This window comes from Idiotropiscis lumnitzeri, unplaced genomic scaffold (assembly GCF_059441095.1).
Source record: "Idiotropiscis lumnitzeri isolate Australia: NSW breed Sydney's pygmy pipehorse unplaced genomic scaffold, RoL_Ilum_1.0 HiC_scaffold_27, whole genome shotgun sequence".
NCBI classification, from domain to species: Eukaryota; Metazoa; Chordata; class Actinopteri; order Syngnathiformes; family Syngnathidae; genus Idiotropiscis; species Idiotropiscis lumnitzeri.
Window position 1 is genome coordinate 1,861,242 of NW_028283565.1, and position 72,089 is coordinate 1,933,330.

Genomic DNA, 72,089 nt, shown 5'->3' on the forward strand with positions numbered 1-72,089 from the left:
GGGAAATACTGGACAATCAAATTAATGACTGCCCAGGCTTCAGGATGTCTTTTTACACTATATAAAGGTGGAAATTTACATTGGAAACGTTAAGTTTAGCTGTTATAAAAGTTTGTTTTCTAGTGCTGTAAATGCATTTTCAGCTCGCGCTGTACACATTTGCTATGTGAGGCATTATCTCATAAGGGAAATACTGGACACTCAAATTAATGACTGCCCAGGCTTCAGGATGTCTTTTTACACTATATAAAGGTGGAAATTTACATTGGAAACGTTTGGTTTAGCTGTTATAAAAGTTTGGTTTTTTAGTGCTGAAAATGCATTTTCAGCTCGCGCTGTACACATTTGCTATGAGAGGCATTATCTCATAAGGGAAATATTGGACAATCAAATTAATGGCTGCCCAGGCTTCAGGATGTCTTTTTACACTATATAAAGGTGGAAATTTACATTGGAAACGTTTGGTTTAGCTGTTATAAAAGTTTGGTTTTTTAGTGCTGAAAATGCATTTTCAGCTCGCGCTGTACACATTTGCTATGTGAGGCATTATCTCATAAGGGAAATACTGGACAATCAAATTAATGACTTCCCAGGCTTCAGGATGCCTTTTTACACTCTATAAATGTGGAAATTTACATTGGAAACGTTTGGTTTAGCTGTTAATGAAGTTTCGTTTTTTTAGTGCTGAAAATTCATTGTCTGCTGGCGCTGTACACTTTTTCTAAGTGTTGCAATATCTCATGAAGGAAATACTGGACAATCAAATTAATGACTTTCCAGGCTTCAGGATGCCTTTCTACACTATATAAAGGTGGAAATTTACATTGGAAACGTTTGGTTTAGCTGTCATAAAAGTTTGGTTTTTTAGTGCTGTAAATGCATTTTCAGCTCGCGCTGTACACATTTGCTATGAGAGGCATTATCTCATAAGGGAAATATTGGACAATCAAATTAATGACTGCCCAGGCTTCAGGATGTCTTTTTACACTATATAATGGTGGAAATTTACATTGGAAACGTTTGGTTTAGCTGTTATAAAAGTTTGGTTTTTTAGTGCTGTAAATGCATTTTCAGCTCGCGCTGTACACATTTGCTATGAGAGGCATTATCTCATAAGGGAAATATTGGACAATCAAATTAATGGCTGCCCAGGCTTCAGGATGTCTTTTTACACTATATAAAGGTGGAAATTTACTTTGGAAACGTTTAGTTTAGCTGTTAATGAAGTTTCGTTTTTTTAGTGCTGAAAATTCATTGTCTGCTGGCGCTGTACACTTTTTCTAAGTGTTGCAATATCTCATGAGGGAAATACTGGACAATCAAATTAATGACTTTCCAGGCTTCAGGATGCCTTTCTACACTATATAAAGGTGGAAATTTACATTGGAAACGTTTGGTTTAGCTGTTATAAAAGTTTGGTTTTTTAGTGCTGTAAATGCATTTTCAGCTCGCGCTGTACACATTTGCTATGAGAGGCATTATCTCATAAGGGAAATATTGGACAATCAAATTAATGACTGCCCAGGCTTCAGGATGTCTTTTTACTCTATATAAAGGTGGAAATTTACATTGGAAACGTTTAGTTTAGCTGTTAATGAAGTTTCGTTTTTTTAGTGCTGAAAATTCATTGTCTGCTGGCGCTGTACACTTTTTCTAAGTGTTGCAATATCTCATGAAGAAAATACTGGACAATCAAATTAATGACTTTCCAGGCTTCAGGATGCCTTTCTACACTATATAAAGGTGGAAATTTACATTGGAAACGTTTGGTTTAGCTGTTATAAAAGTTTGGTTTTTTAGTGCTGTAAATTCATTTTCAGCTCGCGCTGTACACATTTGCTATGAGAGGCATTATCTCATAAGGGAAATACTGGACAATCAAATTAATGACTGCCCAGGCTTCAGGATGTCTTTTTACACTATATAAAGGTGGAAATTTACATTGGAAGCGTTTAAGTTTAGCTGTTATAAAAGTTTGTTTTTTTAGTGCTGTAAATGCATTTTCAGCTCGCGCTGTACACATTTGCTATGTGAGGCATTATCTCATAAGGGAAATACTGGACAATCAAATTAATGACTGCCCAGGCTTCAGGATGTCTTTTTACACTATATAAAGGTGGAAATTTACATTGGAAACGTTTGGTTTAGCTGTTATAATAGTTTGGTTTTTTAGTGCTGAAAATGCATTTTCAGCTCGCACTGTACACATTTGCTATGTGAGGCATTATCTCATAAGGGAAATACTGGACAATCAAATTAATGACTTCCCAGGCTTCAGGATGCCTTTTTACACTCTATAAATGTGGAAATTTACATTGGAAACGTTTGGTTTAGCTGTTAATGAAGTTTCGTTTTTTTAGTGCTGAAAATTCATTGTCTGCTGGCGCTGTACACTTTTTCTAAGTGTTGCAATATCTCATGAAGGAAATACTGGACAATCAAATTAATGACTTTCCAGGCTTCAGGATGCCTTTCTACACTATATAAAGGTGGAAATTTACATTGGAAACGTTTGGTTTAGCTGTTATAAAAGTTTGGTTTTTTAGTGCTGTAAATGCATTTTCAGCTCGCGCTGTACACATTTGCTATGAGAGGCATTATCTCATAAGGGAAATATTGGACAATCAAATTAATGACTGCCCAGGCTTCAGGATGTCTTTTTACACTATATAAAGGTGGAAATTTACATTGGAAACGTTTAGTTTAGCTGTTCATGAAGTTTCGTTTTTTTAGTGCTGAAAATTCATTGTCTGCTGGCGCTGTACACTTTTTCTAAGTGTTGCAATATCTCATGAAGAAAATACTGGACAATCAAATTAATGACTTTCCAGGCTTCAGGATGCCTTTCTACACTATATAAAGGTGGAAATTTACATTGGAAACGTTTGGTTTAGCTGTTATAAAAGTTTGGTTTTTTAGTGCTGTAAATGCATTTTCAGCTCGCGCTGTACACATTTGCTATGTGAGGCATTATCTCATAAGGGAAATACTGGACAATCAAATTAATGACTGCCCAGGCTTCAGGATGTCTTTTTACACCATATAAAGGTGGAAATTTACATTGGAAACGTTTGGTTTAGCTGTTATAAAAGTTTGTTTTTTTAGTGCTGAAAATGCATTTTCAGCTCGCACTGTACACATTTGCTATGTGAGGCATTATCTCATAAGGGAAATACTGGACAATCAAATTAATGACTTCCCAGGCTTCAGGATGCCTTTTTACACTCTATAAATGTGGAAATTTACATTGGAAACGTTTGGTTTAGCTGTTAATGAAGTTTCGTTTTTTTAGTGCTGAAAATTCATTGTCTGCTGGCGCTGTACACTTTTTCTAAGTGTTGCAATATCTCATGAAGGAAATACTGGACAATCAAATTAATGACTTTCCAGGCTTCAGGATGCCTTTCTACACTATATAAAGGTGGAAATTTACATTGGAAACGTTTGGTTTAGCTGTTATAAAAGTTTGGTTTTTTAGTGCTGTAAATGCATTTTCAGCTCGCGCTGTACACATTTGCTATGAGAGGCATTATCTCATAAGGGAAATATTGGACAATCAAATTAATGACTGCCCAGGCTTCAGGATGTCTTTTTACACTATATAAAGGTGGAAATTTACATTGGAAACGTTTAGTTTAGCTGTTCATGAAGTTTCGTTTTTTTAGTGCTGAAAATTCATTGTCTGCTGGCGCTGTACACTTTTTCTAAGTGTTGCAATATCTCATGAAGAAAATACTGGACAATCAAATTAATGACTTTCCAGGCTTCAGGATGCCTTTCTACACTATATAAAGGTGGAAATTTACATTGGAAACGTTTGGTTTAGCTGTTATAAAAGTTTGGTTTTTTAGTGCTGTAAATGCATTTTCAGCTCGCGCTGTACACATTTGCTATGTGAGGCATTATCTCATAAGGGAAATACTGGACAATCAAATTAATGACTGCCCAGGCTTCAGGATGTCTTTTTACACCATATAAAGGTGGAAATTTACATTGGAAACGTTTGGTTTAGCTGTTATAAAAGTTTGTTTTTTTAGTGCTGAAAATGCATTTTCAGCTCGCACTGTACACATTTGCTATGTGAGGCATTATCTCATAAGGGAAATACTGGACAATCAAATTAATGACTTCCCAGGCTTCAGGATGCCTTTTTACACTCTATAAATGTGGAAATTTACATTGGAAACGTTTGGTTTAGCTGTTAATGAAGTTTCGTTTTTTAGTGCTGAAAATTCATTGTCTGCTGGCGCTGTACACTTTTTCTAAGTGTTGCAATATCTCATGAAGGAAATACTGGACAATCAAATTAATGACTTTCCAGGCTTCAGGATGCCTTTCTACACTATATAAAGGTGGAAATTTACATTGGAAACGTTTGGTTTAGCTGTTATAAAAGTTTGGTTTTTTAGTGCTGTAAATGCATTTTCAGCTCGCGCTGTGCACATTTGCTATGAGAGGCATTATCTCATAAGGGAAATATTGTACAATCAAATTAATGACTGCCCAGGCTTCAGGATGTCTTTTTACACTATATAAAGGTGGAAATTTACATTGGAAACGTTTGGTTTAGCTGTTATAAAAGTTTGGTTTTTTAGTGCTGTAAATGCATTTTCAGCTCGCGCTGTACACATTTGCTATGAGAGGCATTATCTCATAAGGGAAATATTGGACAATCAAATTAATGGCTGCCCAGGCTTCAGGATGTCTTTTTACACTATATAAAGGTGGAAATTTACATTGGAAACGTTTGGTTTAGCTGTTATAAAAGTTTGTTTTTTTAGTGCTGTAAATGCATTTTCAGCTCGCGCTGTACACATTTGCTATGAGAGGCATTATCTCATATGGGAAATATTGGACAATCAAATTAATGACTGCCCAGGTTTCAGGATGTCTTTTTACACTATATAAAGGTGGAAATTTACATTGGAAACGTTTGGTTTAGCTGTTAATGAAGTTTCGTTTTTTAGTGCTGCAAATTCATTGTCTGCTGGCTCTGTACACTTTTTCTAACTGTTGCAATATCTCATGAAGGAAATACTGGACAATCAAATTAATGACTTTCCAGGCTTCAGGATGCCTTTCTACACCATATAAAGGTGGAAATTTACATTGGAAAACGTTTGATTTAGCTGTTATGAAAGTTTGGTTTTTTTAGTGCTGTAAATGCTCGCGCTGTACACATTTGCTATGAGAGGCATTATCTCATAAGGGAAATATTGGACAATCAAATTAATGACTGCCCAGGCTTCAGGATGTCTTTTTACACTATATAAAGGTGGAAATTTACATTGGAAACGTTTGGTTTAGCTGTTAATGAAGTTTCGTTTTTTAGACCACTCTGCCATCCTGGCATCTGGTAATGCTCTCTTGAATGTGTTTGCTTTGTTCTTGCTTGGTACTTTCAATGGGCATTGTCTGAGGCGGGATTCGAACCCACGCCTCCTGGAGAGTCTGCGACCTGAACGCAACGCCTTAGACCGCTCTGCCATCCTGGCAACTGGTAATGCTCTCTTGACTTTGTTTGCTTTGTTATTGCTTGGTACTTTCAATGGGCTCTGTCTGAGGTGGGATTCGATCCCACGCCTCCTGGGGTGACTGCGACCTGAACGCAACGCCGTAGACCGCTCTGCCATCCTGGCACCTGGTAATGCTCTCATGACTGTGTTTGCTTTGTTCTTGCTTGGTACTTTCAATGGGCTCTGTCAGAGGCGGGATTCGAACCCACGCCTCCTGGGGAGACTGCGACCTGAACGCAACGCCTTAGACCGCTCTGCCATCCTGGCAACTGGTAATTTGGTAATTCTCTCTTGACTGTGTTTGCTTTGTTATTGCTTGGTACTTTCAATGGGCTCTGTCTGAGGTGGGATTCGAACCCACGCCTCCTGGGGAGACTGCGACCTGAACGCAACGCCTTAGACCGCTCTGCCATCCTGGCAACTGGTAATGCTCTCTTGACTTTGTTTGCTTTGTTATTGCTTGGTACTTTCAATGGGCTCTGTCTGAGGTGGGATTCGATCCCACGCCTCCTGGGGTGACTGCGACCTGAACGCAACGCCTTAGACCGCTCTGCCATCCTGGCAACTGGTAATTCTCTCTTGACTGTGTTTGCTTTGTTATTGTTCGGTACTTTCAATGGGCTCTGTCTGAGGTGGGATTCGAACCCACGGCTCCTGGGGAGACTGCGACCTGAACGCAACGCCTTAGACCGCTCTGCCATCCTGGCAACTGGTAATTTGGTAATTCTCTCTTGACTGTGTTTGCTTTTTTCTTGCTTGGTCCTATCAATGGGCTCTGTCTGAGGTGGGATTCGAACCCACGCCTCCTGGGGTTACTGCGACCTGAACGCAACGCCTTAGAAACCTCTGCCATCCTGGCAACTGGTACCTCTCTCTTGACTGTGTTTGCTTTGTTCTTGCTTGGTACTTTCAATGGGCTCTGTCTGAGGCGGGATTCGAACCCACGCCTCCTGGGGAGACTGCGACCTGAACGCAACGCCTTAGACCGCTCTGCCATCCTGGCATCTGGTAATGCTCTCTTGACTGTGTTTGCTTTGTTATTGCTTGGTACTTTCAATGGGCATTGTCTGAGGCGGGATTCGAACCCACGCCTCCTGGAGAGTCTGCGACCTGAACGCAACGCCTTAGACCGCTCTGCCATCCTGGCAACTGGTAATGCTCTCTTGACTTTGTTTGCTTTGTTATTGCTTGGTACTTTCAATGGGCTCTGTCTGAGGTGGGATTCGATCCCACGCCTCCTGGGGTGACTGCGACCTGAACGCAACGCCGTAGACCGCTCTGCCATCCTGGCACCTGGTAATGCTCTCATGACTGTGTTTGCTTTGTTCTTGCTTGGTACTTTCAATGGGCTCTGTCAGAGGCGGGATTCGAACCCACGCCTCCTGGGGAGACTGCGACCTGAACGCAACGCCTTAGACCGCTCTGCCATCCTGGCAACTGGTAATGCTCTCTTGACTTTGTTTGCTTTGTTATTGCTTGGTACTTTCAATGGGCTCTGTCTGAGGTGGGATTCGATCCCACGCCTCCTGGGGTGACTGCGACCTGAACGCAACGCCTTAGACCGCTCTGCCATCCTGGCAACTGGTAATTCTCTCTTGACTGTGTTTGCTTTGTTATTGCTCGGTACTTTCAATGGGCTCTGTCTGAGGTGGGATTCGAACCCACGGCTCCTGGGGAGACTGCGACCTGAACGCAACGCCTTAGACCGCTCTGCCATCCTGGCAACTGGTAATTTGGTAATTCTCTCTTGACTGTGTTTGCTTTTTTCTTGCTTGGTCCTATCAATGGGCTCTGTCTGAGGTGGGATTCGAACCCACGCCTCCTGGGGTTACTGCGACCTGAACGCAACGCCTTAGAAACCTCTGCCATCCTGGCAACTGGTACCTCTCTCTTGACTGTGTTTGCTTTGTTCTTGCTTGGTACTTTCAATGGGCTCTGTCTGAGGCGGGATTCGAACCCACGCCTCCTGGGGAGACTGCGACCTGAACGCAACGCCTTAGACCGCTCTGCCATCCTGGCATCTGGTAATGCTCTCTTGACTGTGTTTGCTTTGTTATTGCTTGGTACTTTCAATGGGCGCTGTCTGAGGCGGGATTCGAACCCACGCCTCCTGGGAAGACTGCGACCTGAACGCAACGCCTTAGACCGCTCTGCCATCCTGGCAACTGGTAATGCTCTCTTGACTGTGTTTGCTTTATTATTTCTTGGTACTTTCAATGGGCACTGTCTGAGGCGGGATTCGAACCCACGCCTCCTGGGGAGACTGCGACCTGAACGCAACGCCTTAGACCGCTCTGCCATCCTGGCCGCTGGTAATGCTCTCTTGACTGTGTTTGCTTTGTTATTGCTTGGTACACTTCCGGTTCCGGCGCCGCGCGAGTGGCTGCCTGTTTACAGCAGCGTGGCTCACTATTGAGCCTTTTTTTTCCCTGTTTTTTCCCTTTACCCTTTTTTATTGTATTTTTACCTCACCTCAGCAATGGACATCCAACTTGCGGTGGTTTTACTGCTGTTGGGGGCTGTTTTTTGCGCGATCGTGTCCGGAGACGAAACTCGGAGCTACGGATCGATCGTGTACACAAGAGATCAGCTGTTAGCACTCCGTGCTAACCCCGCGTGGGCTCCCGGAGCGAGACCCGATATTCCCCGCGAGCTGAGGAGGAAGAGACGGGGATGTCGTGCGGGGGCTAAACGCCAGGCAAGGAGGAGACGATATCACCCCGTCCTCCCGTCCGTTATTATGGGGAATGTTCGATCCCTCTCCAACAAAATGGACGAGCTAACAGCGCTAACCCGGCACGAGAGGATTGTCCGGGAGGCTAGTTTGCTGGTGTTCACGGAGTCGTGGCTAACAGAGCTAACGCCGGACGCCGTCGTGGAATTGGACGGCTTCCAAATACTACGCGCGGACAGGACACTGGAGAGCGGTAAGAGAAAAGGGGGAGGGCTGGCTGTGTTTGTTAATGATAGATGGTGTAACCCTGGGCATATAACTGTTAAGGATCAACTTTGCAGTCGGGACATTGAGATGATAGCTGTTAGCATGCGTCCGGTCTATTTACCGCGAGAGTTCAGTCATGTGATCGCGGTAGCGGCGTACGTGCCTCCCTCTGCTAACGGTGAGACAGCCTGTGATGTACTGAATGCAGCTGTGAGCAGGCTACAAACACAGCACCCAAATGCCTTGTTCCTTATCTCTGGTGACTTCAATCATGCTTCTCCTTCCTCCTCTCTGCCTTCATTCACACAATATGTAACATGCCAAACCAGAGACAATAAAATATTGGACCTCTTCTATGCCAACACCAAGGAGGCGTACACGTCACTGCCCCTCCCCCCGCTGGGCAAAGCTGACCACAACTTGGTTGCTCTCCTGCCTGTGTACAAACCTCTCGTCCGCAGGCAGCCAGCTGTGACACGCACAGTTCAGCGATGGTCCGGAGAAGCCGAGGAGGCCTTGAAGGACTGTTTCAACACAACTGTGTAGGAGGTATTCAGCGAAGCTCACGGTGAGGACATTAATGGTCTAACAGACACAGTTACAGACTATATTAACTTCTGCATGGAGAACACCATTCCCACCAGGACTGTAAGATGTTTCTCCAACAACAAACCCTGGATCACACCGGACATTAAAGCTCTCCTGGAGGAGAAAAAGAGGGCTTTTGTTTCAGGCGACAAGGACGAGCTGAAGAGAGTGCAGCGTCAGCTGAGAAGGAGGATCCGAGAGGGGAAAAAGTCCTACAGGATGCGGATGGAAGAACAACTGCAGCGGAACAATGCCAGGGATGTCTGGAGGGGCCTGAAGACCATCTCAGGCCACGGACAAGCAGGTAAGACCCGGAAGGGGGGGGGGCTTCAGTGGGCAAATGAGTTGAACCTATTTTTCAATAGGTTTGATCAAATGTCTGACCCCGCTCAGGCTTCCCTGATGCAGCCCACACCCACCCCTCCTGCCACTGCGAACAAGACCCTCTCTCCCCCTCTCTCGCCCCTCTCTCTCTCCACAGGCTCCAGTTCCCAGCCTCATCAGACAACCACCACTTCCTCCTGGTCAGCCTTGTTCCTCACAACATCTCAGGTGAAGAACCAGCTGAGGAAGATGAAGGCGAGGAAGGCGGCAGGCCCAGATGGGATCAGCTCCCAGCTCCTCAAATCCTGCGCAGACCAGCTGTGTGGAATCGTCCAGCACATGTTCAACCTGAGCTTGAAGCTGGGCAGAGTCCCCCAGCTGTGGAAAACATCCTGCCTGGTTCCGGTTCCAAAGACTCCCCATCCGAAGGAGCTCAACAACTTCAGACCAGTGGCGCTGACGTCTCATCTGATGAAGACCCTGGAGAGACTGGTCCTCGTCCATCTGCGCCCCCTGGTCAGCTCCTCAATGGACCCACTCCAGTTTGCATACCAGCCTGGCATCAGTGTGGATGATGCCATCATCTACCTGCTCCACACTTCACTCTTCCACCTGGAGAAGGCGGGGGGCACGGTGAGGATCATGTTCTTTGATTTCTCAAGTGCTTTCAACACCATCCAGCCCGCCTTATTGGGAGACAAGCTGGAGCAGGCGGGAGTGGCCCACCACCTCATCACATGGATTCACAACTACCTCACAAACCGGCCACAGTACGTGAGAACACAGGACTGTGTGTCTGACGTGCTCCTCTGCAGCACGGGAGCGCCGCAGGGAACTGTGCTGGCTCCCTTCCTGTTCACCCTCTACACCTCGGACTACAAATACAATTCCACAATCTGTCACCTGCAGAAGTTCTCTGATGACTCTGCGATTGTCGGCCTCATCACTGACGATGACGATCGGGAGTACAGAGGGGTTACGCAGGGGTTCGTGGACTGGTGTCAGCAGAACCGCCTCCAAATCAACGCTGGGAAATCCAAAGAGCTGGTGGTGGATTTCCGCAAGCGTCGGCACTCTCCACCTGCACCAGTGAATATCCAGGGAACAGACGTTGAGAGGGTCTCAACTTACAAGTACCTGGGTGTTCATCTGAACAATAAACTGGACTGGAGCGACAACACAGACGCTCTCTATAGGAAGGGTCAGAGCAGACTCTTCCTACTCAGGCGGCTGAGGTCCTTTGGCGTTCGGGGAACACTCCTCAGGAACTTCTATGACTCGGTGGTTTCATCAGTCATCTTCTATGGAGTGGTCTCCTGGGCAGGAGGCATCTCGGGCCGAGACAAAAAGAGACTGGACAAACTGGTGAGGAGGGCCAGCTCTGTCCTGGGCTGCTCCCTGGACTCTGTGGACTCAGTGGGGGGCAGAAGGATGACGGCAAAACTGTCATCAATGCTGGACAAACCAGCCCACCCATTCAATGACACTCTGAGAACACTTTACAGCTCCTTCAGTGACAGACTTTTACACCCTCGCTGTACCAAAGAGAGATTTCGCCGCTCCTTCCTGCCGACTGCTGTCAGACTTTTTAACAAGAACATTGGGTCAGGCCTACAAACAGGAGGGCATTAGTGCAATTGTGCAGTCCTAGGATGCAATATACACTACTACTGTACTTTCAGCCAATGGTGTACTTAAATATTGACCAATGATGTATTTTGTTTACATTACAGTATTCTTATTACAATACTTCTATCACTGTAGTATTTCTACCACTGCAGGATGTTCACTATTACAATACTTCATCATTGCAGTATTTTTCCATCGTTGCAGTACTTCTACCATTATAGTACTTTTATCATTGCAGTATATTTTATCATTGCAGTACTTTTACCATTACAGTACTTTTATCATTGCAGTATTTTCTATCATTGCAGTACTTTCCTGTCATTTCAGTACTCTCACCATTACAGTACTTTTATCAGTGTAATATCTTTATCATTGCAGTATTTTCAATCATTCAGTAGTTTTTATCATTACAGTGTTTCCCCCTCTGTATAATGGACAGGCATTAGGAGTGTTTCCTTACACTTAGATACGTTTATACTGTGTATATTTGCATGCTTTTTATGAATGTCTGCTGCTAATGTTATACATTAACGGCTACATTACGCAGCCGACTCTGTGTGATCTATATCTTTGCTGCTGCAACACTTCAAATTTCCCCATTGTGGGACTAATAAAGGACATCTTTATCTTTATCTTTATCTTTATCCTGGCAACTGGTAACTCTCTCTTGACTGTGTTTGCTTTATTATTTCTTGGTACTTTCAATGGGCACTGTCTGAGGCGGGATTCGAACCCACGCCTCCTGGGGAGACTGCGACCTGAACGCAACGCCTTAGAACGCTCTGCCATCCAGGCAGCTGGTAATGCTCTCTTGACTGTGTTTGCTTTGTTATTGCTTGGTACTTTCAATGGGCTCTGTCTGGGGCGGAATTCGAACCCACGCCTCCTGGGGAGACTGCGACCTGAACGCAACGCCTAAGACCGCTCTGCCATCCTGGCACCTCGTAATGCTCTCATGACTGTGTTTGCTTTGTTCTTGCTTGGTACTTTCAATGGGCTCTGTCTGAGGCGGGATTCGAAACCACGCCTCCTGGGGAGACTGCGACCTGAACGCAACGCCTTAGACCGCTCTGCCATCCTGGCAACTGGTAATGCTCTCTTGACTGTGTTTGCTTTGTTATTGCTTGGTACTTTCAATGGGCTCTGTCTGAGGTGGGATTCGAACCCACGCCTCCTGGGGAGACTGCGACCTGAACGCAACGCCTTAGACCGCTCTGTCATCCTGGCATCTGGTAATGCTCTCTTGAATGTGTTTGCTTTGTTCTTGCTTGGTACTTTCAATGGGCACTGTCTGAGGTGGGATTCAACCCACGCCTCCTGGGGAGACTGCGACCTGAACGCAACGCCTCAGACCGCTCTGCCATCCTGGCAACTGGTAATGCTCTCTTGACTGTGTTTGCTTTTTTCTTGCTTGGTACTTTCAATGGGCTCTGTCTGAGGTGGGATTCGAACCCACGCCTCCTGGGGTTACTGCGAACTGAACGCAACGCCTTAGACTGCTCTGCCATCCTGGCAACTGGTAATGCTCTCTTGACTGTGTTTGCTTTGTTCTTGCTTGGTACTTTCAATGGGCTCTGTCTGAGGTGGGATTCGAACCCACGCCTCCTGGGGTTACTGCGACCTGAACGCAACGCCTTAGACCGCTCTGCCATCCTGGCAACTGGTAATGCTCTCTTGACTGTGTTTGCTTTGTTATTGCTTGGTACTTTCAATGGGCTCTGTCTGAGGTGGGATTCGAACCCACGCCTCCTGGGGAGACTGCGACCTGAACGCAACGCCTTAGACCGCTCTGTCATCCTGGCATCTGGTAATGCTCTCTTGAATGTGTTTGCTTTGTTCTTGCTTGGTACTTTCAATGGGCAATGTCTGAGGCGGGATTCGAACCCACGCCTCCTGGGGAGACTGCGATCTGAACGCAACGCCTTAGACTGCTCTGCCATCCTGGCAACTGGTAATGCTCTCTTGACTTTGTTTGTTTTGTTATTGCTTGGTACTTTCAATGGGCTCTGTCTGAGGTGGGATTCGAACCCACGCCTCCTGGGGAGACTGCGACCTGAACGCAACGCCTTAGACCGCTCTCCCATCCTGGCAACTGGTAATGCTCTCTTGACTGTGTTTGCTTTGTTATTGCTTGGTACTATCAATGGGCTCTGTCTGAGGTGGGATTCGAACCCACGCCTCCTGGGGTTACTGCGACCTGAACGCAACGCCTTAGACCGCTCTGCCATCCTGGCAACTGGTACCTCTCTCTTGACTGTCTTTGCTTTGTTATTGCTTGGTACTTTCAATGGGCTCTGTCTGAGGTGGGATTCGAACGCACGCCTCCTGGGGAGACTGCGACCTGAACGCAACGCCTTAGACCGCTCTGCCATCTTGGCAACTGGTAATTCTCTCTTGACTGTGTTTGCTTTTTTCTTGCTTGGTACTATCAATGGGCTCTGTCTGAGGTGGTATTCGAACCCACGCCTCCTGGGGTTACTGCGACCTGAACGCAACGCCTTAGACCGCTCTGCCATCCTGGCAACTGGTACCTCTCTCTTGACTGTGTTTGCTTTTTTCTTGCTTGGTACTATCAATGGGCTCTGTCTGAGGTGGGATTCGAACCCACGCCTCCTGGGGTTACTGCGACCTGAACGCAACGCCTTAGACCGCTCTGCCATCCTGGCAACTGGTAATGCTCTCTTGACTGTGTTTGCTTTGTTCTTGCTTGGTACTTTCAATGGGCTCTGTCTGAGGCGGGATTCGAACCCACGCCTCCTGGGGAGACTGCGACCTGAACGCAACGCCTTAGACCGCTCTGCCATCCTGGCAACTGGTAATGCTCTCTTGACTGTGTTTGCTTTGTTCTTGCTTGGTACTTTCAATGGGCTCTGTCTGAGGCGGGATTCGAACCCACGCCTCCTGGGGAGACTGCGACCTGAACGCAACGCCTTAGACCGCTCTGCCATCCTGGCAACTGGTACCTCTCTCTTGACTGTGTTTTCTTGTTCTTGCTTGGTACTTTCAATGGGCACTGTCTGAGGCGGGATTCGAACCCACGCCTCCTGGGGAGACTGCGACCTGAACGCAACGCCTTAGACCTCTCTGCCATCCAGGCATCTGGTAATGCTCTCTTGAATGTGTTTGCTTTGTTCTTGCTTGGTACTTTCAATGGGCTCTGTCTGAGGTGGGATTCGAACCCACGCCTCCTGGGGTGACTGCGACCTGATCGCAACGCCTTAGACCGCTCTGCCATCCTGGCAACTGGTAATGCTCTCTTGACTGTGTTTGCTTTTTTCTTGCTTGGTACTTTCAATGGGCTCTGTCTGAGGTGGGTTTCGAACCCACGCCTCCTGGGGTGACTGCGACCTGAACGCAACGCCTTAGAACACACTGCCATCCTGGCACCTAGTAATGCTCTCTTGACTGTGTTTGCTTTGTTATTGCTTGGTACTTTCAATGGGCTCTGTCTGAGGTGGGATTCGAACCCACGGCTCCTGGGGAGACTGCGACCTGAACGCAACGCCTTAGACCGCTCTGCCATCCTGGCAACTGGTAATTCTCTCTTGACTGTGTTTGCTTTGTTATTGCTTGGTACTTTCAATGGGCTCTGTCTGAGGTGGGATTCGAACCCACGCCTCCTGGGGAGACTGCGACCTGAACGCAACGCCTTAGACCGCTCTGCCATCCTGGCAACTGGTAATGCTCTCTTGACTTTGTTTGCTTTGTTATTGCTTGGTACTTTCAATGGGTTCTGTCTGAGGTGGGATTCGAACCCACGCCTCCTGGGGAGACTGCGACCTGAACGCAACGCCTTAGACCGCTCTGCCATCCTGGCAACTGGTAATGCTCTCTTGACTGTGTTTGCTTTGTTATTGCTTGGTACTTTCAATGGGCTCTTTCTGAGGTGGGATTCGAACCCACGCCTCCTGGGGAGACTGCGACCTGAACGCAACGCCTTAGACCGCTCTGCCATCCTGGCAACTGGTAATTCTCTCTTGACTGTGTTTGCTTTTTTCTTGCTTGGTACTATCAATGGGCTCTGTCTGAGGTGGGATTCGAACCCACGCCTCCTGGGGTTACAGCAACCTGAACGCAACGCCTTAGACCGCTCTGCCATCCTGGCAACTGGTACCTCTCTCTTGACTGTGTTTCCTTTGTTCTTGGGATTCGAACCCACGCCTCCTGGGGAGACTGCGACCTGAACGCAACGCCTTAGACCGCTCTGCCATCCTGGCATCTGGTAATGCTCTCTTGAATGTGTTTGCTTTGTTCTTGCTTGGTACTTTCAATGGGCAATGTCTGAGGCGGGATTCGAACCCACGCCTCCTGGGGAGACTGCGACCTGAACGCAACGCCTTAGACCGCTCTGCCATCCTGGCAACTGGTAATGCTCTCTTGAATGTGTTTGCTTTGTTCTTGGGATTCGAACCCACGCCTCCTGGGGAGACTGCGACCTGAACGTTGCGCAACGCCTTCGACCGCTATGCCATCCTGGCATCTGGTAATGCTCTCTTGACTGTGTTTGCTTTGTTCTTGCTTGGTACTTTCAATGCGCACTGTCTGAGGTGGGATTCGAACCCACGCCTCCTGGGGAGACTGCGACCTGAACGCAACGCCTTAGACCGCTCTGCCATCCTGGCAACTGGTAATGCTCTCTTGACTGTGTTTGCTTTATTATTGCTTGGTACTTTCAATGGGCACTGTCTGAGGCGGGATTCGAACCCAAGCCTCCTGGGGAGACTGCGATCTGAACGCAACGCCTTAGACCGCTCTGCCATCCTGGCAGCTGGTAATGCTCTCTTGAATGTGTTTGCTTTGTTCTTGCTTGGTACTTTCAATGGGCAATGTCTGAGGCGGGATTCGAACCCACGCCTCCTGGGGAGACTGCGATCTGAACGCAACGCCTTAGACTGCTCTGCCATCCTGGCAACTGGTAATGCTCTCTTGACTTTGTTTGTTTTGTTATTGCTTGGTACTTTCAATGGGCTCTGTCTGAGGTGGGATTCGAACCCACGCCTCCTGGGGAGACTGCGACCTGAACGCAACGCCTTAGACCGCTCTCCCATCCTGGCAACTGGTAATGCTCTCTTGACTGTGTTTGCTTTGTTATTGCTTGGTACTATCAATGGGCTCTGTCTGAGGTGGGATTCGAACCCACGCCTCCTGGGGTTACTGCGACCTGAACGCAACGCCTTAGACCGCTCTGCCATCCTGGCAACTGGTACCTCTCTCTTGACTGTGTTTGCTTTGTTATTGCTTGGTACTTTCAATGGGCTCTGTCTGAGGTGGGATTCGAACCCACGCCTCCTGGGGAGACTGCGACCTGAACGCAACGCCTTAGACCGCTCTGCCATCTTGGCAACTGGTAATTCTCTCTTGACTGTGTTTGCTTTTTTCTTGCTTGGTACTATCAATGGGCTCTGTCTGAGGTGGTATTCGAACCCACGCCTCCTGGGGTTACTGCGACCTGAACGCAACGCCTTAGACCGCTCTGCCATCCTGGCAACTGGTACCTCTCTCTTGACTGTGTTTGCTTTTTTCTTGCTTGGTACTATCAATGGGCTCTGTCTGAGGTGGGATTCGAACCCACGCCTCCTGGGGTTACTGCGACCTGAACGCAACGCCTTAGACCGCTCTGCCATCCTGGCAACTGGTACCTCTCTCTTGACTGTGTTTGCTTTGTTCTTGCTTGGTACTTTCAATGGGCTCTGTCTGAGGTGGGATTCGAACCCACGCCTCCTGGGGTGAATGCGACCTGAATGCGACCTGAATGCGACGCCGTAGACCGCTCTGCCATCCTGGCACCTGTTAATGCTCTCATGACTGTGTTTGCTTTGTTCTTGCTTGGTACTTTCAAAGGGCTCTGTCTGAGGCGGGATTCGAACCCACGCCTCCTGGGGAGACTGCGACCTGAACGCAACGCCTTAGACCACTCTGCCATCCTGTCATCTGGTAATGCTCTCTTGAATGTGTTCTCTTTTTTCTTGCTTGGAACTGTCAATGGGCTCTGTCTGAGGTGGGATTCGAACCCACGCCTCCTGGGGTTACTGCGACCTGAACGCAACGCCTTAGACCGCTCTGCCATCCTGGCAACTGGTACCTCTCTCTTGACTGTGTTTCCTTTGTTCTTGCTTGGTACTTTCAATGGGCTCTGTCTGAGGTGGGATTCGAACCCACGCCTCCTGGGGTTACTGCGACCTGAACGCAACGCCTTAGACCGCTCTGCCATCCTGGCAACTGGTAATGCTCTCTTGACTGTGTTTGCTTTGTTCTTGCTTGGTACTTTCAATGGGCTCTGTCTGAGGCGGGATTCGAACCCACGCCTCCTGGGGAGACTGCGACCTGAACGCAACGCCTTAGACCGCTCTGCCATCCTGGCAACTGGTAATGCTCTCTTGACTGTGTTTGCTTTGTTCTTGCTTGGTACTTTCAATGGGCTCTGTCTGAGGCGGGATTCGAACCCACGCCTCCTGGGGAGACTGCGACCTGAACGCAACGCCTTAGACCGCTCTGCCATCCTGGCAACTGGTACCTCTCTCTTGAATGTGTTTGCTTTGTTCTTGCTTGGTACTTTCAATGGGCTCTGTCTGAGGTGGGATTCGAACCCACGCCTCCTGGGGTGACTGCGACCTGATCGCAACGCCTTAGACCGCTCTGCCATCCTGGCAACTGGTAATGCTCTCTTGACTGTGTTTGCTTTTTTCTTGCTTGGTACTTTCAATGGGCTCTGTCTGAGGTGGGTTTCGAACCCACGCCTCCTGGGGTGACTGCGACCTGAACGCAACGCCTTAGAACACACTGCCATCCTGGCACCTAGTAATGCTCTCTTGACTGTGTTTGCTTTGTTATTGCTTGGTACTTTCAATTGGCTCTGTCTGAGGTGGGATTCGAACCCACGGCTCCTGGGGAGACTGCGACCTGAACGCAACGCCTTAGACCGCTCTGCCATCCTGGCAACTGGTAATTCTCTCTTGACTGTGTTTGCTTTGTTATTGCTTGGTACTTTCAATGGGCTCTGTCTGAGGTGGGATTCGAACCCACGCCTCCTGGGGAGACTGCGACCTGAACGCAACGCCTTAGACCGCTCTGCCATCCTGGCAACTGGTAATGCTCTCTTGACTTTGTTTGCTTTGTTATTGCTTGGTACTTTCAATGGGTTCTGTCTGAGGTGGGATTCGAACCCACGCCTCCTGGGGAGACTGCGACCTGAACGCAACGCCTTAGACCGCTCTGCCATCCTGGCAACTGGTAATTCTCTCTTGACTGTGTTTGCTTTGTTATTGCTTGGTACTATCAATGGGCTCTGTCTGAGGTGGGATTCGAACCCACGCCTCCTGGGGTTACAGCAACCTGAACGCAACGCCTTAGACCGCTCTGCCATCCTGGCAACTGGTACCTCTCTCTTGACTGTGTTTCCTTTGTTCTTGGGATTCGAACCCACACCTCCTGGGGAGACTGCGACCTGAACGCAACGCCTTAGACCGCTCTGCCATCCTGGCAACTGGTAATGCTCTCTTGACTGTGTTTGCTTTTTTCTTGCTTGGTACTTTCAATGGGCTCTGTCTGAGGTGGGATTCGAACCCACGCCTCCTGGGGTGACTGCGACCTGATCGCAACGCCTTAGACCGCTCTGCCATCCTGGCAACTGGTAATGCTCTCTTGACTGTGTTTGCTTTTTTCTTGCTTGGTACTTTCAATGGGCTCTGTCTGAGGTGGGTTTCGAACCCACGCCTCCTGGGGTGACTGCGACCTGAACGCAACGCCTTAGAACACACTGCCATCCTGGCACCTAGTAATGCTCTCTTGACTGTGTTTGCTTTGTTCTTGCTTGGCACTTTCAATGGGCTCTGTCTGAGGTGGGATTCGAACCCACGCCTCCTGGGGAGACTGCGACCTGAACGCAACGCCTTGGCAGCTGGTAATGCTCTCTTGAATGTGTTTGCTTTGTTCTTGCTTGGTACTTTCAATGGGCAATGTCTGAGGCGGGATTCGAACCCACGCCTCCTGGGGAGACTGCGACCTGAACGCAACGCCTTAGACCGCTCTGCCATCCTGGCAACTGGTAATGCTCTCTTGAATGTGTTTGCTTTGTTCTTGGGATTCGAACCCACGCCTCCTGGGGAGACTGCGACCTGAACGTTGCGCAACGCCTTCGACCGCTATGCCATCCTGGCATCTGGTAATGCTCTCTTGACTGTGTTTGCTTTGTTCTTGCTTGGTACTTTCAATGCGCACTGTCTGAGGTGGGATTCGAACCCACGCCTCCTGGGGAGACTGCGACCTGAACGCAACGCCTTAGACCGCTCTGCCATCCTGGCAACTGGTAATGCTCTCTTGACTGTGTTTGCTTTATTATTGCTTGGTACTTTCAATGGGCACTGTCTGAGGCGGGATTCGAACCCAAGCCTCCTGGGGAGACTGCGATCTGAACGCAACGCCTTAGACCGCTCTGCCATCCTGGCAGCTGGTAATGCTCTCTTGAATGTGTTTGCTTTGTTCTTGCTTGGTACTTTCAATGGGCAATGTCTGAGGCGGGATTCGAACCCACGCCTCCTGGGGAGACTGCGATCTGAACGCAACGCCTTTGACTGCTCTGCCATCCTGGCAACTGGTAATGCTCTCTTGACTTTGTTTGTTTTGTTATTGCTTGGTACTTTCAATGGGCTCTGTCTGAGGTGGGATTCGAACCCACGCCTCCTGGGGAGACTGCGACCTGAACGCAACGCCTTAGACCGCTCTCCCATCCTGGCAACTGGTAATGCTCTCTTGACTGTGTTTGCTTTGTTATTGCTTGGTACTATCAATGGGCTCTGTCTGAGGTGGGATTCGAACCCACGCCTCCTGGGGTTACTGCGACCTGAACGCAACGCCTTAGACCGCTCTGCCATCCTGGCAACTGGTACCTCTCTCTTGACTGTGTTTGCTTTGTTATTGCTTGGTACTTTCAATGGGCTCTGTCTGAGGTGGGATTCGAACCCACGCCTCCTGGGGAGACTGCGACCTGAACGCAACGCCTTAGACCGCTCTGCCATCCTGGCAACTGGTACCTCTCTCTTGACTGTGTTTGCTTTTTTCTTGCTTGGTACTATCAATGGGCTCTGTCTGAGGTGGGATTCGAACCCACGCCTCCTGGGGTTACTGCGACCTGAACGCAACGCCTTAGACCGCTCTGCCATCCTGGCAACTGGTACCTCTCTCTTGACTGTGTTTGCTTTGTTCTTGCTTGGTACTTTCAATGGGCTCTGTCTGAGGTGGGATTCGAACCCACGCCTCCTGGGGAGACTGCGACCTGAACGCAACGCCTTAGACCGCTCTGCCATCTTGGCAACTGGTAATTCTCTCTTGACTGTGTTTGCTTTTTTCTTGCTTGGTACTATCAATGGGCTCTGTCTGAGGTGGTATTCGAACCCACGCCTCCTGGGGAGACTGCGACCTGAACGTTGCGCAACGCCTTCGACCGCTATGCCATCCTGGCATCTGGTAATGCTCTCTTGACTGTGTTTGCTTTGTTCTTGCTTGGTACTTTCAATGCGCACTGTCTGAGGTGGGATTCGAACCCACGCCTCCTGGGGAGACTGCGACCTGAACGCAACGCCTTAGACCGCTCTGCCATCCTGGCAACTGGTAATGCTCTCTTGACTGTGTTTGCTTTATTATTGCTTGGTACTTTCAATGGGCACTGTCTGAGGCGGGATTCGAACCCAAGCCTCCTGGGGAGACTGCGATCTGAACGCAACGCCTTAGACCGCTCTGCCATCCTGGCAGCTGGTAATGCTCTCTTGAATGTGTTTGCTTTGTTCTTGCTTGGTACTTTCAATGGGCAATGTCTGAGGCGGGATTCGAACCCACGCCTCCTGGGGAGACTGCGATCTGAACGCAACGCCTTTGACTGCTCTGCCATCCTGGCAACTGGTAATGCTCTCTTGACTTTGTTTGTTTTGTTATTGCTTGGTACTTTCAATGGGCTCTGTCTGAGGTGGGATTCGAACCCACGCCTCCTGGGGAGACTGCGACCTGAACGCAACGCCTTAGACCGCTCTCCCATCCTGGAAACTGGTAATGCTCTCTTGACTGTGTTTGCTTTGTTATTGCTTGGTACTATCAATGGGCTCTGTCTGAGGTGGGATTCGAACCCACGCCTCCTGGGGTTACTGCGACCTGAACGCAACGCCTTAGACCGCTCTGCCATCCTGGCAACTGGTACCTCTCTCTTGACTGTGTTTGCTTTGTTATTGCTTGGTACTTTCAATGGGCTCTGTCTGAGGTGGGATTCGAACCCACGCCTCCTGGGGAGACTGCGACCTGAACGCAACGCCTTAGACCGCTCTGCCATCTTGGCAACTGGTAATTCTCTCTTGACTGTGTTTTCTTTTTTCTTGCTTGGTACTATCAATGGGCTCTGTCTGAGGTGGTATTCGAACCCACGCCTCCTGGGGTTACTGCGACCTGAACGCAACGCCTTAGACCGCTCTGCCATCCTGGCAACTGGTACCTCTCTCTTGACTGTGTTTGCTTTTTTCTTGCTTGGTACTATCAATGGGCTCTGTCTGAGGTGGGATTCGAACCCACGCCTCCTGGGGTTACTGCGACCTGAACGCAACGCCTTAGACCGCTCTGCCATCCTGGCAACTGGTACCTCTCTCTTGACTGTGTTTGCTTTGTTCTTGCTTGGTACTTTCAATGGGCTCTGTCTGAGGTGGGATTCGAACCCACGCCTCCTGGGGTGAATGCGCCCTGAATGCGACCTGAATGCGACGCCGTAGACCGCTCTGCCATCCTGGCACCTGTTAATGCTCTCATGACTGTGTTTGCTTTGTTCTTGCTTGGTACTTTCAAAGGGCTCTGTCTGAGGCGGGATTCGAACCCACGCCTCCTGGGGAGACTGCGACCTGAACGCAACGCCTTAGACCACTCTGCCATCCTGTCATCTGGTAATGCTCTCTTGAATGTGTTCTCTTTTTTCTTGCTTGGTACTATCAATGGGCTCTGTCTGAGGTGGGATTCGAACCCACGCCTCCTGGGGTTACTGCGACCTGAACGCAACGCCTTAGACCGCTCTGCCATCCTGGCAACTGGTACCTCTCTCTTGACTGTGTTTCCTTTGTTCTTGCTTGGTACTTTCAATGGGCTCTGTCTGAGGTGGGATTCGAACCCACGCCTCCTGGGGTGACTGCAACCTGAACGCAACGCCTTAGAACACACTGCCATCCTGGCAACTGGTAATGCTCTCTTGACTGTGTTTGCTTTGTTATTGCTTGGTACTTTCAATGGGCTCTGTCTGAGGTGGGATTCGAACCCACGCCTCCTGGGGTGACTGCGACCTGAACGCAACGCCTTAGAACACACTGCCATCCTGGCACCTGGTAATGCTCTCTTGACTGTGTTTGCTTTGTTCTTGCTTGGTACTTTCAATGGGCTCTGTCTGAGGTGGGATTCGAACCCACGCCTCCTGGGGTGACTGCGACCTGAACGCAACGCCTTAGAACACACTGCCATCCTGGCACCTGGTAATGCTCTCTTGACTGTGTTTGCTTTGTTATTGCTTGGTACTTTCAATGGGCTCTGTCTGAGGTGGGATTCGAACCCACGCCTCCTGGGGTGACTGCGACCTGAACGCAACGCCTTAGAACACACTGCCATCCTGGCAACTGGTAATGCTCTCTTGACTGTGTTTGCTTTGTTCTTGCTTGGTACTTTCAATGGGCTCTGTCTGAGGCGGGATTCGAACCCACGCCTCCTGGGGAGACTGCGACCTGAACGCAACGCCTTAGACCGCTCTGCCATCCTGGCAACTGGTACCTCTCTCTTGACTGTGTTTGCTTTGTTCTTGCTTGGTACTTTCAATGGGCTCTGTCTGAGGCGGGATTCGAACCCACGCCTCCTGGGGAGACTGCGACCTGAACGCAACGCCTAAGACCGCTCTGCCATCCTGGCACCTCGTAATGCTCTCATGACTGTGTTTGCTTTGTTCTTGCTTGGTACTTTCAATGGGCTCTGTCTGAGGCGGGATTCGAAACCACGCCTCCTGGGGAGACTGCGACCTGAACGCAACGCCTTAGACCGCTCTGCCATCCTGGCAACTGGTAATGCTCTCTTGACTGTGTTTGCTTTGTTATTGCTTGGTACTTTCAATGGGCTCTCTCTGAGGTGGGATTCGAACCCACGCCTCCTGGGGAGACTGCGACCTGAACGCAACGCCTTAGACCGCTCTGTCATCCTGGCATCTGGTCATGCTCTCTTGAATGTGTTTGCTTTGTTCTTGCTTGGTACTTTCAATGGGCACTGTCTGAGGTGGGATTCGACCCAACGCCTCCTGGGGTGACTGCGACCTGAACACAACGCCTTAGACCGCTCTGCCATCCTGGCACCTGGTAATGCTCTCTTGACTGTGTTTGCTTTGTTATTGCTTGGTACTTTCAATGGGCTCTGTCTGAGGTGGGATTCGAACCCACGCCTCCTGGGGTTACTGCGACCTGAACGCAACGCCTTAGACCGCTCTGCCATCCTGGCAACTGGTAATTCTCTCTTGACTGTGTTTGCTTTGTTATTGCTTGGTACTTTCAATGGGCTCTGTCTGAGGTGGGATTCGAACCCACGCCTCCTGGGGAGACTGCGACCTGAACGCAACGCCTTAGACCGACCGCTCTGCCATCCTGGCAACTGGTACCTCTCTCTTGACTGTGTTTCCTTTGTTCTTGCTTGCTACTTTCAATGGGCTCTGTCTGAGGTGGGATTCGAACCCACGCCTCCTGGGGTGACTGCGACCTGAACGCAACGCCTTAGAACACACTGCCATCCTGGCAACTGGTAATGCTCTCTTGACTGTGTTTGCTTTGTTCTTGCTTGGTACTTTCAATGGGCTCTGTCTGAGGTGGGATTCGAACCCACGCCTCCTGGGGTGACTGCGACCTGAACGCAACGCCTTAGAACACACTGCCATCCTGGCAACTGGTAATGCTCTCTTGACTGTGTTTGCTTTGTTCTTGCTTGGTACTTTCAATGGGCTCTGTCTGAGGCGGGATTCGAACCCACGCCTCCTGGGGAGACTGCGACCTGAACGCAACGCCTTAGACCGCTCTGCCATCCTGGCAACTGGTACCTCTCTCTTGACTGTGTTTGCTTTGTTCTTGCTTGGTACTTTCAATGGGCTCTGTCTGAGGCGGTGAAGTGAAATATGGTTTATTAATGTTGTTTTACCACATAAATGCTGCATAATAACCATTTTATACCTATATACACGCGTTAGTAGATGTCTGTGTTTATGTGTTATGAGAATTTGCACAAGCTGCATCTATGTGTTATGAGAATTTGCACAGGCTACATCTATGTGTTATGAGAATTTGCACAGGCTACATCTATGTGTTATGAGAATTTGCACAGGTTGTATCTATGTGTTATGAGAACGGGAATAATTGGAAAGGATTCGTACAGGGCCTAAGCACCAGGAATGTCTGACTCATGTGAAAAGGTGCAGTCGATAACGAAAAGGGAGTGAGGATTGGCAGAGGCCAAAGTTGTGCGAAGGGCCATGCGAACCATCAAAGCGCACTCGAACGGGAGGGGTTGGGATGAAATATTGTCTATAAGAATGTGACGGAGGCAAAACGAAAGTAGAGTCGGCTGAGGGTTTTACGCGCGGACGCCCAGCATCGAATTTTTTGCTCGCATTACTGAGGACGCCGGGGCTCTCCGTCCTTCCAGCACACGGTAATGAGATTTATGTCTTGCATGTAATCTATGAGCTGAAATACAATTGTTGCTTGCTTGCTTGCTTGTACACTTTATACTGTGGGTTAAATAAAATGTTTAACGCAGTGAAGTGTGTGTTGTCCATGTAAGTCGCCGACGATCCGCGATCCTGAAGTTAATAATAAGTCATAGCAATTGATCTGAGTTGTGACTATTATATTATTTGATACTGTAATTGATTGTAAGCAGTGTCTACTCAAGGGCTCACGCTTGTCTGATTGGACATAACAGACAGCTTAACCCATTGTAGCCTGACGATTGGGCATCAGTCTCGCTACTAGTCACTCTTATTGATGCTGTAATTGATCATAAGCAGTATCAGAATTGTTTCAAAACATTTTTGGCGTTGTCGGCAGGATCTCGGGAAAACTGCGACTTGGACATGGCTTGTTGTTTGAGTAAGAGTAAAACTTTGGATGAACCCGAGGGGGGTTTTGCTGACTGCGTCTCGGGAGTGCCGGGGTGGGACAGTCGTGCTGACTGCGTCTCGGGAGTGCCGGGGTGGGACAGTCGTGCTGACTGCGTCTCGGGAGTGCCGGGGTGGGACAGTCGTGAGTTTAGAGGACCCGAAGGGGGGTTTGCTGACTGCGTCTCGGGAGTGCCGGGGTGGGACAGTCGTGCTGACTGCGTCTCGGGAGTGCCGGGGTGGGACAGTCGTGCTGACTGCGTCTCGGGAGTGCCGGGGTGGGACAGTCGTGAGTTTAGAGGACCCGAAGGGGGGTTTGTTGACTGCGTCTCGGGAGTGCCGGGGTGGGACAGTCGTGCTGACTGCGTCTCGGGAGTGCCGGGGTGGGACAGTCGTGCTGACTGCGTCTCGGGAGTGCCGGGGTGGGACAGTCATGAGTTTAGAGAAATTGGGAAATTGTTGACGCGGAATGGGGGACGCCCTGGTCCGTGGGTTAACATGCCAGTGGGGGCCAGCCCGACGTCAGTTAAGGATTTACTGACTCAGGTGGTGGTCTGTAAAAGAGCGCCTTTGGGGGGTGTGCGGAAGATGATGTGGATTTGTGCAGAAGCATGGCGGGAGAAGAATAAGGCGTTAGACGCTGCTCTCCTCGCTGGTGCGCGTAAAGATCAAGAAATTCTAATGCAGAACAATAAGATCGAAGAACTAGAGAAGGAAATATCTAGATTAAATTCTGTGTTGGAAAAAACAATTGTGCATATTTCCAAGAAAGCACGAGCTAACCAGCGGAAAACTGATCGCCGCGTTGAAACGCAACAAATACGGGCGTTTACGAGAGATCTTGCGGGCGAATGGGAGCCGGAGGGCTGGGAAGGAGATATATGGGGGGATGGTGACGTTGAAGTAACAGCCCCTGCCACCGGGCAGTCCCTCTATCCAAAATTATCACATTTGCAAATAAAACCGATAGCACGCAGGCGTGAAGAGCAAAATGTGGTATTGCCTATTGTGGATGTCGAGCGGGATGCTAATGGGGTTGTCGTAGTGGACGCTGAAGGAAACCCCATTGTGCGGAGACAGGAGTTTCCTGAACCCGCACCGCGAGTAACTGTAACTAAGGAAGATTATTCACAGGACGAAATCACACAAATTTCCACCAAATATAAACAGCGTGGTGGGGAGCCCACTGACTCATGGATCAGACGTCTGTACGAGGAAGGTGCAGATGCAATTGGGCTGGATCAGGGGGACAGACGCGCTATGTGGAGAGCGTTAATAGACGCGGGAGTCCCTCATTCGGAGATTGATGGACAATCAAACAAGTTTTTGATGGCCAGGTGCAGACAAAGAGGACTTAAAGTTAATTGTTTGCGCTTTGAAGAACGATCCGGTCGTTCTGAACTTGCAGAATTGGCAGGACTGCTTAAAGATATGATAAAACCAGCTGTGCCCTCTGCCCCTCCCGTGGAGGGGAACAGAGAGGAATGTTTGGAAAGCAGCAGTGAGGATGAAAGGTATGTAGCAGCCGTTCGAAGAAAAAAAAAAAAAGGCAAGAGGTCTCAAGTCTTTGATCTCTTAGGATAGGATGAAGGTCAAGCCTTTGTTGCCAGCCAGTCAAAATTGTCAGAACGATGGAGTGTCGGTGATATTCGACCCCATGTAAAGCTAGAAATTTATTGGAATAATTCGGTTCAATGTGTTTTGGCACTGGTTGACACAGGGGCGGAGGCCTCGTTGATTCAAGGAAATCCCAACAAAATGAAGGGCACCCTAGTCCCGGTACAAGGAATAGGGGGGCAAATTATAAATGGAAAGGCAGTAACTTTGCCTTTGAAAATTGGACACATGCCAATTCGGAAATATGAAGTGGTGGTTACACCCATCGCAGAATGGATAATTGGAATGGACATACTGGCTGGAATGACCTTGCACCTGAAAGGGCAGTAAAATCGCCCAGTTGGTAATAAAACCGTGCAATATGACAACAGTTCAGGAAATTCCTAAACCAGTGATAAGATCTGGGCGAGGCTCAGGGGGCTTTGGCTCAACCGACAGGGCCGGAGCTAAGGTTTGGGTAAAACAAAACTCAGGGCCCCCCCGGGCTGCTGAGATAATTGCACAAGGAGACGACGCTACAGTGAGCGTCTTATTTGAAGGAGAAGAAAAATGTGTTATTTACGTGAAAACTAATCTGTGCCTTTCAATTGTAGGAACTAACTGTGTTCATTACAGCCGGTGTGGATGACGTGGTGGGAGTTGTTTGTGGGACGGGCCGGCAACGGATCAAGACGCCATGGCCGTTATCAAAGTCCGGTACGGTGGTGGTGTCGGCTGCTTGGTCATCCTCTTCCTTGACCTTGGTGCCATGGTCCAACTCTCCTGGGAGCAAACGACCGGACGCCTTCTGTACCCCCGAATGCAGGGCCCGCTGTCATGGAATCTGACCGGCAGTGAGAGGGTCAAGGGGGTCAACGTGACCCAGGATGGAGTGATGTGTCCGGGGGGCGGGCTGTGTGCGGTGGCCAACCTCACCGCTGATGCAGTATTCTGGAGTCCTGGAAAAGAATCAACCCAATGGCTGTTTCGTAACGGAACTAGAATCTGGATCAAGTCCAGGGTGGAGCTGTGCGCAGTGAAACCAGGTACGATGGAAGGAGATGTCAAGAGCTTTTGGTTCAGAGCAGAGTGTGATCCGACCCGTCAAGGAAAGAACTGGACCAAATGACTCATCCCAGAGAAGGGGAGAGGCGTTAGTAAAGCGACCCCCCCACACACACACACATTATAAACACCCAGCTGGTACCTATAATTGATACATGTACACCCTTGGCACAATCAGCAATAACTACGAAAATGTATTGTATTTCCTGTTTTTCCCACATGTGTTCGAAAGAAGAGAGAGTGTTAACACGACACCTTATTGGGGGGAACCGGAACGTTATTGGGGGTATCTAACACCATTGATAATGAAGTGACACGCTATAAATTAGCTGGGACCGGACAGGGAACTCATGATGCCCTACTAAAAGTAGGAATGTGGCTTCCTAATTCAATAGTGGGACAAAACGAAAATGCTAAACTGTGGCAAAATGTATTTAAATGGGAATTAAATATGTGGAACGCCACTAGTGAAGTGTTAACCAATGTAACTAAACAGCTAAACTGGACCACATGTAGCATACAAAACCTACATGCGCAGACGCAAAAAGAGCGTTTCGTACGAGTAATGACTACAGGAAATTACCAGGAGTGGCGTAGTGTCTGGAATATATCCTCTGAGTTGTGGTGAACCCAAACACAAACCAGACCTTTAATACCGATCTTTGCGAAAACACTGATAAAGGACTAGCTTGTAAATTGCATCATGAATTTGTTAATTCTTGCTTAACCAACGTAAACTTCACCTTGTGCGATTGGTCGAGGGAACCTAGTAGGGACATTTTGTGGCAGGTGGGGCCGCATACCTCAGTGGGGAAACGGGACGTATTGGTTGACAAATTACACAGTTGCTAGCCGGTTTACGGCTGTACAATGGGAAGTGCTACGCACACCATGGCAAATCTCTTTGGAGCGTTTCAAATGCGCATTGGAACGATCCACTGAGGTAAAGAAATTGATAAAGTCACATGCGTCCAATGTTTCCCAACTGATGGTATCGACATTGCATGCTGCTAAAATCATTCAGCAACAGTCTGCTCATCATTGGTGGGACATATTTTCAGGCTTGTCACAAACTGCTGGGGCAACGTTGCTTCCACCAATGATTTTGGTTTTAATAGCTATCGCTTTGACTACGCTATGCAATATTGGAATTTGTGTTTATGTTCGACGAATTCGATTAGAAGTAGAAAAAGAAATATATCATTGCATGGAACCATGAGAATAAAAATTGAAACTGTCAATTCTTGGTATAACCGTTATGTGTGTGAACTAACTTTAAATTTAGAAGAAGAAGGGCATATCTTTGAATATGTCCGCCGGATTGGAAATGAATATACCAGGCGAGAAATCCATTGTACCACGCGCATAGACATGTTGACTCATGTGGTGGTAAATGTTTTACAGGATCATTGGTTTTGCTTTGCTCACTCATATAATGTACCATGGTTTCAGTGGATATTGGATAATTGGGAACAACACGTTAACGGGTTAATAAATTAGTGGAACCTGTTTGCATCAATTGGTGGTAAAACACCAGGAGTGGAATGAAGTGAAATATGGTTTATTAATGTTGTTTTACCACATAAATGCTGCATAATAACCATTTTATACCTATATACACGCGTTAGTAGATGTCTGTGTTTATGTGTTATGAGAATTTGCACAAGCTGCATCTATGTGTTATGAGAATTTGCACAGGCTACATCTATGTGTTATGAGAATTTGCACAGGCCACATCTATGTGTTATGAGAATTTGCACAGGTTGTATCTATGTGTTATGAGAACGGGAATAATTGGAAAGGATTCGTACAGGGCCTAAGCACCAGGAATGTCTGACTCATGTGAAAAGGTGCAGTCGATAACGAAAAGGGAGTGAGGATTGGCAGAGGCCAAAGTTGTGCGAAGGGCCATGCGAACCATCAAAGCGCACTCGAACGGGAGGGGTTGGGATGAAATATTGTCTATAAGAATGTGACGGAGGCAAAACGAAAGTAGAGTCGGCTGAGGGTTTTACGCGCGGACGCCCAGCATCGTATTTTTTGCTCGCATTACTGAGGACTCCGGGGCTCTCCGTCCTTCCAGCACACGGTAATGAGATTTATGTCTTGCATGTAATCTATGAGCTGAAATACAATTGTTGCTTGCTTGCTTGCTTGTACACTTTATACTGTGGGTTAAATAAAATGTGCCGCTTGTTTAACGCAGTGAAGTGTTTGTTGTCCATGTAAGTCGCCGACGATCCGCGATCCTGAAGTTAATAATAAGTCATAGCAATTGATCTGAGTTGTGACTATTATATTATTTGATACTGTAATTGATTGTAAGCAGTGTCTACTCAAGGGCTCACGCTTGTCTGATTGGACATAACAGACAGCTTAACCCATTGTAGCCTGACGATTGGGCATCAGTCTCGCTACTAGTCACTCTTATTGATGCTGTAATTGATCATAAGCAGTATCAGAATTGTTTCAAAACAGGCGGGATTCGAACCCACGCCTCCTGGGGAGACTGCGACCTGAACGCAACGCCTTAGACCGCTCTGCCATCCTGGCATCTGGTAATGCTCTCTTGAATGTGTTTGCTTTGTTCTTGCTTGGTACTTTCAATGGACACTGTCTGAGGCGGGATTCGAACCCACGCCTCCTGGGGAGACTGCGACCTGAACGCAACGCCTTAGACCACTCTGCCATCCAGGCATCTGGTAATGCTCTCTTGAATGTGTTTGCTTTGTTCTTGCTTGGTACTTTCAATGGGCTCTGTCTGAGGCGGGATTCGAACCCACGCCTCCTGGGGTGACTGCGACCTGAACGCAACGCCTTAGACCGCTCTGCCATCCTGGCAACTGGTAATGCTCTCTTGACTGTGTTTGCTTTGTTATTGCTTGGTACTTTCAATGGGCTCTGTCTGAGGTGGGATTCGAACCCACGCCTCCTGGGGTGACTGCGACCTGAACGCAACGCCTTAGACCGCTCTGCCATCCTGGCACCTAGTAATGCTCTCTTGACTGTGTTTGCTTTGTTATTGCTTGGTACTTTCAATGGGCTCTGTCTGAGGTGGGATTCGAACCCACGCCTCCTGGGGTGACTGCGACCTGAACGCAACGCCTTAGACCGCTCTGCCATCCTGGCACCTGGTAATGCTCTCTTGACTGTGTTTGCTTTGTTATTGCTTGGTACTTTCAATGGGCTCTGTCTGAGGTGGGATTCGAACCCACGCCTCCTGGGGTTACTGCGACCTGAACGCAACGCCTTAGACCGCTCTGCCATCCTGGCAACTGGTAATTCTCTCTTGACTGTGTTTGCTTTGTTATTGCTTGGTACTTTCAATGGGCTCTGTCTGAGGTGGGATTCGAACCCACGCCTCCTGGGGAGACTGCGACCTGAACGCAACGCCTTAGACCGCTCTGCCATCCTGGCAACTGGTAATTCTCTCTTGACTGTGTTTGCTTTGTTATTGCTTGGTACTTTCAATGGGCTCTGTCTGAGGCGGGATTTGAACCCACGCCTCCTGGGGAGACTGCGACCTGAACGCAACGCCTTAGACCGCTCTGCCATCCTGGCATCTGGTAATGCTCTCTTGAATGTGTTTGCTTTGTTCTTGCTTGGTACTTTCAATGGGCACTGTCTGAGGCGGGATTCGAACCCACGCCTCCTGGGGAGACTGCGACCTGAACGCAACGCCTTAGACCGCTCTGCCATCCTGGCATCTGGTAATGCTCTCTTGACTGTGTTTGCTTTGTTCTTGCTTGGCACTTTCAATGGGCTCTGTCTGAGGTGGGATTCGAACCCACGCCTCCTGGGGATACTGCGACCTGAACGCAACGCCTTAGACCGCTCTGCCATCCTGGCAGCTGGTAATGCTCTCTTGAATGTGTTTGCTTTGTTCTTGCTTGGTACTTTCAATGGGCACTGTCTGAGGTGGGATTCGAACCCACGCCTCCTGGGGAGACTGCGACCTGAACGTTGCGCAACGCCTTCGACCGCTCTGCCATCCTGGCATCTGGTAATGCTCTCTTGACTGTGTTTGCTTTGTTCTTGCTTGGTACTTTCAATGGGCACTGTCTGAGGTGGGATTCGAACCCACGCCTCCTGGGGAGACTGCGACCTGAACGCAACGCCTTAGACCGCTCTGCCATCCTGGCAACTGGTAATGCTCTCTTGACTGTGTTTGCTTTATTATTCCTTGGTACTTTCAATGGGCACTGTCTGAGGCGGGATTCGAACCCACGCCTCCTGGGGAGACTGCGATCTGAACGCAACGCCTTAGACCGCTCTGCCATCCTGGCAGCTGGTAATGCTCTCTTGAATGTGTTTGTTTTGTTATTGCTTGGTACTTTCAATGGGCTCTGTCTGAGGTGGGATTCAAACCCACGCCTCCTGGGGAGACTGCGACCTGAACGCAACGCCTTAGACCGCTCTCCCATCCTTGCAACTGGTAATGCTCTCTTGACTGTGTTTGCTTTGTTATTGCTTGGGACTTTCAATGGGCTCTGTCTGAGGTGGGATTCGAACCCACGCCTCCTGGGGAGACTGCGACCTGAACGCAACGCCTTAGACCGCTCTGCCATCTTGGCAACTGGTAATTCTCTCTTGACTGTGTTTGCTTTTTTCTTGCTTGGTACTATCAATGGGCTCTGTCTGAGGTGGGATTCGAACCCACGCCTCCTGGGGTTACTGCGACCTGAACGCAACGCCTTAGACCGCTCTGCCATCCTGGCAACTGGTACCTCTCTCTTGACTGTGTTTGCTTTGTTCTTGCTTGGTACTTTCAATGGGCTCTGTCTGAGGCGGGATTCGAACCCACGCCTCCTGGGGAGACTGCGACCTGAACGCAACGCCTTTAGACCACTCTGCCATCCTGGCATCTGGTAATGCTTTCTTGAATGTGTTCTCTTTTTTCTTGCTTGGTACTATCAATGGGCTGTGTCTGAGGTGGGATTCGAACCCACGCCCCCTGGGGTTACTGCGACCTGAACGCAACGCCTTAGACCGCTCTGCCATCCTGGCAACTGGTACCTCTCTCTTGACTGTGTTTGCTTTGTTCTTGCTTGGTACTTTCAATGGGCTCTGTCTGAGGCGGGATTCGAACCCACGCCTCCTGGGGAGACTGCGACCTGAACGCAACGCCTTAGACCGCTCTGCCATCCTGGCAACTGGTAATGCTCTCTTGACTTTGTTTGCTTTGTTATTGCTTGGTACTTTCAATGGGCTCTGTCTGAGGTGGGATTCGAACCCACGCCTCCTGGGGTGACTGCGACCTGAACGCAACGCCGTAGACCGCTCTGCCATCCTGGCAACTGGTAATGCTCTCTTGACTTTGTTTGCTTTGTTATTGCTTGGTACTTTCAATGGGCTCTGTCTGAGGTGGGATTCGAACCCACGCCTCCTGGGGTGACTGCGACCTGAACGCAACGCCTTAGACCTATCTGCCATCCTGGCAACTGGTAATGCTCTCTTGACTTTGTTTGCTTTGTTATTGCTTGGTACTTTCAATGGGCTCTGTCTGAGGTGGGATTCGAACCCACGCCTCCTGGGGTGAATGCGACCTGAACGCGACGCCGTAGACCGCTCTGCCATCCTGGCACCTGTTAATGCTCTCATGACTGTGTTTGCTTTGTTCTTGCTTGGTACTTTCAAAGGGCTCTGTCTGAGGCGGGATTCGAACCCACGCCTCCTGGGGTGAATGCGACCTGAACGCGACGCCTTAGACCGCTCTGCCATCCTGGCAGCTGGTAATGCTCTCTTGACTGTGTTTGCTTTGTTCTTGCTCGGTACTTTCAATGGGCTCTGTCTGAGGCGGGATTCGAACCCACGCCTCCTGGGGAGACTGCGACCTGAACGCAACGCCTTAGACCGATCTGCCATCCTGGCAGCTGGTAATGCTCTCTTGACTGTTTTGCTTTTTTCTTGCTTGGTACGTTCAATGGGCTCTGTCTGAGGCGGGATTCAAACCCACGCCTCCTGGGGAGACTGCGACCTGAACGCAACGCCTTAGACCGCTCTGCCATCTTGGCAACTGGTAATGCTCTCTTGACTTTGTTTGCTTTGTTCTTGCTTGGTACTTTCAATGGGCTCTGTCTGAGGTGGGATTCGAAACCACGCCTCCTGGGGAGGCTGCGACCTGAACGCAACGCCTGAGACTGCTCTGCCATCCTGGCAACTGGTAATGCTCTCTTGACTGTGTTTGCTTTGTTCTTGCTTGGTACTTTCAATGGGCACTGTCTGAGGTGGGATTCGAAACCACGCCTCCTGGGGAGACTGCGACCTGAATGCAACGCCTTAGACCGCTCTGCCATCCTAGCATCTGGTAATGCTCTCTTGAATGTGTTTGCTTTGTTCTTGCTTGGTACTTTCAATGGGCACTGTCTGAGGTGGGATTCGAAACCACGCCTCCTGGGGAGACTGCGACCTGAACGCAACGCCTTAGACCGCTCTGCCATCCTGGCAACTGGTAATGCTCTCTTGACTTTATTTGCTTTGTTATTGCTTGGTACTTTCAATGGGCTCTGTCTGAGGTGGGATTCGAACCCAAGCCTCCTGGGGAGACTGCGATCTGAACGCAACGCCTTAGACCGCTCTGCCATCCTGGCATCTGGTAATGCTCTCTTGAATGTGTTTGCTTTGTTCTTGGGATTCGAACCCACGCCTCCTGGGGAGACTGCGACCTGAACGTTGCGCAACGCCTTCGACCGCTCTGCCATCCTGGCATCTGGTAATGCTCTCTTGACTGTGTTTGCTTTGTTCTTGCTTGGTACTTTCAATGGGCACTGTCTGAGGTGGGATTCGAACCCACGCCTCCTGGGGAGACTGCGACCTGAACGCAACGCCTTAGACCGCTCTGCCATCCTGGCAACTGGTAATGCTCTCTTGACTGTGTTTGCTTTATTATTCCTTGGTACTTTCAATGGGCACTGTCTGAGGCGGGATTCGAACCCACGCCTCCTGGGGAGACTGCGATCTGAACGCAACGCCTTAGACCGCTCTGCCATCCTGGCAGCTGGTAATGCTCTCTTGAATGTGTTTGTTTTGTTATTGCTTGGTACTTTCAATGGGCTCTGTCTGAGGTGGGATTCAAACCCACGCCTCCTGGGGAGACTGCGACCTGAACGCAACGCCTTAGACCGCTCTCCCATCCTTGCAACTGGTAATGCTCTCTTGACTGTGTTTGCTTTGTTATTGCTTGGGACTTTCAATGGGCTCTGTCTGAGGTGGGATTCGAACCCACGCCTCCTGGGGAGACTGCGACCTGAACGCAACGCCTTAGACCGCTCTGCCATCTTGGCAACTGGTAATTCTCTCTTGACTGTGTTTGCTTTTTTCTTGCTTGGTACTATCAATGGGCTCTGTCTGAGGTGGGATTCGAACCCACGCCTCCTGGGGTTACTGCGACCTGAACGCAACGCCTTAGACCGCTCTGCCATCCTGGCAACTGGTACCTCTCTCTTGACTGTGTTTGCTTTGTTCTTGCTTGGTACTTTCAATGGGCTCTGTCTGAGGCGGGATTCGAACCCACGCCTCCTGGGGAGACTGCGACCTGAACGCAACGCCTTTAGACCACTCTGCCATCCTGGCATCTGGTAATGCTTTCTTGAATGTGTTCTCTTTTTTCTTGCTTGGTACTATCAATGGGCTGTGTCTGAGGTGGGATTCGAACCCACGCCCCCTGGGGTTACTGCGACCTGAACGCAACGCCTTAGACCGCTCTGCCATCCTGGCAACTGGTACCTCTCTCTTGACTGTGTTTGCTTTGTTCTTGCTTGGTACTTTCAATGGGCTCTGTCTGAGGCGGGATTCGAACCCACGCCTCCTGGGGAGACTGCGACCTGAACGCAACGCCTTAGACCGCTCTGCCATCCTGGCAACTGGTAATGCTCTCTTGACTTTGTTTGCTTTGTTATTGCTTGGTACTTTCAATGGGCTCTGTCTGAGGTGGGATTCGAACCCACGCCTCCTGGGGTGACTGCGACCTGAACGCAACGCCGTAGACCGCTCTGCCATCCTGGCAACTGGTAATGCTCTCTTGACTTTGTTTGCTTTGTTATTGCTTGGTACTTTCAATGGGCTCTGTCTGAGGTGGGATTCGAACCCACGCCTCCTGGGGTGACTGCGACCTGAACGCAACGCCTTAGACCTATCTGCCATCCTGGCAACTGGTAATGCTCTCTTGACTTTGTTTGCTTTGTTATTGCTTGGTACTTTCAATGGGCTCTGTCTGAGGTGGGATTCGAACCCACGCCTCCTGGGGTGAATGCGACCTGAACGCGACGCCGTAGACCGCTCTGCCATCCTGGCACCTGTTAATGCTCTCATGACTGTGTTTGCTTTGTTCTTGCTTGGTACTTTCAAAGGGCTCTGTCTGAGGCGGGATTCGAACCCACGCCTCCTGGGGTGAATGCGACCTGAACGCGACGCCTTAGACCGCTCTGCCATCCTGGCAGCTGGTAATGCTCTCTTGACTGTGTTTGCTTTGTTCTTGCTCGGTACTTTCAATGGGCTCTGTCTGAGGCGGGATTCGAACCCACGCCTCCTGGGGAGACTGCGACCTGAACGCAACGCCTTAGACCGATCTGCCATCCTGGCAGCTGGTAATGCTCTCTTGACTGTTTTGCTTTTTTCTTGCTTGGTACGTTCAATGGGCTCTGTCTGAGGCGGGATTCAAACCCACGCCTCCTGGGGAGACTGCGACCTGAACGCAACGCCTTAGACCGCTCTGCCATCTTCGCAACTGGTAATGCTCTCTTGACTTTGTTTGCTTTGTTCTTGCTTGGTACTTTCAATGGGCTCTGTCTGAGGTGGGATTCGAAACCACGCCTCCTGGGGAGGCTGCGACCTGAACGCAACGCCTGAGACTGCTCTGCCATCCTGGCAACTGGTAATGCTCTCTTGACTGTGTTTGCTTTGTTCTTGCTTGGTACTTTCAATGGGCACTGTCTGAGGTGGGATTCGAAACCACGCCTCCTGGGGAGACTGCGACCTGAATGCAACGCCTTAGACCGCTCTGCCATCCTAGCATCTGGTAATGCTCTCTTGAATGTGTTTGCTTTGTTCTTGCTTGGTACTTTCAATGGGCACTGTCTGAGGTGGGATTCGAAACCACGCCTCCTGGGGAGACTGCGACCTGAACGCAACGCCTTAGACCGCTCTGCCATCCTGGCATCTGGTAATGCTCTCTTGAATGTGTTTGCTTTGTTCTTGCTTGGTACTTTCAATGGGCACTGTCTGAGGTGGGATTCAACCCACGCCTCCTGGGGAGACTGCGACCTGAACGCAACGCCTTAGACCGCTCTGCCATCCTGGCACCTCGAAATGCTCTTATGACTGTGTTTGCTTTGTTCTTGCTTGGTACTTTCAATGGGCTCTGTCTGAGGTGGGATTCGAACCCCTGCGTCCTGGGGAGACTGCGACCTGAACGCAACGCCTTAGACCGCTCTGCCATCCTGGCAACTGGTACCTCTCTCTTGACTGTGTTTGCTTTGTTCTTGCTTGGTACTTTCAATGGGCTCTGTCTGAGGCGGGATTCGAACCCACGCCTCCTGGGGAGACTGCGACCTGAACGCAACGCCTTAGACCGCTCTGCCATCCTGGCAACTGGTAATGCTCTCTTGACTTTGTTTGCTTTGTTATTGCTTGGTACTTTCAATGGGCTCTGTCTGAGGTGGGATTCGAACCCACGCCTCCTGGGGTGACTGCGACCTGAACGCAACGCCGTAGACCGCTCTGCCATCCTGGCAACTGGTAATGTTCTCTTGACTTTGTTTATTTTGTTATTGCTTGGTACTTTCAATGGGCTCTGTCTGAGGTGGGATTCGAACCCACGCCTCCTGGGGAGACTGCGACCTGAACGCAACGCCTTAGACCGCTCTCCCATCCTGGCAACTGGTAATGCTCTCTTGACTGTGTTTGCTTTGTTATTGCTTGGGACTTTCAATGGGCTCTGTCTGAGGTGGGATTCGAACCCACGCCTCCTGGGGAGACTGCGACCTGAACGCAACGCCTTAGACCGCTCTGCCATCTTGGCAACTGGTAATTCTCTCTTGACTGTGTTTGCTTTTTTCTTGCTTGGTACTATCAATGGGCTCTGTCTGAGGTGGGATTCGAACCCACGCCTCCTGGGGTTACTGCGACCTGAACGCAACGCCTTAGACCGCTCTGCCATCCTGGCAACTGGTACCTCTCTCTTGACTGTGTTTGCTTTGTTCTTGCTTGGTACTTTCAATGGGCTCTGTCTGAGGCGGGATTCGAACCCACGCCTCCTGGGGAGACTGCGACCTGAACGCAACGCCTTTAGACCACTCTGCCATCCTGGCATCTGGTAATGCTTTCTTGAATGTGTTCTCTTTTTTCTTGCTTGGTACTATCAATGGGCTGTGTCTGAGGTGGGATTCGAACCCACGCCCCCTGGGGTTACTGCGACCTGAACGCAACGCCTTAGACCGCTCTGCCATCCTGGCAACTGGTACCTCTCTCTTGACTGTGTTTGCTTTGTTCTTGCTTGGTACTTTCAATGGGCTCTGTCTGAGGCGGGATTCGAACCCACGCCTCCTGGGGAGACTGCGACCTGAACGCAACGCCTTAGACCGCTCTGCCATCCTGGCAACTGGTAATGCTCTCTTGACTTTGTTTGCTTTGTTATTGCTTGGTACTTTCAATGGGCTCTGTCTGAGGTGGGATTCGAACCCACGCCTCCTGGGGTGACTGCGACCTGAACGCAACGCCGTAGACCGCTCTGCCATCCTGGCAACTGGTAATGCTCTCTTGACTTTGTTTGCTTTGTTATTGCTTGGTACTTTCAATGGGCTCTGTCTGAGGTGGGATTCGAACCCACGCCTCCTGGGGTGACTGCGACCTGAACGCAACGCCTTAGACCTATCTGCCATCCTGGCAACTGGTAATGCTCTCTTGACTTTGTTTGCTTTGTTATTGCTTGGTACTTTCAATGGGCTCTGTCTGAGGTGGGATTCGAACCCACGCCTCCTGGGGTGAATGCGACCTGAACGCGACGCCGTAGACCGCTCTGCCATTCTGGCACCTGTTAATGCTCTCATGACTGTGTTTGCTTTGTTCTTGCTTGGTACTTTCAAAGGGCTCTGTCTGAGGCGGGATTCGAACCCACGCCTCCTGGGGTGAATGCGACCTGAACGCGACGCCTTAGACCGCTCTGCCATCCTGGCAGCTGGTAATGCTCTCTTGACTGTGTTTGCTTTGTTCTTGCTCGGTACTTTCAATGGGCTCTGTCTGAGGCGGGATTCGAACCCACGCCTCCTGGGGAGACTGCGACCTGAACGCAACGCCTTAGACCGATCTGCCATCCTGGCAGCTGGTAATGCTCTCTTGACTGTTTTGCTTTTTTCTTGCTTGGTACGTTCAATGGGCTCTGTCTGAGGCGGGATTCAAACCCACGCCTCCTGGGGAGACTGCGACCTGAACGCAACGCCTTAGACCGCTCTGCCATCCTGGCAACTGGTAATGCTCTCTTGACTTTGTTTGCTTTGTTCTTGCTTGGTACTTTCAATGGGCTCTGTCTGAGGTGGGATTCGAAACCATGCCTCCTGGGGAGGCTGCGACCTGAACGCAACGCCTGAGACTGCTCTGCCATCCTGGCAACTGGTAATGCTCTCTTGACTGTGTTTGCTTTGTTCTTGCTTGGTACTTTCAATGGGCACTGTCTGAGGTGGGATTCGAAACCACGCCTCCTGGGGAGACTGCGACCTGAATGCAACGCCTTAGACCGCTCTGCCATCCTAGCATCTGGTAATGCTCTCTTGAATGTGTTTGCTTTGTTCTTGCTTGGTACTTTCAATGGGCACTGTCTGAGGTGGGATTCGAAACCACGCCTCCTGGGGAGACTGCGACCTGAACGCAACGCCTTAGACCGCTCTGCCATCCTGGCATCTGGTAATGCTCTCTTGAATGTGTTTGCTTTGTTCTTGCTTGGTACTTTCAATGGGCACTGTCTGAGGTGGGATTCAACCCACGCCTCCTGGGGAGACTGCGACCTGAACGCAACGCCTTAGACCGCTCTGCCATCCTGGCACCTCGAAATGCTCTTATGACTGTGTTTGCTTTGTTCTTGCTTGATACTTTCAATGGGCTCTGTCTGAGGTGGGATTCGAACCCCTGCGTACTGGGGAGACTGCGACCTGAACGCAACGCCTTAGACCGCTCTGCCATCCTGGCAACTGGTACCTCTCTCTTGACTGTGTTTGCTTTGTTCTTGCTTGGTACTTTCAATGGGCTCTGTCTGAGGCGGGATTCGAACCCACGCCTCCTGGGGAGACTGCGACCTGAACGCAACGCCTTAGACCGCTCTGCCATCCTGGCAACTGGTAATGCTCTCTTGACTTTGTTTGCTTTGTTATTGCTTGGTACTTTCAATGGGCTCTGTCTGAGGTGGGATTCGAACCCACGCCTCCTGGGGTGACTGCGACCTGAACGCAACGCCGTAGACCGCTCTGCCATCCTGGCAACTGGTAATGTTCTCTTGACTTTGTTTATTTTGTTATTGCTTGGTACTTTCAATGGGCTCTGTCTGAGGTGGGATTCGAACCCACGCCTCCTGGGGTGACTGCGACCTGAACGCAACGCCTTAGACCGCTCTGCCATCCTGGCAACTGGTAATGCTCTCTTGACTTTGTTTGCTTTGTTATTGCTTGGTACTTTCAATGGGCTCTGTCTGAGGTGGGATTCGAACCCACGCCTCCTGGGGTGAATGCGACCTGAACGCGACGCCGTAGACCGCTCTGCCATCCTGGCACCTGTTAATGCTCTCATGACTGTGTTTGCTTTGTTCTTGCTTGGTACTTTCAAAGGGCTCTGTCTGAGGCGGGATTCGAACCCACGCCTCCTGGGGTGAATGCGACCTGAACGCGACGCCTTAGACCGCTCTGCCATCCTGGCAGCTGGTAATGCTCTCTTGACTGTGTTTGCTTTGTTCTTGCTCGGTACTTTCAATGGGCTCTGTCTGAGGCGGGATTCGAACCCACGCCTCCTGGGGAGACTGCGACCTGAACGCAACGCCTTAGACCGCTCTGCCATCCTGGCAGCTGGTAATGCTCTCTTGACTGTGTTCGCTTTTTTCTTGCTCGGTACGTTCAATGGGCTCTGTCAGAGGCGGGATTCGAACCCACGCCTCCTGGGGAGACTGCGACCTGAACGCAACGCCTTAGACCGCTCTGCCATCCTGGCAACTGGTAATGCTCTCTTGACTGTGATTGCTTTTTTCTTGCTTGGTACGTTCAATGGGCTCTGTCTGAGGCGGGATTCAAACCCACGCCTCCTGGGGAGACTGCGACCTGAACGCAACGCCTTAGACCGCTCTGCCATCCTGGCAACTGGTAATGCTCTCTTGACTTTGTTTGCTTTGTTATTGCTTGGTACTTTCAATGGGCTCTGTCTGAGGTGGGATTCGAAACCACGCCTCCTGGGGAGGCTGCGACCTGAACGCAACGCCTGAGACCGCTCTGCCATCCTGGAAACTGGTCATGCTCTCTTGACTGTGTTTGCTTTGTTATTGCTTGGTACTTTCAATGGGATCTGTCTGAGGTGGGATTCGAACCCACGCCTCCTGGGGAGACTGCGACCTGAACGCAACGCCTAGACCGCTCTGCCATCCTGGCATCTGGTAATGCTCTCTTGAATGTGTTTGCTTTGTTCTTGCTTGGTACTTTCAATGGGCACTGTCTGAGGTGGGATTCAACCCACGCCTCCTGGGGAGACTGCAACCTGAACGCAACGCCTTAGACCGCTCTGCCATCCTGGCACCTCGTAATGCTCTTATGACTGTGTTTGCTTTGTTCTTGCTTGGTACTTTCAATGGGCTCTGTCTGAGGTGGGATTCGAACCCCTGCGTCCTGGGGAGACTGCGACCTGAACGTAACGCCTTAGACCGCTCTGCCATCCTGGCAACTGGTACCTCTCTCTTGACTGTGTTTGCTTTTTTCTTGCTAGGTACTTTCAATGGGCTCTGTCTGAGGTGGGATTCGAACCCACGCCTCCTGGGGAGACTGCAACCTGAACGCAACGCCTTAGACCACTCTGCCATCCTGGCATCTGGGAATGCTCTCTTGAATGTGTTTGCTTTGTTCTTGCTTGGTACTTTCAATGGGCACTGTCTGAGCTGGGATTCGAACCCACGCCTCCTGGGGAGACTGCGACCTGAACGCAACGCCTTAGACCACTCTGCCATCCTGGCATCTGGTAATGCTCTCTTGAATGTGTTTGCTTTGTTCTTGCTTGGTACTTTCAATGGGCTCTGTCTGAGGTGGGATTCGAACCCACGCCTCCTGGGGTGACTGCGACCTGAACGCAACGCCTTAGACCGCTCTGCCATCCTGGCAACTGGTAATGCTCTCTTGACTGTGTTTGCTTTTTTCTCGCTTGGTACTTTCAATGGGCTCTGTCTGAGGTGGGATTCGAACCCACGCCTCCTGGGGTGACTGCAACCTGAACGCAACGCCTTAGACCGCTCTGCCATCCTGGCATCTGGTAATGCACTCTTGAATGTGTTTGCTTTGTTCTTACTTGGTACTTTCAATGGGCACTGTCTGAGGTGGGATTCAACCCACGCCTCCTGGGGAGACTGCGACCTGAACGCAACGCCTTAGACCGCTCTGCCATCCTGGCAACTGGTAATGCTCTCTTGACTGTGTTTGCTTTTTTCTTGCTTGGTACGTTCAATGGGCTCTGTCTGAGGCGGGATTCAAACCCACGCCTCCTGGGGAGACTGCGACCTGAACGCAATGCCTTAGACCGCTCTGCCATCCTGGCAACTGGTAATGCTCTCTTGACTTTGTTTGCTTTGTTATTGCTTGGTACTTTCAATGGGCTCTGTCTGAGGTGGGATTCGAACCCACGCCTCCTGGGGAGACTGCGACCTGAACGCAACGCCTTAGACCGCTCTGCCATCCTGGTAACTGGTAATGCTCTCTTGACTTTGTTTGCTTTGTTATTGCTTGGTACTTTCAATGGGCTCTGTCTGAGGTGGGATTCGAACCCACGCCTCCTGGGGTGACTGCGACCTGAACGCAACGCCGTAGACCGCTCTGCCATCCTGGCAACTGGTAATCCTCTCTTGACTTTGTTTGCTTTGTTATTGCTTGGTACTTTCAATGGGCTCTGTCTGAGGTGGGATTCGAACCCACGCCTCCTGGGGTGACTGCGACCTGAACGCAACGCCTTAGACCGCTCTGCCATCCTGGCAACTGGTAATGCTCTCTTGACTTTGTTTGCTTTGTTATTGCTTGGTACTTTCAATGGGCTCTGTCTGAGGTGGGATTCGAACCCACGCCTCCTGGGGTGAATGCGACCTGAACGCGACGCCGTAGACCGCTCTGCCATCCTGGCACCTGTTAATGCTCTCATGACTGTGTTTGCTTTGTTCTTGCTTGGTACTTTCAAAGGGCTCTGTCTGAGGCGGGATTCGAACCCACGCCTCCTGGGGTGAATGCGACCTGAACGCAACGCCTTAGACCGCTCTGCCATCCTGGCAGCTGGTAATGCTCTCTTGACTGTGTTTGCTTTGTTCTTGCTCGGTACTTTCAATGGGCTCTGTCTGAGGCGGGATTCGAACCCACGCCTCCTGGGGAGACTGCGTCCTGAACGCAACGCCTTAGACCGATCTGCCATCCTGGCAGCTGGTAATGCTCTCTTGACTGTGTTTGCTTTTTTCTTGCTTGGTACGTTCAATGGGCTCTGTCTGAGGCGGGATTCAAACCCACGCCTCCTGGGGAGACTGCGACCTGAACGCAACGCCTTAGACCGCTCTGCCATCCTGGCAACTGGTAATGCTCTCTTGACTTTGTTTGCTTTGTTCTTGCTTGGTACTTTCAATGGGCTCTGTCTGAGGTGGGATTCGAAACCACGCCTCCTGGGGAGGCTGCGACCTGAACGCAACGCCTGAGACCGCTCTGCCATCCTGGCAACTGGTAATGCTCTCTTGACTGTGTTTGCTTTGTTCTTGCTTGGTACTTTCAATGGGCACTGTCTGAGGTGGGATTCGAAACCACGCCTCCTGGGGAGACTGCGACCTAAATGCAACGCCTTAGACCGCTCTGCCATCCTGGCATCTGGTAATGCTCTCTTGAATGTGTTTGCTTTGTTCTTGCTTGGTACTTTCAATGGGCACTGTCTGAGGTGGGATTCGAAACCACGCCTCCTGGGGAGACTGCGACCTGAACGCAACGCCTTAGACCGCTCTGCCATCCTGGCATCTGGTAATGCTCTCTTGAATGTGTTTGCTTTGTTCTTGCTTGGTACTTTCAATGGGCACTGTCTGAGGTGGGATTCAACCCACGCCTCCTGGGGAGACTGCGACCTGAACGCAACGCCTTAGACCGCTCTGTCATCCTGGCACCTCGAAATGCTCTTATGACTGTGTTTGCTTTGTTCTTGTTTGGTACTTTCAATGGGCTCTGTCTGAGGTGGGATTCGAACCCCTGCGTCCTGGGGAGACTGCGACCTGAACGCAACGCCTTAGACCGCTCTGCCATCCTGGCAACTGGTACCTCTCTCTTGACTGTGTTTGCTTTGTTCTTGCTTGGTACTTTCAATGGGCTCTGTCTGAGGCGGGATTCGAACCCACGCCTCCTGGGGAGACTGCGACCTGAACGCAACGCCTTAGACCGCTCTGCCATCCTGGCAACTGGTAATGCTCTCTTGACTTTGTTTGCTTTGTTATTGCTTGGTACTTTCAATGGGCTCTGTCTGAGGTGGGATTCGAACCCACGCCTCCTGGGGTGACTGCGACCTGAACGCAACGCCGTAGACCGCTCTGCCATCCTGGCAACTGGTAATGTTCTCTTGACTTTGTTTATTTTGTTATTGCTTGGTACTTTCAATGGGCTCTGTCTGAGGTGGGATTCGAACCCACGCCTCCTGGGGTGACTGCGACCTGAACGCAACGCCTTAGACCGCTCTGCCATCCTGGCAACTGGTAATGCTCTCTTGACTTTGTTTGCTTTGTTATTGCTTGGTACTTTCAATGGGCTCTGTCTGAGGTGGGATTCGAACCCACGCCTCCTGGGGTGAATGCGACCTGAACGCGACGCCGTAGACCGCTCTGCCATCCTGGCACCTGTTAATGCTCTCATGACTGTGTTTGCTTTGTTCTTGCTTGGTACTTTCAAAGGGCTCTGTCTGAGGCGGGATTCGAACCCACGCCTCCTGGGGTGAATGCGACCTGAACGCGACGCCTTAGACCGCTCTGCCATCCTGGCAGCTGGTAATGCTCTCTTGACTGTGTTTGCTTTGTTCTTGCTCGGTACTTTCAATGGGCTCTGTCTGAGGCGGGATTCGAACCCACGCCTCCTGGGGAGACTGCGACCTGAACGCAACGCCTTAGACCGCTCTGGCATCCTGGCAGCTGGTAATGCTCTCTTGACTGTGTTTGCTTTGTTCTTGCTCGGTACTTTCAATGGGCTCTGTCTGAGGCGGGATTCGAACCCACGCCTCCTGGGGAGACTGCGACCTGAACGCAACGCCTTAGACCGCTCTGCCATCCTGGCAGCTGGTAATGCTCTCTTGACTGTGTTTGCTTTTTTCTTGCTCGGTACGTTCAATGGGCTCTGTCAGAGGCGGGATTCGAACCCACGCCTCCTGGGGAGACTGCGACCTGAACGCAACGCCTTAGACCGCTCTGCCATCCTGGCAACTGGTAATGCTCTCTTGAATGTGTTTGCTTTGTTCTTGCTTGGTACTTTCAATGGGCTCTGTCTGAGGTGGGATTCGAACCCACGCCTCCTGGGGTGACTGCGACCTGAACGCAACGCCTTAGACCGCTCTGCCATCCTGGCAACTGGTAATGCTCTCTTGACTTTGTTTGCTTTGTTATTGCTTGGTACTTTCAATGGGCTCTGTCTGAGGTGGGATTCGAACCCACGCCTCCTGGGGTGAATGCGACCTGAACGCGACGCCGTAGACCGCTCTGCCATCCTGGCACCTGTTAATGCTCTCATGACTGTGTTTGCTTTGTTCTTGCTTGGTACTTTCAAAGGGCTCTGTCTGAGGCGGGATTCGAACCCACGCCTCCTGGGGTGAATGCGACCTGAACGCGACGCCTTAGACCGCTCTGCCATCCTGGCAGCTGGTAATGCTCTCTTGACTGTGTTTGCTTTGTTCTTGCTCGGTACTTTCAATGGGCTCTGTCTGAGGCGGGATTCGAACCCACGCCTCCTGGGGAGACTGCGACCTGAACGCAACGCCTTAGACCGCTCTGGCATCCTGGCAGCTGGTAATGCTCTCTTGACTGTGTTTGCTTTGTTCTTGCTCGGTACTTTCAATGGGCTCTGTCTGAGGCGGGATTCGAACCCACGCCTCCTGGGGAGACTGCGACCTGAACGCAACGCCTTAGACCGCTCTGCCATCCTGGCAGCTGGTAATGCTCTCTTGACTGTGTTTGCTTTTTTCTTGCTCGGTACGTTCAATGGGCTCTGTCAGAGGCGGGATTCGAACCCACGCCTCCTGGGGAGACTGCGACCTGAACGCAACGCCTTAGACCGCTCTGCCATCCTGGCAACTGGTAATGCTCTCTTGACTGTGTTTGCTTTTTTCTTGCTTGGTACGTTCAATGGGCTCTGTCTGAGGCGGGATTCAAACCCACGCCTCCTGGGGAGACTGCGACCTGAACGCAACTACTTAGACCGCTCTGCCATCCTGGCAACTGGTAATGCTCTCTTGACTTTGTTTGCTTTGTTATTGCTTGGTACTTTCAATGGGCTCTGTCTGAGGTGGGATTCGAACCCACGCCTCCTGGGGTGACTGCGACCTGAACGCAACGCCTTAGAACACACTGCCATCCTGGCAACTGGTAATGCTCTCTTGACTGTGTTTGCTTTGTTCTTGCTTGGTACTTTCAATGGGCTCTGTCTGAGGCGGGATTCGAACCCACGCCTCCTGGGGAGACTGCGACCTGAACGCAACTACTTAGACCGCTCTGCCATCCTGGCAACTGGTACCTCTCTCTTGACTGTGTTTGCTTTGTTCTTGCTTGGTACTTTCAATGGGCTCTGTCTGAGGCGGGATTCGAACCCACGCCTCCTGGGGAGACTGCGACCTGAACGCAACGCCTAAGACCGCTCTGCCATCCTGGCACCTCGTAATGCTCTCATGACTGTGTTTGCTTTGTTCTTGCTTGGTACGTTCAATGGGCTCTGTCTGAGGCGGGATTCAAACCCACGCCTCCTGGGGAGACTGCGACCTGAACGCAACGCCTTAGACCGCTCTGCCATCCTGGCAACTGGTAATGCTCTCTTGACTTTGTTTGCTTTGTTATTGCTTGGTACTTTCAATGGGCTCTGTCTGAGGTGGGATTCGAAACCACGCCTCCTGGGGAGGCTGCGACCTGAACGCAACGCCTGAGACCGCTCTGCCATCCTGGAAACTGGTAATGCTCTCTTGACTGTGTTTGCTTCGTTATTGCTTGGTACTTTCAATGGGATCTGTCTGAGGTGGGATTCGAACCCACGCCTCCTGGGGAGACTGCGACCTGAACGCAACGCCTTAGACCGCTCTGCCATCCTGGCATCTGGTAATGCTCTCTTGAATGTGTTTGCTTTGTTCTTGCTTGGTACTTTCAATGGGCACTGTCTGAGGTGGGATTCAACCCACGCCTCCTGGGGAGACTGCAACCTGAACGCAACACCTTAGACCGCTCTGCCATCCTGGCACCTCGTAATGCTCTTATGACTGTGTTTGCTTTGTTCTTGCTTGGTACTTTCAATGGGCTCTGTCTGAGGTGGGATTCGAACCCCTGCGTCCTGGGGAGACTGCGACCTGAACGTAACGCCTTAGACCGCTCTGCCATCCTGGCATCTGGTAATGCTCTCTTGACTGTGTTTGCTTTGTTATTGCTTGGAACTTTCAATTGGCTCTGTCTGAGGTGGGATTCGAACCCACGCCTCCTGGGGAGACTGCGACCTGAACGCAACGCCTTAGACCGCTCTGCCATCCTGGCAACTGGTACCTCTCTCTTGACTGTGTTTGCTTTTTTCTTGCTAGGTACTTTCAATGGGCTCTGTCTGAGGTGGGATTCGAACCCACGCCTCCTGGGGAGACTGCAACCTGAACGCAACGCCTTAGACCACTCTGCCATCCTGGCATCTGGGAATGCTCTCTTGAATGTGTTTGCTTTGTTCTTGCTTGGTACTTTCAATGGGCACTGTCTGAGCTGGGATTCGAACCCACGCCTCCTGGGGAGACTGCGACCTGAACGCAACGCCTTAGACCACTCTGCCATCCTGGCATCTGGTAATGCTCTCTTGAATGTGTTTGCTTTGTTCTTGCTTGGTACTTTCAATGGGCTCTGTCTGAGGTGGGATTCGAACCCACGCCTCCTGGGGTGACTGCGACCTGAACGCAACGCCTTAGACCGCTCTGCCATCCTGGCAACTGGTAATGCTCTCTTGACTGTGTTTGCTTTTTTCTCGCTTGGTACTTTCAATGGGCTCTGTCTGAGGTGGGATTCGAACCCACGCCTCCTGGGGTGACTGCAACCTGAACGCAACGCCTTAGACCGCTCTGCCATCCTGGCATCTGGTAATGCACTCTTGAATGTGTTTGCTTTGTTCTTACTTGGTACTTTCAATGGGCACTGTCTGAGGTGGGATTCAACCCACGCCTCCTGGGGAGACTGCGACCTGAATGCAACGCCGGAGACCGCTCTGCCATCCTGGCAACTGGTAATGCTCTCTTGACTGTGTTTGCTTTTTTCTTGCTTGGTACGTTCAATGGGCTCTGTCTGAGGCGGGATTCAAACCCACGCCTCCTGGGGAGACTGCGACCTGAACGCAACGCCTTAGACCGCTCTGCCATCCTGGCAACTGGTAATGCTCTCTTGACTTTGTTTGCTTTGTTATTGCTTGGTACTTTCAATGGGCTCTGTCTGAGGTGGGATTCGAACCCACGCCTCCTGGGGTGACTGCGACCTGAACGCAACGCCGTAGACCGCTCTGCCATCCTGGCAACTGGTAATCCTCTCTTGACTTTGTTTGCTTTGTTATTGCTTGGTACTTTCAATGGGCTCTGTCTGAGGTGGGATTCGAACCCACGCCTCCTGGGGTGACTGCGACCTGAACGCAACGCCTTAGACCGCTCTGCCATCCTGGCAACTGGTAATGCTCTCTTGACTTTGTTTGCTTTGTTATTGCTTGGTACTTTCAATGGGCTCTGTCTGAGGTGGGATTCGAACCCACGCCTCCTGGGGTGAATGCGACCTGAACGCGACGCCGTAGACCGCTCTGCCATCCTGGCACCTGTTAATGCTCTCATGACTGTGTTTGCTTTGTTCTTGCTTGGTACTTTCAAAGGGCTCTGTCTGAGGCGGGATTCGAACCCACGCCTCCTGGGGTGAATGCGACCTGAACGCAACGCCTTAGACCGCTCTGCCATCCTGGCAGCTGGTAATGCTCTCTTGACTGTGTTTGCTTTGTTCTTGCTCGGTACTTTCAATGGGCTCTGTCTGAGGCGGGATTCGATCCCACGCCTCCTGGGGAGACTGCGACCTGAACGCAACGCCTTAGACCGATCTGCCATCCTGGCAGCTGGTAATGCTCTCTTGACTGTGTTTGCTTTTTTCTTGCTTGGTACGTTCAATGGGCTCTGTCTGAGGCGGGATTCAAACCCACGCCTCCTGGGGAGACTGCGACCTGAACGCAACGCCTTAGACCGCTCTGCCATCCTGGCAACTGGTAATGCTCTCTTGACTTTGTTTGCTTTGTTCTTGCTTGGTACTTTCAATGGGCTCTGTCTGAGGTGGGATTCGAAACCACGCCTCCTGGGGAGGCTGCGACCTGAACGCAACGCCTGAGACCGCTCTGCCATCCTGGCAACTGGTAATGCTCTCTTGTCTGTGTTTGCTTTGTTCTTGCTTGGTACTTTCAATGGGCACTGTCTGAGGTGGGATTCGAAACCACGCCTCCTGGGGAGACTGCGACCTGAATGCAACGCCTTAGACCGCTCTGCCATCCTGGCATCTGGTAATGCTCTCTTGAATGTGTTTGCTTTGTTCTTGCTTGGTACTTTCAATGGGCACTGTCTGAGGTGGGATTCGAAACCACGCCTCCTGGGGAGACTGCGACCTGAACGCAACGCCTTAGACCGCTCTGCCATCCTGGCATCTGGTAATGCTCTCTTGAATGTGTTTGCTTTGTTCTTGCTTGGTACTTTCAATGGGCACTGTCTGAGGTGGGATTCAACCCACGCCTCCTGGGGAGACTGCGACCTGAACGCAACGCCTTAGACCGCTCTGCCATCCTGGCACCTCGAAATGCTCTTATGACTGTGTTTGCTTTGTTCTTGCTTGGTACTTTCAATGGGCTCTGTCTGAGGTGGGATTCGAACCCCTGCGTCCTGGGGAGACTGCGACCTGAACGCAACGCCTTAGACCGCTCTGCCATCCTGGCAACTGGTACCTCTCTCTTGACTGTGTTTGCTTTGTTCTTGCTTGGTACTTTCAATGGGCTCTGTCTGAGGCGGGATTCGAACCCACGCCTCCTGGGGAGACTGCGACCTGAACGCAACGCCTTAGACCGCTCTGCCATCCTGGCAACTGGTAATGCTCTCTTGACTTTGTTTGCTTTGTTATTGCTTGGTACTTTCAATGGGCTCTGTCTGAGGTGGGATTCGAACCCACGCCTCCTGGGGTGACTGCGACCTGAACGCAACGCCGTAGACCGCTCTGCCATCCTGGCAACTGGTAATGTTCTCTTGACTTTGTTTATTTTGTTATTGCTTGGTACTTTCAATGGGCTCTGTCTGAGGTGGGATTCGAACCCTCGCCTCCTGGGGTGACTGCGACCTGAACGCAACGCCTTAGACCGCTCTGCCATCCTGGCAACTGGTAATGCTCTCTTGACTTTGTTTGCTTTGTTATTGCTTGGTACTTTCAATGGGCTCTGTCTGAGGTGGGATTCGAACCCACGCCTCCTGGGGTGAATGCGACCTGAACGCGACGCCGTAGACCGCTCTGCCATCCTGGCACCTGTTAATGCTCTCATGACTGTGTTTGCTTTGTTCTTGCTTGGTACTTTCAAAGGGCTCTGTCTGAGGTGGGATTCGAACCCACGCCTCCTGGGGTGAATGCGACCTGAACGCGACGCCTTAGACCGCTCTGCCATCCTGGCAGCTGGTAATGCTCTCTTGACTGTGTTTGCTTTGTTCTTGCTCGGTACTTTCAATGGGCTCTGTCTGAGGCGGGATTCGAACCCACGCCTCCTGGGGAGACTGCGACCTGAACGCAACGCCTTAGACCGCTCTGGCATCCTGGCAGCTGGTAATGCTCTCTTGACTGTGTTTGCTTTGTTCTTGCTCGGTACTTTCAATGGGCTCTGTCTGAGGCGGGATTCGAACCCACGCCTCCTGGGGAGACTGCGACCTGAACGCAACGCCTTAGACCGCTCTGCCATCCTGGCAGCTGGTAATGCTCTCTTGACTGTGTTTGCTTTTTTCTTGCTCGGTACGTTCAATGGGCTCTGTCAGAGGCGGGATTCGAACCCACGCCTCCTGGGGAGACTGCGACCTGAACGCAACGCCTTAGACCGCTCTGCCATCCTGGCAACTGGTAATCCTCTCTTGACTTTGTTTGCTTTGTTATTGCTTGGTACTTTCAATGGGCTCTGTCTGAGGTGGGATTCGAACCCACGCCTCCTGGGGTGACTGCGACCTGAACGCAACGCCTTAGACCGCTCTGCCATCCTGGCAACTGGTAATGCTCTCTTGACTTTGTTTGCTTTGTTATTGCTTGGTACTTTCAATGGGCTCTGTCTGAGGTGGGATTCGAACCCACGCCTCCTGGGGTGAATGCGACCTGAACGCGACGCCGTAGACCGCTCTGCCATCCTGGCACCTGTTAATGCTCTCATGACTGTATTTTCTTTGTTCTTGCTTGGTACTTTCAAAGGGCTCTGTCTGAGGCGGGATTCGAACCCACGCCTCCTGGGGTGAATGCAACCTGAACGCAACGCCTTAGACCGCTCTGCCATCCTGGCAGCTGGTAATGCTCTCTTGACTGTGTTTGCTTTGTTCTTGCTCGGTACTTTCAATGGGCTCTGTCTGAGGCGGGATTCGAACCCACGCCTCCTGGGGAGACTGCGACCTGAACGCAACGCCTTAGACCGATCTGCCATCCTGGCAGCTGGTAATGCTCTCTTGACTGTGTTTGCTTTTTTCTTGCTTGGTACGTTCAATGGGCTCTGTCTGAGGCGGGATTCAAACCCACGCCTCCTGGGGAGACTGCGACCTGAACGCAACGCCTTAGACCGCTCTGCCATCCTGGCAACTGGTAATGCTCTCTTGACTTTGTTTGCTTTGTTCTTGCTTGGTACTTTCAATGGGCTCTGTCTGAGGTGGGATTCGAAACCACGCCTCCTGGGGAGGCTGCGACCTGAACGCAACGCCTGAGACCGCTCTGCCATCCTGGCAACTGGTAATGCTCTCTTGACTGTGTTTGCTTTGTTCTTGCTTGGTACTTTCAATGGGCACTGTCTGAGGTGGGATTCGAAACCACGCCTCCTGGGGAGACTGCGACCTGAATGCAACGCCTTAGACCGCTCTGCCATCCTGGCATCTGGTAATGCACTCTTGAATGTGTTTGCTTTGTTCTTACTTGGTACTTTCAATGGGCACTGTCTGAGGTGGGATTCAACCCACGCCTCCTGGGGAGACTGCGTCCTGAACGCAACGCCTTAGACCGCTCTGCCATCCTGGCAACTGGTAATGCTCTCTTGACTGTGTTTGCTTTTTTCTTGCTTGGTACGTTCAATGGGCTCTGTCTGAGGCGGGATTCAAACCCACGCCTCCTGGGGTGACTGCAACCTGAACGCAACGCCTTAGACCGCTCTGCCATCCTGGCATCTGGTAATGCACTCTTGAATGTGTTTGCTTTGTTCTTACTTGGTACTTTCAATGGGCACTGTCTGAGGTGGGATTCAACCCACGCCTCCTGGGGAGACTGCGACCTGAACGCAACGCCTTAGACCGCTCTGCCATCCTGGCAACTGGTAATGCTCTCTTGACTGTGTTTGCTTTTTTCTTGCTTGGTACGTTCAATGGGCTCTGTCTGAGGCGGGATTCAAACCCACGCCTCCTGGGGAGACTGCGACCTGAACGCAACGCCTTAGACCGCTCTGCCATCCTGGCAACTGGTAATGCTCTCTTGACTTTGTTTGCTTTGTTATTGCTTGGTACTTTCAATGGGCTCTGTCTGAGGTGGGATTCGAACCCACGCCTCCTGGGGAGACTGCGACCTGAACGCAACGCCTTAGACCGCTCTGCCATCCTGGCAACTGGTAATGCTCTCTTGACTTTGTTTGCTTTGTTATTGCTTGGTACTTTCAATGGGCTCTGTCTGAGGTGGGATTCGAACCCACGCCTCCTGGGGTGACTGCGACCTGAACGCAACGCCGTAGACCGCTCTGCCATCCTGGCAACTGGTAATCCTCTCTTGACTTTGTTTGCTTTGTTATTGCTTGGTACTTTCAATGGGCTCTGTCTGAGGTGGGATTCGAACCCACGCCTCCTGGGGTGACTGCGACCTGAACGCAACGCCTTAGACCGCTCTGCCATCCTGGCAACTGGTAATGCTCTCTTGACTTTGTTTGCTTTGTTATTGCTTGGTACTTTCAATGGGCTCTGTCTGAGGTGGGATTCGAACCCACGCCTCCTGGGGTGAATGCGACCTGAACGCGACGCCGTAGACAGCTCTGCCATCCTGGCACCTGTTAATGCTCTCATGACTGTGTTTGCTTTGTTCTTGCTTGGTACTTTCAAAGGGCTCTGTCTGAGGCGGGATTCGAACCCACGCCTCCTGGGGTGAATGCGACCTGAACGCAACGCCTTAGACCGCTCTGCCATCCTGGCAGCTGGTAATGCTCTCTTGACTGTGTTTGCTTTGTTCTTGCTCTGTACTTTCAATGGGCTCTGTCTGAGGCGGGATTCGAACCCACGCCTCCTGGGGAGACTGCGACCTGAACGCAACGCCTTAGACCGATCTGCCATCCTGGCAACTGGTAATGCTCTCTTGACTTTGTTTGCTTTGTTCTTGCTTGGTACTTTCAATGGGCTCTGTCTGAGGTGGGATTCGAAACCACGCCTCCTGGGGAGGCTGCGACCTGAACGCAACGCCTGAGACCGCTCTGCCATCCTGGCAACTGGTAATGCTCTCTTGACTGTGTTTGCTTTGTTCTTGCTTGGTACTTTCAATGGGCACTGTCTGAGGTGGGATTCGAAACCACGCCTCCTGGGGAGACTGCGACCTGAATGCAACGCCTTAGACCGCTCTGCCATCCTGGCATCTGGTAATGCTCTCTTGAATGTGTTTGCTTTGTTCTTGCTTGGTACTTTCAATGGGCACTGTCTGAGGTGGGATTCGAAACCACGCCTCCTGGGGAGACTGCGACCTGAACGCAACGCCTTAGACCGCTCTGCCATCCTGGCATCTGGTAATGCTCTCTTGAATGTGTTTGCTTTGTTCTTGCTTGGTACTTTCAATGGGCACTGTCTGAGGTGGGATTCAACCCACGCCTCCTGGGGAGACTGCGACCTGAACGCAACGCCTTAGACCGCTCTGCCATCCTGGCACCTCGAAATGCTCTTATGACTGTGTTTGCTTTGTTCTTGCTTGGTACTTTCAATGGGCTCTGTCTGAGGTGGGATTCGAACCCCTGCGTCCTGGGGAGACTGCGACCTGAACGCAACGCCTTAGACCGCTCTGCCATCCTGGCAACTGGTACCTCTCTCTTGACTGTGTTTGCTTTGTTCTTGCTTGGTACTTTCAATGGGCTCTGTCTGAGGCGGGATTCGAACCCACGCCTCCTGGGGAGACTGCGACCTGAACGCAACGCCTTAGACCGCTCTGCCATCCTGGCAACTGGTAATGCTCTCTTGACTTTGTTTGCTTTGTTATTGCTTGGTACTTTCAATGGGCTCTGTCTGAGGTGGGATTCGAACCCACGCCTCCTGGGGTGACTGCGACCTGAACGCAACGCCGTAGACCGCTCTGCCATCCTGGCAACTGGTAATGTTCTCTTGACTTTGTTTATTTTGTTATTGCTTGGTACTTTCAATGGGCTCTGTCTGAGGTGGGATTCGAACCCACGCCTCCTGGGGTGACTGCGACCTGAACGCAACGCCTTAGACCGCTCTGCCATCCTGGCAACTGGTAATGCTCTCTTGACTTTGTTTGCTTTGTTATTGCTTGGTACTTTCAATGGGCTCTGTCTGAGCTGGGATTCGAACCCACGCCTCCTGGGGTAAATGCGACCTGAACGCGACGCCGTAGACCGCTCTGCCATCCTGGCACCTGTTAATGCTCTCATGACTGTGTTTGCTTTGTTCTTGCTTGGTACTTTCAAAGGGCTCTGTCTGAGGCGGGATTCGAACCCACGCCTCCTGGGGTGAATGCGACCTTAACGCGACGCCTTAGACCGCTCTGCCATCCTGGCAGCTGGTAATGCTCTCTTGACTGTGTTTGCTTTGTTCTTGCTCGGTACTTTCAATGGGCTCTGTCTGAGGCGGGATTCGAACCCACGCCTCCTGGGGAGACTGCGACCTGAACGCAACGCCTTAGACCGCTCTGCCATCCTGGCAGCTGGTAATGCTCTCTTGACTGTGTTTGCTTTTTTCTTGCTCGGTACGTTCAATGGGCTCTGTCAGAGGCGGGATTCGAACCCACGCCTCCTGGGGAGACTGCGACCTGAACGCAACGCCTTAGACCGCTCTGCCATCCTGGCAACTGGTAATGCTCTCTTGACTGTGTTTGCTTTTTTCTTGCTTGGTACGTTCAATGGGCTCTGTCTGAGGCGGGATTCAAACCCACGCCTCCTGGGGAGACTGCGACCTGAACGCAACGCCTTAGACCGCTCTGCCATCCTGGCAACTGGTAATGCTCTCTTGACTTTGTTTGCTTTGTTATTGCTTGGTACTTTCAATGGGCTCTGTCTGAGGTGGGATTCGAAACCACGCCTCCTGGGGAGGCAGCGACCTGAACGCAACGCCTGAGACCGCTCTGCCATCCTGGAAACTGGTAATGCTCTCTTGACTGTGTTTGCTTTGTTATTGCTTGGTACTTTCAATGGGATCTGTCTGAGGTGGGATTCGAACCCACGCCTCCTGGGGAGACTGCGACCTGAACGCAACGCCTTAGACCGCTCTGCCATCCTGGCATCTGGTAATGCTCTCTTGAATGTGTTTGCTTTGTTCTTGCTTGGTACTTTCAATGGGCACTGTCTGAGGTGGGATTCAACCCACGCCTCCTGGGGAGACTGCAACCTGAACGCAACGCCTTAGACCGCTCTGCCATCCTGGCACCTCGTAATGCTCTTATGACTGTGTTTGCTTTGTTCTTGCTTGGTACTTTCAATGGGCTCTGTCTGAGGTGGGATTCGAACCCCTGCGTCCTGGGGAGACTGCGACCTGAACGTAACGCCTTAGACCGCTCTTCCATCCTGGCATCTGGTAATGCTCTCTTGACTGTGTTTGCTTTGTTATTGCTTGGTACTTTCAATTGGCTCTGTCTGAGGTGGGATTCGAACCCACGCCTCCTGGGGAGACTGCGACCTGAACGCAACGCCTTAGACCGCTCTGCCATCCTGGCAACTGGTACCTCTCTCTTGACTGTGTTTGCTTTTTTCTTGCTAGGTACTTTCAATGGGCTCTGTCTGAGGTGGGATTCGAACCCACGCCTCCTGGGGAGACTGCAACCTGAACGCAACGCCTTAGACCACTCTGCCATCCTGGCATCTGGGAATGCTCTCTTGAATGTGTTTGCTTTGTTCTTGCTTGGTACTTTCAATGGGCACTGTCTGAGCTGGGATTCGAACCCACGCCTCCTGGGGAGACTGCGACCTGAACGCAACGCCTTAGACCACTCTGCCATCCTGGCATCTGGTAATGCTCTCTTGAATGTGTTTGCTTTGTTCTTGCTTGGTACTTTCAATGGGCTCTGTCTGAGGTGGGATTCGAACCCACGCCTCCTGGGGTGACTGCGACCTGAACGCAACGCCTTAGACCGCTCTGCCATCCTGGCAACTGGTAATGCTCTCTTGACTGTGTTTGCTTTTTTCTCGCTTGGTACTTTCAATGGGCTCTGTCTGAGGTGGGATTCGAACCCACGCCTCCTGGGGTGACTGCAACCTGAACGCAACGCCTTAGACCGCTCTGCCATCCTGGCATCTGGTAATGCACTCTTGAATGTGTTTGCTTTGTTCTTACTTGGTACTTTCAATGGGCACTGTCTGAGGTGGGATTCAACCCACGCCTCCTGGGGAGACTGCGACCTGAACGCAACGCCTTAGACCGCTCTGCCATCCTGGCAACTGGTAATGCTCTCTTGACTGTGTTTGCTTATTTCTCGCTTGGTACTTTCAATGGGCTCTGTCTGAGGTGGGATTCGAACCCACGCCTCCTGGGGTGACTGCAACCTGAACGCAACGCCTTAGACCGCTCTGCCATCCTGGCATCTGGTAATGCACTCTTGAATGTGTTTGCTTTGTTCTTACTTGGTACTTTCAATGGGCACTGTCTGAGGTGGGATTCAACCCACGCCTCCTGGGGAGACTGCAACCTGAACGCAACGCCTTAGACCACTCTGCCATCCTGGCATCTGGGAATGCTCTCTTGAATGTGTTTGCTTTGTTCTTGCTTGGTACTTTCAATGGGCACTGTTTGAGGTGGGATTCGAACCCACGCCTCCTGGGGAGACTGCGACCTGAACGCAACGCCTTAGACCACTCTGCCATCCTGGCATCTGGAAATGCTCTCTTGAATGTGTTTCCTTTGTTCTTGCTTGGTACTTTCAATGGGCTCTGTCTGAGGTGGGATTTGAACCCACGCCTCCTGGGGTGACTGCGACCTGAACGCAACGCCTTAGACCGCTCTGCCATCCTGGCAACTGGTAATGCTCTCTTGACTGTGTTTGCTTTTTTCTTGCTTGGTACTTTCAATGGGCTCTGTCTGAGGTGGGATTCGAACCCACGCCTCCTGGGGAGACTGCGACCTGAACGCAACGCCTTAGACCGCTCTGCCATCTTGGCAACTGGTAATTCTCTCTTGACTGTGTTTGCTTTTTTCTTGCTTGGTACTATCAATGGGCTCTGTCTGAGGTGGGATTCGAACCCACGCCTCCTGGGGAGACTGCGACCTGAACGCAACGCCTTAGACCCCTCTGCCCTCCTGGCAACTGGTAATGCTCTCTTGACTGTGTTTGCTTTGTTCTTGCTCGGTACTTTCAATGGGCTCTGTCTGAGGCGGGATTCGAACCCACGCCTCCTTGGGAGACTGCGACCTGAACGCAACGCCTTAGACCGCTCTGCCATCCTGGCAGCTGGTAATGCTCTCTTGACTGTGTTTGCTTTTTTCTTGCTCGGTACGTTCAATGGGCTCTGTCAGAGGCGGGATTCGAACCCACGCCTCCTGGGGAGACTGCGACCTGAACGCAACGCCTTAGACCGCTCTGCCATCCTGGCAACTGGTAATGCTCTCTTGACTGTGTTTGCTTTTTTCTTGCTTGGTACGTTCAATGGGCTCTGTCTGAGGCGGGATTCGAACCCACGCCTCCTGGGGAGACTGCGACCTGAACGCAACGCCTTAGACCGCTCTGCCATCCTGGCAACTGGTAATGCTCTCTTGACTTTGTTTGCTTTGTTATTGCTTGGTACTTTCAATGGGCTCTGTCTGAGGTGGGATTCGAAACCACGCCTCCTGGGGAGACTGCGACCTGAACGCAACGCCTGAGACCGCTCTGCCATCCTGGCAACTGGTAATGCTCTCTTGACTGTGTTTGCTTTTTTCTTGCTTGGTACGTTCAATGGGCTCTGTCTGAGGCGGGATTCAAACCCACGCCTCCTGGGGAGACTGCGACCTGAACGCAACGCCTTAGACCGCTGTGCCATCCTGGCAACTGGTAATGCTCTCTTGACTTTGTTTGCTTTGTTATTGCTTGGTACTTTCAATGGGCTCTGTCTGAGGTGGGATTCGAAACCACGCCTCCTGGGGAGGCTGCGACCTGAACGCAACGCCTGAGACCGCTCTGCCATCCTGGAAACTGGTAATGCTCTCTTGACTGTGTTTGCTTTGTTATTGCTTGGTACTTTCAATGGGATCTGTCTGAGGTGGGATTCGAACCCACGCCTCCTGGGGAGACTGCGACCTGAACGCAACGCCTTAGACCGCTCTGCCATCCTGGCATGTGGTAATGCTCTCTTGAATGTGTTTGCTTTGTTCTTGCTTGGTACTTTCAATGGGCACTGTCTGAGGTGGGATTCAACCCACGCCTCCTGGGGAGACTGCAACCTGAACGCAACGCCTTAGACCGCTCTGCCATCCTGGCACCTCGTAATGCTCTTATGACTGTGTTTGCTTTGTTCTTGCTTGGTACTTTCAATGGGCTCTGTCTGAGGTGGGATTCGAACCCCTGCGTCCTGGGGAGACTGCGACCTGAACGTAACGCCTTAGACCGCTCTGCCATCCTGGCATCTGGTAATGCTCTCTTGACTGTGTTTGCTTTGTTATTGCTTGGTACTTTCAATGGGCTCTGTCTGAGGTGGGATTCGAACCCACGCCTCCTGGGGAGACTGCGACCTGAACGCAACGCCTTAGACCGCTCTGCCATCCTGGCAACTGGTACCTCTCTGTTGACTGTGTTTGCTTTTTTCTTGCTAGGTACTTTCAATGGGCTCTGTCTGAGGTGGGATTCAAACCCACGCCTCCTGGGGAGACTGCAACCTGAACGCAACGCTTAGACCACTCTGCCATCCTGGCATCTGGGAATGCTCTCTTGAATGTGTTTGCTTTGTTCTTGCTTGGTACTTTCAATGGGCACTGTCTGAGGTGGGATTCGAACCCACGCCTCCTGGGGAGACTGCGACCTGAACGCAACGCCTTAGACCACTCTGCCATCCTGGCATCTGGTAATGCTCTCTTGAATGTGTTTGCTTTGTTCTTGCTTGGTACTTTCAATGGGCTCTGTCTGAGGTGGGATTCGAACCCACGCCTCCTGGGGAGACTGCGACCTGAACGCAACGCCTTAGACCGCTCTGCCATCTTGGCAACTGGTAATTCTCTCTTGACTGTGTTTGCTTTTTTCTTGCTTGGTACTATCAATGGGCTCTGTCTGAGGTGGGATTCGAACCCACGCCTCCTGGGGAGACTGCGACCTGAACGCAACGCCTTAGACCGCTCTGCCATCCTGGCAACTGGTAATGCTCTCTTGACTGTGTTTGCTTTGTTATTGCTTGGTACTTTCAATGGGCGCTTTCTGAGGTGGGATTCGAACCCACGCCTCCTGGGGAGACTGAGACCTGAACGCAACGCCTTAGACCGCTCTGCCATCCTGGCAACTGGTAATTCTCTCTTGACTGTGTTTGCTTTTTTCTTGCTTGGTACTTTCAATGGGATCTGTCTGAGGTGGGATTCGAACCCACGCCTCCTGGGGAGACTGCGACCTGAACGCAACGCCTTAGACCGCTCTGCCATCTTGGCAACTGGTAATTCTCTCTTGACTGTGTTTGCTTTTTTCTTGCTTGGTACTATCAATGGGCTCTGTCTGAGGTGGGATTCGAACCCACGCCTCCTGGGGAGACTGCGACCTGAACGCAACGCCTTAGACCGCTCTGCCATCCTGGCAACTGGTAATGCTCTCTTGACTGTGTTTGCTTTGTTCTTGCTCGGTACTTTCAATGGGCTCTGTCTGAGGCGGGATTCGAACCCACGCCTCCTTGGGAGACTGCGACCTGAACGCAACGCCTTAGACCGCTCTGCCATCCTGGCAGCTGGTAATGCTCTCTTGACTGTGTTTGCTTTTTTCTTGCTCGGTACGTTCAATGGGCTCTGTCAGAGGCGGGATTCGAACCCACGCCTCCTGGGGAGACTGCGACCTGAACGCAACGCCTTAGAACGCTCTGCCATCCTGGCAACTGGTAATGCTCTCTTGACTGTGTTTGCTTTTTTCTTGCTTGGTACGTTCAATGGGCTCTGTCTGAGGCGGGATTCGAACCCACGCCTCCTGGGGAGACTGCGACCTGAACGCAACGCCTTAGACCGCTCTGCCATCCTGGCAACTGGTAATGCTCTCTTGACTTTGTTTGCTTTGTTATTGCTTGGTACTTTCAATGGGCTCTGTCTGAGGTGGGATTCGAGACCACGCCTCCTGGGGAGACTGCGACCTGAACGCAACGCCTGAGACCGCTCTGCCATCCTGGCAACTGGTAATGCTCTCTTGACTGTGTTTGCTTTTTTCTTGCTTGGTACGTTCAATGGGCTCTGTCTGAGGCGGGATTCAAACCCACGCCTCCTGGGGAGACTGCGACCTGAACGCAACGCCTTAGACCGCTGTGCCATCCTGGCAACTGGTAATGCTCACTTGACTTTGTTTGCTTTGTTATTGCTTGGTACTTTCAATGGGCTCTGTCTGAGGTGGGATTCGAAACCACGCCTCCTGGGGAGGCTGCGACCTGAACGCAACGCCTGAGACCGCTCTGCCATCCTGGAAACTGGTAATGCTCTCTTGACTGTGTTTGCTTTGTTATTGCTTGGTACTTTCAATGGGATCTGTCTGAGGTGGTATTCGAACCCACGCCTCCTAGGGAGACTGCGACCTGAACGCAACGCCTTAGACCGCTCTGCCATCCTGGCATGTGGTAATGCTCTCTTGAATGTGTTTGCTTTGTTCTTGCTTGGTACTTTCAATGGGCACTGTCTGAGGTGGGATTCAACCCACGCCTCCTGGGGAGACTGCAACCTGAACGCAACGCCTTAGACCGCTCTGCCATCCTGGCACCTCGTAATGCTCTTATGACTGTGTTTGCTTTGTTCTTGCTTGGTACTTTCAATGGGCTCTGTCTGAGGTGGGATTCAAACCCCTGCGTCCTGGGGAGACTGCGACCTGAACGTAACGCCTTAGACCGCTCTGCCATCCTGGCATCTGGTAATGCTCTCTTGACTGTGTTTGCTTTGTTATTGCTTGGTACTTTCAATTGGCTCTGTCTGAGGTGGGATTCGAACCCACGCCTCCTGGGGAGACTGCGACCTGAACGCAACGCCTTAGACCGCTCTGCCATCCTGGCAACTGGTACCTCTCTGTTGACTGTGTTTGCTTTTTTCTTGCTAGGGACTTTCAATGGGCTCTGTCTGAGGTGGGATTCGAACCCACGCCTCCTGGGGAGACTGCAACCTGAACGCAACGCCTTAGACCACTCTGACATCCTGGCATCTGGGAATGCTCTCTTGAATGTGTTTGCTTTGTTCTTGCTTGGTACTTTCAATGGGCACTGTCTGAGGTGGGATTCGAACCCACGCCTCCTGGGGAGACTGCGACCTGAACGCAACGCCTTAGACCACTCTGCCATCCTGGCATCTGGTAATGCTCTCTTGAATGTGTTTGCTTTGTTCTTGCTTGTTACTTTCAATGGGCTCTGTCTGAGGTGGGATTCGAACCCACGCCTCCTGGGGAGACTGCGACCTGAACGCAACGCCTTAGACCGCTCTGCCATCTTGGCAACTGGTAATTCTCTCTTGACTGTGTTTGCTTTTTTCTTGCTTGGTACTATCAATGGGCTCTGTCTGAGGTGGGATTCGAACCCACGCCTCCTGGGGAGACTGCGACCTGAACGCAACGCCTTAGACCGCTCTGCCATCCTGGCATCTGGTAATGCTCTCTTGACTGTGTTTGCTTTGTTCTTGCTTGGCACTTTCAATGGGCTCTGTCTGAGGTGGGATTCGAACCCACGCCTCCTGGGGATACTGCGACCTGAACGCAACGCCTTAGACCGCTCTGCCATCCTGGCAGCTGGTAATGCTCTCTTGAATGTGTTTGCTTTGTTCTTGCTTGGTACTTTCAATGGGCACTGTCTGAGGTGGGATTCGAACCCACGCCTCCTGGGGAGACTGCGACCTGAACGTTGCGCAACGCCTTCGACCGCTCTGCCATCCTGGCATCTGGTAATGCTCTCTTGACTGTGTTTGCTTTGTTCTTGCTTGGTACTTTCAATGGGCACTGTCTGAGGTGGGATTCGAACCCACGCCTCCTGGGGAGACTGCGACCTGAACGCAACGCCTTAGACCGCTCTGCCATCCTGGCAACTGGTAATGCTCTCTTGACTGTGTTTGCTTTATTATTCCTTGGTACTTTCAATGGGCACTGTCTGAGGCGGGATTCGAACCCACGCCTCCTGGGGAGACTGCGATCTGAACGCAACGCCTTAGACCGCTCTGCCATCCTGGCAGCTGGTAATGCTCTCTTGAATGTGTTTGTTTTGTTATTGCTTGGTACTTTCAATGGGCTCTGTCTGAGGTGGGATTCAAACCCACGCCTCCTGGGGAGACTGCGACCTGAACGCAACGCCTTAGACCGCTCTCCCATCCTTGCAACTGGTAATGCTCTCTTGACTGTGTTTGCTTTGTTATTGCTTGGGACTTTCAATGGGCTCTGTCTGAGGTGGGATTCGAACCCACGCCTCCTGGGGAGACTGCGACCTGAACGCAACGCCTTAGACCGCTCTGCCATCTTGGCAACTGGTAATTCTCTCTTGACTGTGTTTGCTTTTTTCTTGCTTGGTACTATCAATGGGCTCTGTCTGAGGTGGGATTCGAACCCACGCCTCCTGGGGTTACTGCGACCTGAACGCAACGCCTTAGACCGCTCTGCCATCCTGGCAACTGGTACCTCTCTCTTGACTGTGTTTGCTTTGTTCTTGCTTGGTACTTTCAATGGGCTCTGTCTGAGGCGGGATTCGAACCCACGCCTCCTGGGGAGACTGCGACCTGAACGCAACGCCTTTAGACCACTCTGCCATCCTGGCATCTGGTAATGCTTTCTTGAATGTGTTCTCTTTTTTCTTGCTTGGTACTATCAATGGGCTGTGTCTGAGGTGGGATTCGAACCCACGCCCCCTGGGGTTACTGCGACCTGAACGCAACGCCTTAGACCGCTCTGCCATCCTGGCAACTGGTACCTCTCTCTTGACTGTGTTTGCTTTGTTCTTGCTTGGTACTTTCAATGGGCTCTGTCTGAGGCGGGATTCGAACCCACGCCTCCTGGGGAGACTGCGACCTGAACGCAACGCCTTAGACCGCTCTGCCATCCTGGCAACTGGTAATGCTCTCTTGACTTTGTTTGCTTTGTTATTGCTTGGTACTTTCAATGGGCTCTGTCTGAGGTGGGATTCGAACCCACGCCTCCTGGGGTGACTGCGACCTGAACGCAACGCCGTAGACCGCTCTGCCATCCTGGCAACTGGTAATGCTCTCTTGACTTTGTTTGCTTTGTTATTGCTTGGTACTTTCAATGGGCTCTGTCTGAGGTGGGATTCGAACCCACGCCTCCTGGGGTGACTGCGACCTGAACGCAACGCCTTAGACCTATCTGCCATCCTGGCAACTGGTAATGCTCTCTTGACTTTGTTTGCTTTGTTATTGCTTGGTACTTTCAATGGGCTCTGTCTGAGGTGGGATTCGAACCCACGCCTCCTGGGGTGAATGCGACCTGAACGCGACGCCGTAGACCGCTCTGCCATCCTGGCACCTGTTAATGCTCTCATGACTGTGTTTGCTTTGTTCTTGCTTGGTACTTTCAAAGGGCTCTGTCTGAGGCGGGATTCGAACCCACGCCTCCTGGGGTGAATGCGACCTGAACGCGACGCCTTAGACCGCTCTGCCATCCTGGCAGCTGGTAATGCTCTCTTGACTGTGTTTGCTTTGTTCTTGCTCGGTACTTTCAATGGGCTCTGTCTGAGGCGGGATTCGAACCCACGCCTCCTGGGGAGACTGCGACCTGAACGCAACGCCTTAGACCGATCTGCCATCCTGGCAGCTGGTAATGCTCTCTTGACTGTTTTGCTTTTTTCTTGCTTGGTACGTTCAATGGGCTCTGTCTGAGGCGGGATTCAAACCCACGCCTCCTGGGGAGACTGCGACCTGAACGCAACGCCTTAGACCGCTCTGCCATCTTGGCAACTGGTAATGCTCTCTTGACTTTGTTTGCTTTGTTCTTGCTTGGTACTTTCAATGGGCTCTGTCTGAGGTGGGATTCGAAACCACGCCTCCTGGGGAGGCTGCGACCTGAACGCAACGCCTGAGACTGCTCTGCCATCCTGGCAACTGGTAATGCTCTCTTGACTGTGTTTGCTTTGTTCTTGCTTGGTACTTTCAATGGGCACTGTCTGAGGTGGGATTCGAAACCACGCCTCCTGGGGAGACTGCGACCTGAATGCAACGCCTTAGACCGCTCTGCCATCCTAGCATCTGGTAATGCTCTCTTGAATGTGTTTGCTTTGTTCTTGCTTGGTACTTTCAATGGGCACTGTCTGAGGTGGGATTCGAAACCACGCCTCCTGGGGAGACTGCGACCTGAACGCAACGCCTTAGACCGCTCTGCCATCCTGGCAACTGGTAATGCTCTCTTGACTTTATTTGCTTTGTTATTGCTTGGTACTTTCAATGGGCTCTGTCTGAGGTGGGATTCGAACCCAAGCCTCCTGGGGAGACTGCGATCTGAACGCAACGCCTTAGACCGCTCTGCCATCCTGGCATCTGGTAATGCTCTCTTGAATGTGTTTGCTTTGTTCTTGGGATTCGAACCCACGCCTCCTGGGGAGACTGCGACCTGAACGTTGCGCAACGCCTTCGACCGCTCTGCCATCCTGGCATCTGGTAATGCTCTCTTGACTGTGTTTGCTTTGTTCTTGCTTGGTACTTTCAATGGGCACTGTCTGAGGTGGGATTCGAACCCACGCCTCCTGGGGAGACTGCGACCTGAACGCAACGCCTTAGACCGCTCTGCCATCCTGGCAACTGGTAATGCTCTCTTGACTGTGTTTGCTTTATTATTCCTTGGTACTTTCAATGGGCACTGTCTGAGGCGGGATTCGAACCCACGCCTCCTGGGGAGACTGCGATCTGAACGCAACGCCTTAGACCGCTCTGCCATCCTGGCAGCTGGTAATGCTCTCTTGAATGTGTTTGTTTTGTTATTGCTTGGTACTTTCAATGGGCTCTGTCTGAGGTGGGATTCAAACCCACGCCTCCTGGGGAGACTGCGACCTGAACGCAACGCCTTAGACCGCTCTCCCATCCTTGCAACTGGTAATGCTCTCTTGACTGTGTTTGCTTTGTTATTGCTTGGGACTTTCAATGGGCTCTGTCTGAGGTGGGATTCGAACCCACGCCTCCTGGGGAGACTGCGACCTGAACGCAACGCCTTAGACCGCTCTGCCATCTTGGCAACTGGTAATTCTCTCTTGACTGTGTTTGCTTTTTTCTTGCTTGGTACTATCAATGGGCTCTGTCTGAGGTGGGATTCGAACCCACGCCTCCTGGGGTTACTGCGACCTGAACGCAACGCCTTAGACCGCTCTGCCATCCTGGCAACTGGTACCTCTCTCTTGACTGTGTTTGCTTTGTTCTTGCTTGGTACTTTCAATGGGCTCTGTCTGAGGCGGGATTCGAACCCACGCCTCCTGGGGAGACTGCGACCTGAACGCAACGCCTTTAGACCACTCTGCCATCCTGGCATCTGGTAATGCTTTCTTGAATGTGTTCTCTTTTTTCTTGCTTGGTACTATCAATGGGCTGTGTCTGAGGTGGGATTCGAACCCACGCCCCCTGGGGTTACTGCGACCTGAACGCAACGCCTTAGACCGCTCTGCCATCCTGGCAACTGGTACCTCTCTCTTGACTGTGTTTGCTTTGTTCTTGCTTGGTACTTTCAATGGGCTCTGTCTGAGGCGGGATTCGAACCCACGCCTCCTGGGGAGACTGCGACCTGAACGCAACGCCTTAGACCGCTCTGCCATCCTGGCAACTGGTAATGCTCTCTTGACTTTGTTTGCTTTGTTATTGCTTGGTACTTTCAATGGGCTCTGTCTGAGGTGGGATTCGAACCCACGCCTCCTGGGGTGACTGCGACCTGAACGCAACGCCGTAGACCGCTCTGCCATCCTGGCAACTGGTAATGCTCTCTTGACTTTGTTTGCTTTGTTATTGCTTGGTACTTTCAATGGGCTCTGTCTGAGGTGGGATTCGAACCCACGCCTCCTGGGGTGACTGCGACCTGAACGCAACGCCTTAGACCTATCTGCCATCCTGGCAACTGGTAATGCTCTCTTGACTTTGTTTGCTTTGTTATTGCTTGGTACTTTCAATGGGCTCTGTCTGAGGTGGGATTCGAACCCACGCCTCCTGGGGTGAATGCGACCTGAACGCGACGCCGTAGACCGCTCTGCCATCCTGGCACCTGCTAATGCTCTCATGACTGTGTTTGCTTTGTTCTTGCTTGGTACTTTCAAAGGGCTCTGTCTGAGGCGGGATTCGAACCCACGCCTCCTGGGGTGAATGCGACCTGAACGCGACGCCTTAGACCGCTCTGCCATCCTGGCAGCTGGTAATGCTCTCTTGACTGTGTTTGCTTTGTTCTTGCTCGGTACTTTCAATGGGCTCTGTCTGAGGCGGGATTCGAACCCACGCCTCCTGGGGAGACTGCGACCTGAACGCAACGCCTTAGACCGATCTGCCATCCTGGCAGCTGGTAATGCTCTCTTGACTGTTTTGCTTTTTTCTTGCTTGGTACGTTCAATGGGCTCTGTCTGAGGCGGGATTCAAACCCACGCCTCCTGGGGAGACTGCGACCTGAACGCAACGCCTTAGACCGCTCTGCCATCTTGGCAACTGGTAATGCTCTCTTGACTTTGTTTGCTTTGTTCTTGCTTGGTACTTTCAATGGGCTCTGTCTGAGGTGGGATTCGAAACCACGCCTCCTGGGGAGGCTGCGACCTGAACGCAACGCCTGAGACTGCTCTGCCATCCTGGCAACTGGTAATGCTCTCTTGACTGTGTTTGCTTTGTTCTTGCTTGGTACTTTCAATGGGCACTGTCTGAGGTGGGATTCGAAACCACGCCTCCTGGGGAGACTGCGACCTGAATGCAACGCCTTAGACCGCTCTGCCATCCTAGCATCTGGTAATGCTCTCTTGAATGTGTTTGCTTTGTTCTTGCTTGGTACTTTCAATGGGCACTGTCTGAGGTGGGATTCGAAACCACGCCTCCTGGGGAGACTGCGACCTGAACGCAACGCCTTAGACCGCTCTGCCATCCTGGCATCTGGTAATGCTCTCTTGAATGTGTTTGCTTTGTTCTTGCTTGGTACTTTCAATGGGCACTGTCTGAGGTGGGATTCAACCCACGCCTCCTGGGGAGACTGCGACCTGAACGCAACGCCTTAGACCGCTCTGCCATCCTGGCACCTCGAAATGCTCTTATGACTGTGTTTGCTTTGTTCTTGCTTGGTACTTTCAATGGGCTCTGTCTGAGGTGGGATTCGAACCCCTGCGTCCTGGGGAGACTGCGACCTGAACGCAACGCCTTAGACCGCTCTGCCATCCTGGCAACTGGTACCTCTCTCTTGACTGTGTTTGCTTTGTTCTTGCTTGGTACTTTCAATGGGCTCTGTCTGAGGCGGGATTCGAACCCACGCCTCCTGGGGAGACTGCGACCTGAACGCAACGCCTTAGACCGCTCTGCCATCCTGGCAACTGGTAATGCTCTCTTGACTTTGTTTGCTTTGTTATTGCTTGGTACTTTCAATGGGCTCTGTCTGAGGTGGGATTCGAACCCACGCCTCCTGGGGTGACTGCGACCTGAACGCAACGCCGTAGACCGCTCTGCCATCCTGGCAACTGGTAATGTTCTCTTGACTTTGTTTATTTTGTTATTGCTTGGTACTTTCAATGGGCTCTGTCTGAGGTGGGATTCGAACCCACGCCTCCTGGGGAGACTGCGACCTGAACGCAACGCCTTAGACCGCTCTCCCATCCTGGCAACTGGTAATGCTCTCTTGACTGTGTTTGCTTTGTTATTGCTTGGGACTTTCAATGGGCTCTGTCTGAGGTGGGATTCGAACCCACGCCTCCTGGGGAGACTGCGACCTGAACGCAACGCCTTAGACCGCTCTGCCATCTTGGCAACTGGTAATTCTCTCTTGACTGTGTTTGCTTTTTTCTTGCTTGGTACTATCAATGGGCTCTGTCTGAGGTGGGATTCGAACCCACGCCTCCTGGGGTTACTGCGACCTGAACGCAACGCCTTAGACCGCTCTGCCATCCTGGCAACTGGTACCTCTCTCTTGACTGTGTTTGCTTTGTTCTTGCTTGGTACTTTCAATGGGCTCTGTCTGAGGCGGGATTCGAACCCACGCCTCCTGGGGAGACTGCGACCTGAACGCAACGCCTTTAGACCACTCTGCCATCCTGGCATCTGGTAATGCTTTCTTGAATGTGTTCTCTTTTTTCTTGCTTGGTACTATCAATGGGCTGTGTCTGAGGTGGGATTCGAACCCACGCCCCCTGGGGTTACTGCGACCTGAACGCAACGCCTTAGACCGCTCTGCCATCCTGGCAACTGGTACCTCTCTCTTGACTGTGTTTGCTTTGTTCTTGCTTGGTACTTTCAATGGGCTCTGTCTGAGGCGGGATTCGAACCCACGCCTCCTGGGGAGACTGCGACCTGAACGCAACGCCTTAGACCGCTCTGCCATCCTGGCAACTGGTAATGCTCTCTTGACTTTGTTTGCTTTGTTATTGCTTGGTACTTTCAATGGGCTCTGTCTGAAGTGGGATTCGAACCCACGCCTCCTGGGGTGACTGCGACCTGAACGCAACGCCGTAGACCGCTCTGCCATCCTGGCAACTGGTAATGCTCTCTTGACTTTGTTTGCTTTGTTATTGCTTGGTACTTTCAATGGGCTCTGTCTGAGGTGGGATTCGAACCCACGCCTCCTGGGGTGACTGCGACCTGAACGCAACGCCTTAGACCTATCTGCCATCCTGGCAACTGGTAATGCTCTCTTGACTTTGTTTGCTTTGTTATTGCTTGGTACTTTCAATGGGCTCTGTCTGAGGTGGGATTCGAACCCACGCCTCCTGGGGTGAATGCGACCTGAACGCGACGCCGTAGACCGCTCTGCCATCCTGGCACCTGTTAATGCTCTCATGACTGTGTTTGCTTTGTTCTTGCTTGGTACTTTCAAAGGGCTCTGTCTGAGGCGGGATTCGAACCCACGCCTCCTGGGGTGAATGCGACCTGAACGCGACGCCTTAGACCGATCTGCCATCCTGGCAGCTGGTAATGCTCTCTTGACTGTGTTTGCTTTGTTCTTGCTCGGTACTTTCAATGGGCTCTGTCTGAGGCGGGATTCGAACCCACGCCTCCTGGGGAGACTGCGACCTGAACGCAACGCCTTAGACCGCTCTGCCATCCTGGCAACTGGTAATGCTCTCTTGACTTTGTTTGCTTTGTTCTTGCTTGGTACTTTCAATGGGCTCTGTCTGAGGTGGGATTCGAAACCATGCCTCCTGGGGAGGCTGCGACCTGAACGCAACGCCTGAGACTGCTCTGCCATCCTGGCAACTGGTAATGCTCTCTTGACTGTGTTTGCTTTGTTCTTGCTTGGTACTTTCAATGGGCACTGTCTGAGGTGGGATTCGAAACCACGCCTCCTGGGGAGACTGCGACCTGAATGCAACGCCTTAGACCGCTCTGCCATCCTAGCATCTGGTAATGCTCTCTTGAATGTGTTTGCTTTGTTCTTGCTTGGTACTTTCAATGGGCACTGTCTGAGGTGGGATTCGAAACCACGCCTCCTGGGGAGACTGCGACCTGAACGCAACGCCTTAGACCGCTCTGCCATCCTGGCATCTGGTAATGCTCTCTTGAATGTGTTTGCTTTGTTCTTGCTTGGTACTTTCAATGGGCACTGTCTGAGGTGGGATTCAACCCACGCCTCCTGGGGAGACTGCGACCTGAACGCAACGCCTTAGACCGCTCTGCCATCTTGGCAACTGGTAATTCTCTCTTGACTGTGTTTGCTTTTTTCTTGCTTGGTACTATCAATGGGCTCTGTCTGAGGTGGGATTCGAACCCACGCCTCCTGGGGTTACTGCGACCTGAACGCAACGCCTTAGACCGCTCTGCCATCCTGGCAACTGGTACCTCTCTCTTGACTGTGTTTGCTTTGTTCTTGCTTGGTACTTTCAATGGGCTCTGTCTGAGGCGGGATTCGAACCCACGCCTCCTGGGGAGACTGCGACCTGAACGCAACGCCTTTAGACCACTCTGCCATCCTGGCATCTGGTAATGCTTTCTTGAATGTGTTCTCTTTTTTCTTGCTTGGTACTATCAATGGGCTGTGTCTGAGGTGGGATTCGAACCCACGCCCCCTGGGGTTACTGCGACCTGAACGCAACGCCTTAGACCGCTCTGCCATCCTGGCAACTGGTACCTCTCTCTTGACTGTGTTTGCTTTGTTCTTGCTTGGTACTTTCAATGGGCTCTGTCTGAGGCGGGATTCGAACCCACGCCTCCTGGGGAGACTGCGACCTGAACGCAACGCCTTAGACCGCTCTGCCATCCTGGCACCTCGTAATGCTCTTATGACTGTGTTTGCTTTGTTCTTGCTTGGTACTTTCAATGGGCTCTGTCTGAGGTGGGATTCAAACCCCTGCGTCCTGGGGAGACTGCGACCTGAACGTAACGCCTTAGACCGCTCTGCCATCCTGGCATCTGGTAATGCTCTCTTGACTGTGTTTGCTTTGTTATTGCTTGGTACTTTCAATTGGCTCTGTCTGAGGTGGGATTCGAACCCACGCCTCCTGGGGAGACTGCGACCTGAACGCAACGCCTTAGACCGCTCTGCCATCCTGGCAACTGGTACCTCTCTGTTGACTGTGTTTGCTTTTTTCTTGCTAGGGACTTTCAATGGGCTCTGTCTGAGGTGGGATTCGAACCCACGCCTCCTGGGGAGACTGCAACCTGAACGCAACGCCTTAGACCACTCTGCCATCCTGGCATCTGGGAATGCTCTCTTGAATGTGTTTGCTTTGTTCTTGCTTGGTACTTTCAATGGGCACTGTCTGAGGTGGGATTCGAACCCACGCCTCCTGGGGAGACTGCGACCTGAACGCAACGCCTTAGACCACTCTGCCATCCTGGCATCTGGTAATGCTCTCTTGAATGTGTTTGCTTTGTTCTTGCTTGTTACTTTCAATGGGCTCTGTCTGAGGTGGGATTCGAACCCACGCCTCCTGGGGAGACTGCGACCTGAACGCAACGCCTTAGACCGCTCTGCCATCTTGGCAACTGGTAATTCTCTCTTGACTGTGTTTGCTTTTTTCTTGCTTGGTACTATCAATGGGCTCTGTCTGAGGTGGGATTCGAACCCACGCCTCCTGGGGAGACTGCGACCTGAACGCAACGCCTTAGACCGCTCTGCCATCCTGGCATCTGGTAATGCTCTCTTGACTGTGTTTGCTTTGTTCTTGCT

General features: G+C 51.3%; 1 pseudogene; it reads left to right on the forward strand.

The window, feature by feature from the left end:
- Positions 1 to 24,347: 24,347 nt before the first annotated feature.
- Positions 24,348 to 30,001, forward strand: LOC148315978 (uncharacterized; annotated as a pseudogene).
- The last annotated feature ends 42,088 nt before the right edge of the window (positions 30,002 to 72,089 follow it).